We start from the raw sequence: 72,089 nt of genomic DNA, 5'->3' as shown, positions 1-72,089 counted from the left end.
ACAGCAGCTTTTAGGCATTATTCTGTATTTTGTTAGAAGCAAGAAATGACAAGGAGGCAGCCTCTCGCAATGCAAAGTCAATGGAGACAGTTAGTTTGTTTTCCCCCTTGGTGGGCGTGGTCTTCAGATTATGACGCGTTGCGCTCTGTCTCTATAGGGATGTGACCGGTTAATCGCTATGACAACGCATTTTGCTTTTGACTTGGTGGCAATTCAGGGATGTCAATTGCTTGAATGATGGGTGTAATTATTATTATTATTATTATTATAAATGAAAAACACACCCAATAAAAATATTGGCAGATAGGCACCTTTAGATTTGGATTTGCCAGAATCTTCTGCCTCGTCAGTGAGCTCGTCACACTCGTGCTACACGAGGTCTGACTCGACCGGCTCGCGCTGCGTTCAGGAGACAAGCTCAGTTTCTAATTGTGCTGTTCTCTAACTGAACTAAATTGTTTTCATTACTATTTATTTAAAGGGATACTCCACTTTTTTTGGAAATAGGCTCATTTTACAACTCCCCCAGAGTTAAACAGTTGAGTGTTACCGTTTTCGAATCCATTCAGCCGAGTTTCTGATATTTAGAAGAATGTCAGTAACCAGTAGGGCTGAACGATTTTGGAAAATAATCTAATTGCGATTTTCTTAACCAATATTGCGATTGCGATTTAATATGCGATTACTTTTTAAGTTCTTTATCTTCTGTATTATTCGACAAAGACAAGCAATAAATCATTGTATAGTAGGGATGGGAATCTTTAAGCACCTCATGATCTACTTTTTTTCGTAATTAATATTATTAATAACAGTTAAAATCTTTATTTGTGTAATTATACGTATTTAAAAAAAATAATTATTAAAAAAACATGTTAAGAATTTTAAATAGGCTATATAAACGAATATAGCTTCAAAATATAAAAGCTAGTAAATAAAGAGGAACAAAAAAAAAAACATATTACAAGCAATAAACAAAGAGTGCTTTCAGTATTTAAAAGTAGGCTGTCTGAACGTTTTCCATTCAAGAGCTGTGAGTGATTTGTCTTCTCAGTTTAGATACGATAAGCTGCATTCACACTAATGCACAGATCCCTTTTGAAATATAAGATGTGGTTTGTCCTGTTGGTTTAAGATATGACTGACCGTGTTTACATTCATTTCGCATCATAAAAGCATTTTGAGATGCCAGTACATTTAACCAATAAGTCGCTCACAGCCGCATGCGCGAGCGCTCTACACAAAGCGCGCGTGAGTATTTTAAATTGAAAGCAGCCTTCTCAGTGATTTTCATATTTTTAATATATAAGCCAACTGCATTCCAAAAGACATACCGTATTTTCCGGACTATAAGTCGCACTTTTTTTCATAGTTTGGCTGGTCCTGCGACTTATATTCAGGTGCGACTTATATATCAAAATTAATTCAGACTGAGATGAACCAAGAGAAAACATTATCATCTACAGCCGCGAGAGGGCGCTCTAGTTGGCGGAGTTGTTCAAAAGCGACACCAAGGATGAAGAAAATGATGTGGAATGAGATCGCGGGAGCTTGGTGAACTTGTTTACTGGTAACTTGCTTGTTGGACTCGCTGGCTTATGTTAATTTAGCCTATTCAGCCTCCCAGGTATATGTTCTTTATGCTATTGTGTAGCTGAATAACTGTTAATGTGTTGCGTTAACATACCGGACACCTATTCAGCCTGTTGTTCTGTGTAGTTGAATAACTTGCCTTTCCAGATTAAATGTCTGTTCTTGGTCTTGGATTTGGTGAAATAAATTTCTAAATAAATGCGACTTATAGTCCAGTGCGACTTATATGTTTTTTTCCTCTTCATGATGCATTTTTTGACTGATGCGACTTATACTCCGGAGCGACTTATAGTCCGGAAAATACGGTAAATAATGCCTTAGTAAAGCATTTGTGAGGAAAATTCCGGCGGGCGAGACAGCGAACTGCAAGAGTAACATCAAGCAAAGCGGCAACCAGTGCGATAAAGCCCGCGAATGTCCTTGTAATTCGCTTAAACCTTTCCGAAATTTATGAAAGATTATTTTTCAGAAGGTTTCGTGTGTGTGTGTGTGGGAGTGAGAGAGAGAGAGAAAATACGGCTGTTTCTAAAGCACACGCAGCGTCATCACGCATCTGTTTAAAAACTAAGCTCAGACTCGATTCTGAAATTCTCTGAATATATTATTATACATTATATATTAATTATATATATAATAACATAATATCACATAAATCAAACATAAACTGTTCTTTCCTGTATGCCAGGCCTATGTACGTAGCGTGCCAAGTTGATGCTGATGACTGCTTTTCTCTCGCGTGTCACGTGACCAGAGTGTAATCGCAGCTTTTGCGGTTTAAAAATCGCGTTTCATCATATCGCGATATTATCGCAAATGCAATTAATCGTTCAGCCCTAGTAACCAGACAGTTTCTGGTCTCATTGACTTTCATAGTAGGAAAAAATATATACTATGGAAGTCAATGAGATCAGAAACTGTCTGGTTACTGACATTCTTCTAAATATCAGAAACTCGGCTGAATGGATTCGAAAACGGTAACACTCAACTGTTTAACTCTGGGGGAGTTGTAAAATGAGCCTATTTCCAAAAAAAGTGGAGTATCCCTTTAAAACGGACAATACACATCAATTGACATTGTTTACACTCAATGTAAATGCGCCAGAGTTAGCACTCATTTTCATCTGTAGTCCCTTGGCAGGTCAAGGTTACCCTAACCCTCACCCTAACCCTAATCCAACACATCATCATATCACCAGGGTTCCCGCGGGGTCTTAAAAAGTCAAAAATTCTGAACTTTAAATTTAAGGCCTTAAAATATCTTAAAAACGGCCAGATTTTCATCCGTGGTCTTAAATTTAATTTAGTTAGGTCTAAAAAAGGTCTCGCCAACAGGCCGTTCACATATCGCATCTTTTGCGCGCTCAAGTTCGTTCAAATGTAGGCGCGCGCTCGTTTTTTTCCAGGCGCAGCGAGATAAAAAAAATCTCAACTCTTCAGAATGCCGCAAACGCACCGCAGGTCATGTGACAAGAACCAACCAATCAGCTTCGCCCCTTTCCGTAACAACATTGAAAGCTCACCCAACTGGAAGGATGCGGGTGCACTCAAACACTACGGGTGTTTTTCTCTTCTCCGTAAATAAATCTTGAAGCAGAGCTACAGCAAGCGTTTCTCACCGGTGGAAATCCATTAGCTACTAAAACGTCTTTGTCATTGTGGAGAGCGCAGTGCATAGTTGCATAGCAACGACAGACGCCACGGGAAAATCCGACCGAATTTTACTATTAATAATAAAAGATAAGCTAAAGTGCATTGTAAATGTCAGTATTTTTTTTTTTATAAAAAATGATTTAAAGTCTGAAATATGTGAGGTTTATCTTTTTATAAAAAAACTTTTTTGTCAACTTTATTTGAACTTGTATATGTTAGTATATAACATGTTGCAAGACACTTTTTAAATCTGGCTATAATTTTTAATGATATTATTTTAATGTTTATGTAAACAAAGTGCATATTGATGCTCATTTTATTTGTTATTTGCTGGTTTTCGACATTGTGTAGTATTAGTACTTTTTGAACAGGATTCTGTGATAACCGTGGTCATTTTTGTCACAATAATCATTGAAATGAAATGTTCATGCCATTTCATCTCTAGTTATGATCAACTAAAATCAACTAATTATGTGTTTTTTACAGTATAATATGCATAGTACAATTTTCTATAAAAAAAAAATATATCTGATTCTGACACACGTTGTTGGGTGTGGAAGGTTACTAATGTGATTGTTTTATCTGTAAATTAAATTAATGTTTTTTCAATAACTTTAATTAAAATAAAATGAATTCTTTGATTTGAATTTTTTTTTTGGCAATGTAGGTCTTAAATTTCAAACTTTATGGTCTTAAAATGTCTTAAAAAGGTCTTAAATTTGACTTGCTGAAACCTGCAAGAACCCTGTATCACATTAATACAAAATAAAAAAAGAATACATGAAAGATAGAAAACAGATGTGGCTGCCCTAGTGGCCCTGCACTGCTGCTCTGCTGGTGTATACAGCAGGGTTCCTCAAACTCAGTCCTGGAGGGCCACTGTCCTGCACAGTTTAGCTCCAACCCTGATCAAACACACCTAGCTGTGAGTTTCTAGTGATCCTGAAGATATTGATTAGCTTGCTCAGGTGTGTTTGATCAGGGTTGGAGCTAAACTGTGCAGGACAGTGGCCCTCCAGGACAGAGTTTGAGAAACCCTGGTATGCAGTCTCCCAGTGCTGGTGTGTGCAGTCTCCCAGTGCTGGTGTGTGCAGTCTCCCAGTGCTGGTGTGTGCAGTCTCCCAGTGCTGGTGTGTGCAGTCTCCCAGTGCTGGTGTGTGCAGTCTCCCAGTGCTGGAGGGGCAAGCCAATGGAATATTCTGAAAATGAGGCAGGCATCTTGAAAGTGTAAGAAACTCTCAATTGAATAAGTTGTGTTTAGTAGTGATATGGCAGTGGTAAAAGCTGATAGGGTTTTGATCTAGTAATTTTAAAGTTTGCTTATAAAGGGTTTCTATTGGTTTAAGAGTTGTCATGTTTGCTTGGGACCAGCTTGTGAAACAGTATGATATGGCCTTATGTGTCTGAAGTTAGCCAGGTTATATCTGATGGTATTAGCCAACCTTTTAACATGCTTTTTAAGTTAAATTAGAGTCTAAAATAATGCTGAGGTATTTAAAATTGGACACAACCATGAGTTTCTCTCCTTCAGTAGAAGCATCAGCCGGCTGTACACTTGTGGACCTCTTAGAGAAGAACATGCAGACTGTTTTGTTAATGTTAAGATGCAGATCTGACATTATTAGCCAGTCAGACACGCGCACCAGTGCTTCAGTTAGTTTAGTTGCAGCCAGAGGTGCCACAGCTGGGCGATGATGTAACCGGTGTAATGGCTGAGCTTTTGTTGCAATAATTAAATGCTTCAAATTTACCCTAAAGATGATATAAATATAATTTTTTGCAAGTTGACTTTGTGGTTACGGACTCAGACACCGCTTCATTGTGTGGTTATGCATGAGTCTATTAGTGACTGTGTTAGTGTTTTAGACTCTAGATTTCAGATCTCGAAGCTTTATATATAAAGTTGGATATAACTGTTGATTCACATTGCCAGTATTAGATTCCAGTGTGAACAGATTGTCCTGAACAGAGGACAGTAAAGTGTGTTTATAGTGTGAGTCTATAAGCTGAGCTGTGACTGAGATCTAGTGTTCCTCTTCTCACTGTGATCTCGATCTGATGTTTCAGGGCGGCTAAAGAGGCCAAGAAGGCGAAGCAAGCGACGAAGAAGCCGTCGGCTCAGAGCACCAAGGTGAGATCTTCATCCTCCAGGCTTCAGCTCAGAGACACCTGGTCATGTGATCATGTTTTGCCCCTTGAGGCGTTGCAGTGTGACTGATTCTGTCGCGTCTGTGTCGTAAGGTGGCATAGAGCAGAAGGGCTATGTCTACACCTAGCGCTCTCTGAATGGGTGCTCAGTGTCATTTATAGTCCTACACTTTATTACACTCTACAGTAATGACTGAGTCCTCTTGAAGCCCTTCATGTAGTCAGTAACGTGTTGGTCTTGTGTTCAGGCCCCGGCCAAGAACGCGCCGAAACAGAAGATCGCCAAGCCCATGAAGGTCAACGCTCCTCGCGTCGGTGGCAAGCGCTAAACTCATGTTTCACTGTTTTATGTGTTAATAAAGGTTTCGCCATCAACTTGAGTCTCCTGGAATTGATTTCATTGATGTTCAGTGATAGTGACATTAACTTCACATAATGTTATTGATGGTTTGTTGATTTTAAAAATGAAAACTGATGCTCATTTTTGCTGCAAGTTTGTTTTAATTATATTTTGCAGAACCCTGTCATATTAGTAACATATTTCAGTCTTTGACTTAAAGTGAGTGTGTGTTCTTATACAGTTCAAGGACATCAAGCATTATATGTGAGGTTGGTTTTTGATAAACAAATCTTGAGTTGTAATTCTTCTATCAATCTTGACCAGTCTGGCCAGTGCGCCTCGTCTAACCCATTCTGCAAACACCAGTGGGACGTGTTCGAGCAACTGACGCCATGTTGGGTTAGTGGTTTGAGAATCAGATGATGAGGATAAATGACTGAGTCTTGAGTTCTGCTAGTTTCCCGCACTGCTGAATGCTAATAGACTTGTGGCCTGTCGCTACTCGGGTAAGTGTGAGATTAGTTTGAGCAACCTTTTTTATTTTAGGCTCTAGAAGGTGAATTGGTGTTTAGCGGTGTTCATCGCCGTGGTAACGTGCGCTATGGCTAACCTCAGGAGCAGGATTAGTCTGGGTAAACCAAACTGGACCAATCGGCTGTGAGTGAAGTGAAGCCACGCCCCCTGTAGCTCTTGCTCCAAATTAAATCAGTTTATAATAAACTTTAGAGACAAAATTGCTCATCTTTTGCCGCTAATTTATTATATATTATAATTACTTTTAATTCATATGTTCTTATCAGTCTAGTCTATTGACAATATTAAACTTTGCTTTTAAATTAATATAAGACATGTATTCATATATAATGCTTTTAAACGGATATTAATTTGAGCTCTTAGTGAATCTATATCAGGCCTATTATTTATTTATTTTATTTTCTTCACATGCGTTGATGCTGTTAGATATTTTCTTTTAGTTTTTTGCCCCAAAATCAAGTCACCTTTATACAACTGAGAGAAAAATTGTTTAAAACAGTAGATAAGAAAATGTAATGAATTTTTAACCCTAACCCAGTATAATATCAACACTGGCTTACAACTGTAATGCAAACTTTAATCAACTAAACTATAAAACATTTCCACAAACCTTTACATTTGTAGTTTTTTTCTGATTTCAACAAATAGTAAAAATAATGAATGTATGTTGCTGTGTTAGGGGATATAGCTTATGTTAGTCAGTCAGACTTCAGATGATGCTAACACTGAAACAACATCACCAATGCTAGACTTTCTGAATGTCATCATTTGTTAACACACAAGTATTCAATTACTTCAGTGAGCTCATTGTTAGTCCATTAAACTACTACATTGTTCAAATTAATACATTTTTAGCTAACTGTGATTTTGTATATGTACATTTCTAAAATACAAGACAGTCATCTCTGATAACAGATCACTGTAAACTGTAATGTGGACTTTCTGTAAAGCTGCTTTGAAACGATGTGTATTGTGAAAAGTGCTATACAAATAAACATGAGTTGAATTCAATTGAATGTCTTTGCCATTCAATAATTTATGAACCGAAATGTCATATATATATATACTCTAAAAAACACTGTGTTAAAAACAACCCAAGGGCTGGGTTGGACAGAACACATGTTGGGTTAATTTTACCCAGCAAATTGGGTTGTTTATTTAACCCAGCATAATAGGTTGATTTAACACATTTTACATTTTTATTTTTTACTTCATGAATTAATGTCTACGGATTAACTTAAATCCTCTAAACTTTTAAGAAATACTCGATACAACTACTGGCTTGCATGATAATTCCTTAATTTTCAGTCATATATTACGTTATAGTATTTTTATAGCATTTTTAATACATATTGCCAAGATTTAAGCTCGTTTAACAAATGTTATAAGTATAAATGAGACATTTCTAAGTACTTCAAGTGTAATGTCCCGTTTCCACCGTCATGCACATCTTAAATGTTGCAGCTTCAACACCTAAATGTGTTTATGTGCAAAACGTGTGTGGTATAGTTTGAGTGTATTTTCCTTTGTCATTTGCACTGATAACAGTCTATAGCACAATGTGGTCTTATTTATATTACTAGTTAATGTGATTGTTTTACTGGTTTTGTATTGTGCCTCAGTGTTGCATGATTTAGAATTTCTGAAATTAATTTGATTAATAATCTCTTTTCTATATTGTTCTGCTTGATTATAAATGATCTCAATAACTAATCTTATTTCAATTTGCATCATCAATTTACATTATAATCTGTTTTATGGTGAGTTTGTAACATCTGTCCAGGAACTACAGATTAGAAACGTAGACTGTGTTTATTTCGCACTGGACAATCTGAGGTAACGTTACTCTGTACTGTAAAATCTCGCTAACGTGCCCTAATGGTCTGCGGCAAAGTTTCACTGAATTATTCTATGGGGTCACAGACGCGCAGCAGGATTTTACGATGTGAAAGGATGGACCGATAGATATGGCTATAATTTTGTGCTACTGTAGGCAAATCTGACAAGGTAGGACAGATCGACAGAACTGTGGCTACTCGATCCGTACCGGTAACACGATCTGTACTGCGCATGTGCGAGAACGAAGTTTTTCCTGCCACTTCCTGTCATAGTCAATGTTTTTACGTCAACGTCACTATTCACTACTCGATCCGTACTTTACTGTCACGATTTTTACTGTACTGTCCTGCATGTGCGAAAAAAACATGGATTTTTTTGCATTTTATGTGAAAGTTCAAGAATTTCTCTTAAAAGGAGAAATGCCTGACAATCACGAAGAGCGTCGGAAAGTGAAACGGTCGTCTGCGAATTTTATCATCAAAGGTAACTATGACAAGGCTTAGACTAATAAGACTAACGTTATATATCGTAATACAAAAATGCAACAATACGTATCGTGGATAGTGACAATAATATGTATCGTGGATAGTTCACCCAAAATAAAAATTACTGTGTGAGGAATAAAATTGATGTTTTCAGAGTTTTTGTGTAAGTACTACATTAAACTACTATATAATGTTGATTATAATGTATAATAATGCAATGGGGAATATTTGTGGGTCCTGATAATCCCAAACGTCTTATGTTACCAGAATGTTAAAAATATTCGTCTAAAATAATTCAGTATTTTCAGCTTCAGAATCATGAATATCTTTATTCTGGTGGCACCATTGTTCTTAGGTTACAAACACCAAGTCCAAGCCTATTCATTTAAACCCACAATTTAATATCAAAGTTAGCATTTTAATCAACAGTGCATTTTGTGTTAACCTTTTATAATATTTCTTGGGAGTATCGCAATAATATCGTATCGTGAGTTCAGTATCGTGATATGTATCGAATCGTGAAATGAGGGTATCGTTACACCCAGCTTTTATAAACATGCCTTAGAAAAATAAACATTACTGGTGTGCATCTTGAGACATATTTTAAGATGTATCAGTCACGGTGTTGCTTTCAGTTAAAACAGCTCAAATATGCATTTTACTCTCTGGGCCTTGTCTGTGTGAAACCGGGGGTATAAGAACCGGAAGATTGTATAATGAAAAATAGAAGAGAACTGACTGACTGGTACAACCTCATGTGCTAAATGGACAAATTTGTTTAAAATATCAAGTTATTTTAACTGTACTTTTTCAGCTCCCATATCTGGGTATTAATACGTGACTTTAATGTAGTTAAACCTGTCAGATATCAGATAGTAATATGATATTTTTCTATTTACTTTGAACTTCAACTCTTTCAGACGTTTTCTTTTTTCCTTTTAAAACAGACGACAGACTCTTCTACATCGGCCCCAGTATGCAGTACATCCGGCTAGTTGTCCTGTCAGAGGAAAAGAAGAGGTCTGTTCTCACGGAGTGCCACCATAACCCTGGGACTGGCAATCATAGTGGTGTCAGAGGCACTCAAAACCGGGTTATTGCTGGCTACTATTGGTCTACAATTATCCAGGATGTGAAAGAATGGGTAATTTTACATACTTAATGGGTATCTTAGATCTATTCTTAAGAATGTGTCTACTTTTGCCACCTTTGATTGTTAGATACCTCCTTGATTTAAAAGTTATATTTGAAGTGGATCAAAAAAGTTAATCAAAGTTGTCCTAAGACAAGAACGGGTATTGTTCAAAAGTTTGCTATCTTTTGCTAAATGTTTTGCTATCATATACTCATCAACCAAGAAATAACTCTTTTGGGAACAGGCACAGAAGTTTATGATTATTGATTATTGAATAATATTTTGTTCCAAAACTATTAGGAAAACGTGAGGTCCAAGGATCTCATACTATTTCCAGCTTGGAGCAGCCAGCCGGATGAAGCGGATCACTATCTGCTCTGTGTTGAGTTTCTTTTCTATAAACTTTCTAGCTGTAACATTTTAAATTCAACAGGTAGGGTTAAGTGAGTTCTATTTTCATGGATATTAATGTTGGTAGCTAAAAGGGAGATACTTTTCCTTGATTCTCTTCGTCCTGATGGTTTTGGAGACTTACAGAACCATATTTAGGTTGAGAGAGACAAAAGATAATTCATTTACTAGCCTTGTTCCAGTCATGTTATTTGGTTACAATTTCCTTCACATAAAAGCCTCGTTATCAGCATACATAACTGATCATTTAATTACATATTATGTATTTTGTGTTTTCTTTGGAATGCCAGGCACATTGCAAGCTCCATTGACCCAGGATCCTGGACTGAAAAAACAGGAAGAAACCTTGGGGTATGTTTTAAAGGATGGAATTGTGTAAAACTAATTTAAGTATGCATGTATAAATGTTTAAACAAGCTAGCAGTTGTTTTTAAAATGACTTTGGATAGACTTTCCCTTTTACAGGTTTCTCTTCAACAGTGTTCAGAGAATTCCTGTGCTGTTTACATGCTGATGGTAAGAATAATTCATTTGTCAGAGCTGTTAGATAATAAAAATCAAAGTCTTACAGTGTTATTTGTATTTCACAGTATGCTCTCAGTACCTGTACTTCCTGTCCATTAATATACACAGAGGTAAGCTGGATTTCCACACAAGTATCCCATCAAACTCATATGTATCAAATATTATTTTTTTATTTTTGTGTGTGTTTTTAGGAGCAGGTGCCATTGATTCGCCAGTGGTGGTGCGATGGATTGAGGGAGGGAGAGCGTGTGTGTGAGAGCGAGCGAGCGAGTGAGAGCATGTGTGTGTGTGTGTGTGTGTGTGTGTGTGTGTGTGAGAGCGAGCGTGTGTGTGTGTGTGTGAGAGCGAGCGTGTGTGTGTGTGTGTGTGTGAGAGCGAGCGTGTGTGTGTGTGTGTGTGTGTGTGAGAGCGAGCGAGTGAGAGCGTGTGTGTGTGTGAGAGAGCGAGCGAGTGAGAGCGTGTGTGTGTGTGTGTGTGAGAGCGAGCGAGTGAGAGCGTGTGTGTGTGTGTGAGAGCGAGCGAGTGAGAGCGTGTGTGTGTGAGAGAGCGAGCGAGTGAGAGCGTGTGCGAGTGAGAGCGTGTGTGTGTGTGTGTGAGAGCGAGTGAGAGCGTGTGTGTGTGTGTGAGAGCGAGCGAGTGAGAGCGTGTGTGTGTGTGTGTGAGAGCGAGCGAGCGAGTGAGAGCGTGTGTGTGTGTGTGAGAGCGAGCGTGTGTGTGTGTGTGTGAGAGCGAGCGAGCGAGTGAGAGCGTGTGTGTGTGTGTGAGAGCGAGCGAGTGAGAGCGTGTGTGTGTGTGTGTGAGAGCGAGCGAGTGAGAGCATGTGTGTGTGTGTGTGGCTGTGTGCGTGTGCGTGTGTGTGTGTGTGTGTGTGTGTGTGTGTGTGTGTGTGTGTGTGTGTGTGTGTGTGTGTGTGTGAGAGTGAGCGAGCGAGCGAGGGAGGGAGGGATGGAGGAGAGATGGAGGAGGGAGGGAGAGCGTGTGTGTGAGAGCGAGCGAGTGAGAGCATGTGTGTGTGTGTGGCTGTGTGCGTGTGTGTGTGAGAGTGAGCGAGCGAGCGAGCGAGGGATGGAGGAGGGAGGGATTGAGGAGGAAGAAAGGAGGGAGGAATGGATATAGAAGGAGGGAGGGAGGGATGGATATAAATGTAGGGATAGATGGAGGGGTAGATGATGGATGGATGATGGATGGATAGATGGATGGAGGGATGGATGATAGATAGATAGATGGATGGAGGTAGGTATGGATGAATTCATTTATTAATAAATAAATAAATAATTTTATCCTGTGTTTTTTTGTGTTTTCTTGAGTGCAGACATTTGTTAAAGTATTCTGAAATAAGTAGAACAAACCTTTACCAAATGAAATATTATATATAGTAATATTGTAAATATTACAATATATTACAGTATTACTTCTGCAGAGGAGGCTGATCGCACACTCCAACCATTATAATGCCCACACTTAATGCACATCTGTATTTCCCATACATAAACGATTTAATTCTCCATTTATTTAATTGAATCAATTTAATGTAGCCTTGATGTTTATATATATATATACGTCAGTTGTGTTTATTTGTGCTTTATAAATAAATAAATGAAATGAAATGAAATATATATTTATTTATTTATTTATGTTAAGATAATCACTAGTAAATAACTATTTCCGATACGGATCGTTTTTTTTTTTGTTGTTCTTTTTTTAGATGTAAAATTTACAACAATAACTGGCTTATACAGAATTGACAAAAATATGAGTGTTAACAGGAAACGGAGCACGTAAAATAACACACAACTGTAGGGAGAAGAAAATAAATTAAAGTTCAAATAAAATAAAATAAACAATAAATAAAACGACAAAGGATAAATAAAAGTCAGTTAAGGTGCTTCAGTTACGATACTGATCGTGTAGTGTCGAACAACAACTGCCGTAAATGGTTTCGACATCAGACAGGAAGGAGACGCGTTCTCGCACATGCGCAGTACAGATCGTGTTACCGGTACGGATCGAGTAGCGACAAGAACCAAATATACGTCTCTGCGGAACAACAAGAAGGTGTTTCCCAATTATTGGGCGTTTTCAAATCGGTCTAGGCATTTTCCAACCATCCAATCAAAACCGTACGGAAGCCCTTCAGAAGCGGAAATGCGTTATTATTATTTATCGTTTGGAAATGCGTTATTATTATTTCTCGTTTTTTTCTTGATTTTTACTATTATGTCGATATCGCGACATTTATGTCAAAATAAAATGTGTATAAAATACAGGCTACAGTACCTTTTTTTTTTTTTTTTAAAGTGTTACATTAAACTACTGAGAGATCTTTAATATGGAATTCTTTTATAAACCAAATTTCCCGTTCTTATGTTATAAGATACAGATCTTGTATATAATAGCCTGAGTGTGTATTATATTTTATAATATTCTCTCCTACCTGCATGCAATTTTTCTCTAAATGTAAACCTTAAAAGCTAAAAGTATTAAAAATTACTTTATTATGACCGCCGCTAGCGTAGCTAGCCGGTCATATAGGGATTGTCAAAGTTTTTTTTTTTTTTTTTTTCGTCACCTACTGAATTTTTCGTCAACGATACCAGGGACACCGAAACACCGGGGAACATGAAATTTGGTGGGCATGTAGCCCCACTAGACTTCTAAGGAAAAATTTCGTTTGGTCCCTGGGGGCCACTCTCCCCCCGCGCTGGGCCCCCCCAAACCCCCAAAAATGCAGTTTTTCCTAAATAACTACCTGAACCGTGGCACCGAGGATGAAGAAATTTTTGTGGTATGTTGGTCTACTAGACTTTTACGGAAAAATTTCATTTGGTCCCCGGGGCCACTTCCCCCCCCGCGCTGGGGCCCCCGTAAATTTTTCGTCAACCATACCAGGGACACCGAAACACCGGGGAACATGAAATTTGGTGGGCATGTAGCCCCACTAGACTTCTAAGGAAAAATTTCGTTTGGTCCTCGGGGGCCACTCCCCCCCCGCGCTGGGCCCCCCCAAACCCAAAAAAATGCAGTTTTTCCTAAATAACTACCTGAACCGTGGCACCGAGGATGAAGAAATTTTTGTGGTATGTTGGTCTACTAGACTTTTACGGAAAAATTTCATTTGGTCCCCGGGGGCCACTTCCCCCCCCCGCGCTGGGGCCCCCGTAAATTTTTCGTCAACCATACCAGGGACACCGAAGCACCGGGGAACATGAAATTTGGTGGGCATGTAGCCCCACTAGACTTCTACGGAAAAATTTCGTTTGGTCCCCGGGGGCCACTCCCCCCCCCCGCGCTGGGCCCCCCCAAACCCCAAAAAATGCAGTTTTTCCTAAATAACTACCTGAACCGTGGCACCGAGGATGAAGAAATTTTTATGGTATGTTCGTCTACTAGACTTTTACGGAAAAATTTCGTTTGGTCCCCGGGGGCCACTCCCCCCCCGCGCTGGGCCCCCCCAAACCCAAAAAAATGCAGTTTTTCCTAAATAACTACCTGAACCGTGGCACCGAGGATGAAGAAATTTTTATGGTATGTTCGTCTACTAGACTTTTACGGAAAAATTTCGTTTGGTCCCCGGGGGCCACTCCCCCCTCCCCGCGCTGGGGCCCCCGTAAATTTTTCGTCAACGATACCAGGGACACCGAAGCACCGGGGAACATGAAATTTGGTGGGCATGTAGCCCCACTACACTTCTACGGAATAATTTCGTTTGGTCCCCGGGGGCCACTCACCCCCCGCGCTGGGCCCCCCCAAACCCCCAAAAATGCAGTTTTTCCTAAATAACTACCTGAACCTTGGCACCGAGGATGAAGAAATTTTTATGGCACATCAACCTAGCCCATAATCACTCATTTGTGATTTGCGCCCCTCCCATAAAAAATGAAAAGGCAATATTATTCTGCTTTAATCGCCCATATCTTCAGTGGAGATGTTCAGAACTGCACCATATTTCATGTGTATGATTAACTTGACAACCTCTGGGGGTATCCTCTGCTAAGTTTTGTAGAATTTCATCCATGGGGGGGGGGGTATAAAATAAATTCATTTATGTGCACATTTAGTGACTGTACACTCATCGGCCTGTAGATGGTGCTGTTGAGCGAAGGGTTGCTGGTTTAGGATGATACTGTCACACACACACATGCAGGAATACAAACAAACGCAAGCATGCACACACACTGACATCCACACGCACAGACACACACACACACAAACACACACGCGCACACATGTACGCACACATACATACACGCACAGACACACACACACACACAGACACACACATACACAAATACACACACATACACACACACACACACACACACACACACACACACACACACACACACACACACACACACACAGACAGACATGCACATACTATTACTTTTTTTAGGTATATACATAAACACGCAATACAGCCAAATTACTCCACGTCATTTATTTTTGTGGAAAGCCAGTGCAGGCCTGAGCGGCGGTCATATTTTGTACCGCGATGCGGTACATCTAGTTACTCAATTATTTATAATTGCATTGTTTTATTTTAAGTTGTAACGGTGATTAACAAGGAAAATTAATAGCAATTTCCAATAAAGTTACCAAATCCTACTTTAAAGCAATGGTGAAAATTATTGTATTGGTCTTTCTCACCTGTATTTTTCAAAATATGATATTTATATGTAATGACTGATATTTAAGTGATATTTGTAGCTTACATTAAATGATATATAAAGTAAAACGTATTGACCTTTAAATTAAGGTAAAATGTGTTAACTTAGAATAATGACTCTGAAAACTTTAAACATTAGCATCACTTTATTGACCGTATAGATACTGTAACCAAAATGATGAAGCATTCTCTACTTAATGTAATAGTAAAAAAGAGAGAATCCAATAAAATAAAATAAGCAATAAATGTGGCAAGTTCAAACATGAGGAACACATTGCATGAAACATTAGATGCTTCCTCCAGCCTCATAGAAACAGTTGTCTCCGCAGTCTCCTTGGAAGTCATCAGAGCCAAAGAACCCCATGCATCACACCTCTTTGCCCTCTTCCTCTGTAGCCTTCACCACAGTCTTTGTATGTAGTCTCACAATGGAGACATCTGGATAGACTGTATGGAACCCTGTACAGGTTTCTGAAATTTTCACTGAATGCCTTCCAGTTCATGACACCTAAAAGAAAAAAAGTTGTCAGCTGACCTCATCATTGTCTTAATATTCAACCATACATAACTGAGAAAAAACAGAGAGAGAGCTGTGATTAACCAAACAGTGACACTAATAAAACTTACTGTCCAACCACCGAAAGTGAGCCTCTCGGCGGAAACTTTCCATGCTCACAATTCTGTTGAAGCACCAGCAGGGGAGGCCATTGCAACATCACCATCTTGAAGCACAACCTCCAGTAAGATTTCACGAAGGACCAGCGGAGGAAGCTATACATGAACAAAACATAATCTGAACTTCTTGTGGTTTTAATGATTCCCTTGCATTTTATAAATTGAGTAATAACAAATACATGCCAGTTGCCACTATGAAGGGACAAATGAAGAACATCAGTAAATGACAGTCAACATTTACTATAAATAATCAGAGCACCTCAAACAAAATAAATCATACCAGTTTTGTGTGGCTTGTCAGTCCGCCTTCTCTTTCTTTGCTGGATTTCCATGACCGATCTTGATACATTTATGACATAAAAACACATTAATAATACAGTATATGAAGTTTCATTGCATGAAGATATGACAACTAAAAGTCACACTAACGGTTAAGGCATTTTGTCATCCTTGTCAATATTTTTTAGAAAATGACTAATAACAATAAAAAAGAAAGAAAGAAAGAACACCTTGGTGGGAATTTCTCCAGCAAAAGGACAGACCACCATCTTCTTATACTTGGTATGTCTGACTATAGTTAGAAAAAGCTTATCAAAACTATTCTTAAACTTACAGAATGTTTTTTAATGAGCTTGGAAACCCCACCTCTGAAAAGTCAAATGTTCCCCCCAAGATGACATAGAGAGCATACTGCAACATGAATTATGTATTAATAACTGCACATGGGTTTAATTCTGACATGGCACCTGCAGAACCAATAGTAGCCATTGATCCTACCATTAGAATGAAGACTCCACAGCTGCAAGACATCTCTTGTCGAGGTATAACCTAGATATAAGTAAATTACATATGATATCATTTTGAACTAGTACCACTAAATTCCTAATTCATTAAAATTTTCAATCACATTTGGTGTAAAATGAAACATACCCCGAGGTCCTCAGAATAGAATTCTGTCCATGTCCCAGGACACAGGCTCTGAGCAATTTCTCTGTCAAAATAAATTTAAACGTAATTTATCCAAAATATTATAGTTTTTAATAATTTTTTAATTAGATAAAATTTGCAGTTAGATTAATGTGCACAACACTTTCCTTAAAATGTATATAGTTATTTTTTGTACATATTAGTACCTATACCCCCCAGTTTCACAAACAATTTTAAAGCCTAGTCCTAGACTAAAATGTAAGTCTGAGTTGTTCCAACTGAAATAAACTTGCACTGACTGATCTTAAAATATATCAGTGCCTTTGTTTTGTCTCAAGGTGAACACTGTTTTTTTTTTTTTCTAAGCATGTTTATGAAAATTATTTAAATGTCCTAATTGAACTATGGACTAATCCTGGTTTAGGCTAAACCCTGTCTGCGAAACCTGGCCATAATTTCCTGGGGACATAAATGGCACCTATTCGGTGGAATAGCCCATTAACATTTGTTTACAACTATTGTTTTCTAGTCTGACAAGTAAACTATTTTTTTTATATATATATTAGAATACGCCGACAGGAAAAAATTAAGCAAACTACCACTATCAACACTTAAGTAACAAACTTCTGCACCAAAAAGTTAGCGAATGTTTGCTAATAATGGTTAGCGATATATTGTAAGTGGCAGACCTCTTGGAGCTTTTTCTGTCTAATCATGTTGCAAGCAAATTTACACAAACTAATTAAAACGTTAACTTAGACAAAATGAGAATTTACAAAAATCCACTTACATCCATATGCAGGACAGGTGATCTCTCTCCTCATTTCACCACTTTATCGCTTTATCACTCATATCTGATTAGGAAAAGCATATTCAAGTATTAGGAATCGCCCACTCAAGTTTTAGCAAACCAGGCACAGAGGTTGTAAAACGCCTACCAAAATTGAGGCACGCCTTTTGTTGCTCTGCAGAGACCTGAGACAGAGCGTATTTAGGCCACGCCCACACCCAGGGGGAAAACAATCCAACCGTCTCCATTGACTTTGCATTGCGAGAGGCTGCCTCCTTGTCATTTCTTGCTTCTAACAAAAGACAGAAAAATGCCTAAAAGCTGCTGTGTGACAAGGTGTACAGCAAACAAGCTAAAAAAAAACAGAAATACGTTTTTATTAGCTCTCGACCTCAAAAAACGAGTGTTTAGGACATAAAAGTGGATACAGGCAGTTGAGACAGAGCGTCACGTGTCTCATTACTCTGAGAACTAACGTACGCCCGCCGGAGGAGACTGTAATCGGCAACACAGGATAGTTTATCTTACAGAAATATAATATATAAAACTGACATTTGGATATTTGACTCACCAGTGACCAAATGTTTAACTTACTGCACACGTAGTGTATTTTTTAGTGCATACTGAGTGTCAGGATCCCACAATTTACCCATTTGTTCCAGCCTGTATCCACTTTTATGTCCTCAAACGCTCGTTTTTTGGGGTCGACAGCTTATGAAAAATTATTTCTGGGTTTCTTAGCTTGTTTGCTGTACACCTTGTCACACAGCAGCTTTTAGGCATTATTCTGTATTTTATTAGAAGCAAGAAATGACAAGGAGGCAGCCTCTCGCAATGCAAAGTCAATACGCTGATTTCACGCAGCCGTTATTTTGAAATCGAAAGCGAGGCTCCGGTGGGCAGAAAACCGGAAGTGTCGCCTTTAATCACAGGAGAGTCGTGAATGCGATGGCATATTGTTGTGTTTAATGATGTTGTGTCAATTCTAAAAATGTACATACATTTCTTTAATACTTTAGACTATATACAGTGAAATTCATTTATAAAGAAAATATTTTTTTTTATACATAATTCAGAAGGTAAAAAAAGAAGCAGGAATGAACTATATACATATCCTATATTGAATATTAACATCCAATAGTGTAAATCGCGGCAGCAGCTTCAGGTTGGTAATCCAAGGCATTGTTGTTTATCTTTACTTCCGGGGTTCTTCCCACCGGAGCCTCACTTTCGATTTCAAAATGGCGGCTGCGTGAAATCAGCGTATGGAGACGTTTTCCCCCTTGGTGGGCGTGGTCTTCAGATTATGACGCGTTGCGCTCTGTCTCTGTCAGCCGACCATTGGACCCGGAAACAGTATTCTCGGAGAGTGGTTACGTCACGACGTTCCACAGACAGGAGTCGCTAAGCAACAAACAAACAAACAAAAACAAACAGTTAAATACAGCTATACGCGCGTTATCGACATAACCTTACAAACAATAGAAAACATGGAAGACTTATCTTACCCTGAACAATCAGCCAACGCTAATATTTTAACGGTCTCTGAGGAAAACGCCAGCGGCACCCTAACAGAAGCTCCTGCACAGGATAAGTTAACGTTAATACAAAGCAAAACGACGAATTCAGTTCAATTCTTGTGATTTGATTTAATATTGACTAATTTGGATAAATATTAGGTACACAAGATAGGCATTAATTCTTCTCAAGAAAAAAAAATCTCACCTAACCTTAATGCTGTAACATAAACATACAGAGAGCCTAATCTGATAAACTGGTTAAAAATAACTCTAATTAAATATAATGCGTTTTATTCCCGCGGTTGAAAAACACTGATTGATCGATATTATGTATGATGAATATACATTTCGGTAAGTTGTACTGTTTCTTTTAACATTGTTAATTCGTGTTTATTTACTATTAGCTAGTAGAGATGATCGCACATTTACAAGCGCCAAAACGGTATTTTGTTTGAATTTCGTAATAAAAGTGACAGAATTTGAGAGCTGAGATTTTTTTAATATCATACCCAGATAGCAAACAGTCATTGAAATGATGTTTTATTAACAAGGTTCGGGAGGAGCACGTTCAGATAATTAACACAAGCGGAAAGCACTCAGCAATCAATGGTGAGAGGTATAAATACTCAGCAGTCTCACCTCATTCCATTGACAGTTTTTGCAGCATCCCTCCACCACCCCTTCTCCACACTTCTAGTACTAAACACTTACATACGGGGGGAGTACTCTGGGTTCGGGCTGAACTCCGAGCTCGGAGCCCTCCCTCCGGACAGCACGCCATATACGCATTAAACTTACCCATTCAAATTATATGTAAGTGTGAACTCGTGAAACTATGTTAAATCAATATTCCGTTTTCAACATTAAGTCATTGAATCAACATCGAACTCTGATGTTGATTCTACATCATTTTGCACCCTGTTTTAATATTGAAACAACGTTGAAATCCTGTCCATAGATCAACGGAATTTCAATGGTATTTCAATTATCAGGAATATTGAAACAATGTTGAAATTCCAACTGAACTAAGGATCAACGTGATTTCAATGGAATTTCAATCGTTTTTAAATGTTAATTTTAAATGTAATGCCATAAATTAAATAGCCTGCTTTATCTACAGCCAGGATGTTAAAAAGTAATGGAACATTTAAAATCTTGTAACACTGAACACACCACATTAACACCCCTGGTGTTGATTTAATTCCATTGGATTACACTATATTAATTACATTGCATTACACTATAAGTGTTATTAATAGGGTTAGGTGCAAAAGTATTCTGTACAGTGCAAAAAAAAAATTACACAATTATATATCAAGAGTCTTCAGACAGATGTATAAATCCAAAGTTTATTAACAAATGGGCAAAATGGCTCCTTTAAAACATATGCCAGGTGTGTAAAGGTCAAATTATCACATTCACGAGGTGTTGCACAGAAGGAAAAAATTAAATGCAAAAAATAATCAAATTTGCCTAGACATGAACAAATATGACCGGTAGATTTGAACAAGATTGCAGAAAACTAATTGACAGTTGCATGTAGCATCCATGAATGCAGTTCCTCTTTGTCCCATCAGTGAGCAGGTAGTAGTAGTAGTCATTGAGTTTATTGTCATATCAGCATCACCGGCAGCGAGCAGGTACGCTGTGTGGTCTCTTTAATGCAATCAAGGTGTTCTTGTATGCTGGTCCCTGCCAAAGACAAAAATAACACAAAGTCAGCTCTCCAATTGGTCGTCTTTATATTAGTTTTCCACAATACAATCAACCCAAATGGCAATATTTTTAGGCAGACAATAGGTCCAAATTTACCTTTTTGAAGACAAGGTGTTGTTCAGCTTGATATGAGGACATCTATCCAGGTCTCTTGCAGCCTTGTGGTGATGGTAGAATCAAATCAAGGAGGAGACGAATCGATGCAAGATCGCTGCCCCATTCTAAATAACAGATGTGACAACTTCAGCAAAAAATGCATGAACGCGTATAGATCATCTTATTCTGAAATATAGTCTAACCTGAATCATCAGTTTCATCACCTTTCATAGCAGATTCTGCAGAGTCGATCAGGTCCTTGAAGGTCTTGGGAGAAGCCTTTTCAGGAACTTAGCTGAGGTCTTCTAACCAAAAAAAACAAAAAACAAAACAAAAAAACACCATCATCAAACAGTTACAAAGCATAATGACAACCATATCTCTCTCAGATGATCCATTCTGTTGAGATGATTGTGTAGTCACAGAGTAGTGCCTGGCATTAACATTCATCTTGGGTGACGCACAAGTGAACAACTCGAAGTACAGGTGTAAACGCAAGACACATTGAGATTCGATTGTTCTGATGAGGTCTAGGCCACGTTATTTTATTAAAGGGTTAGTTTCACTCCAAAAAAATATATAATTCTGTAATTTACTCACCCTCATGTCGTTCCAAAACCTGCAAGACTTTCTTTCATCTTTGAAACACAAATGAAGATCTTTTTGATGAAATCTGAGAGCTTTCTACGCAACTACCACTTTGATGCTTCAAAAAGTTCATCTTAAAATTATTCCATATGAACCAAGCAGTTTAGTCCACATTTGCTTTTTCTTCTGTTTATGTTTGTTGATTAATGTTTATATGCGAATAAAAGTCTAAATTCAATCTCATCACAAAGCGAGCGAGTCTCTTCCGAAAATTTGGACTAAACCGCTCAATTCATACGGGTTATTTTTAGGATCTCTTTATCAACTTTTTGAAGCATCAAAATGGTAATTGTGTGGATTGTCAATGGAGGGACAGAAATTGCTCGGATTTAAAATATCTTCATTTGAGTTTCGAAGATAAACGAAAGTCTTTTCATGACATGAGGGTGAGAAATGACAACAATTTTACACTTTTGGGTCAACTAACCCTTTAACTTTTTGTTATAGTGATTGATGTGTCATCATGAATTATGGCAATCAAGACACATAAATCACCGAAGACACATGCAAATTCCAGGTCTGAACAAAGGCATTGTGTGGTTGCCCAGTTAGGTTAAAATTTTTCATGTTCATTAGTCATGTAATAAAAAAAATATATATAATGACACTCACAATTCTGGATTCATCTTCAGCATTCGGTTGCTTTCATCTTCATTTCTCTTGCTTGCTTTCTGTTGCAATCTCATGAGAGGAGCTTTCTTCACTTGACTAGTCGAGGCCAAATCTATTGGAAAAAAAAGAAAAAAAGTCAGTTGAGGCTAATATTTCCAAAATTCAGTAATGTAATACAATTTAAATTAGGGCTGTAAATATGGTAACATAATTGTGATTACCCTTAATTTTGATTATGCTGAGAGCTTTCTATAAAGCATGGGTGTCAAAATGTAAAATGATTTATATTCACACATCTACACTTGTAGATGTACACTTCTTATTCACATATTCAAGTTAATAGCCACAAAACCTTGAGCATTGTTCACATGAAGGCCTGAAACAGTTTAAATATGCATTTAATCTGATTATTAAATACATTTATATAATTTAAATGAGTAGTAATAAGGCATCTTAAATTTAACTTGGTGTACTACATTAGATTTTAAGTTATTTTACCCATAATTTATTAATGATATTTATAATGTGAACAGAAAATACAGATTCATAATAATAAAATACAGACAGATAAATAGTTAGGACATAATTTATCCCAAAATAACATGCAGTATGAATTGACAAAGAATGATTTCAAGCTAAAGTACCTGTTTGCTCTGCCAGTGCTTGCACAATTACCTGTAAACTGAATGAAGACAGACGGATTTACAGATTAGCTTTAACTCACTTTCACAACTTTTGAATTTAACAGTCATAAAAAAAACTTGATCGTAACGTTAGTAGGCTAGACTATGTTTGTGTCTTGACTCTTGACGCTGATATGACGACATGATATTCAGTGCTAAGAACAAAATAGAGATGATGTAATTCACAAAGGGCGAATAAAAAGTTTTTAAACGCTTCCCCACCTCGGTCTACAAAAAGACAGCATTTGTTGGTTTGCACCGCGCGCTACAAGACACTGAACGTAAACAAGCTGTTAATAATGCGCATGCGTCACAAAAACGGAATTGTTAACGCGTTCATGTATAACACAGCCACTTTTATACACACAAAACACATATAAAATTACCTGGACTGGACTCGGAGGTTTTGCTAATTTTATAACCTAGAAGAGAACCACGAAGTACTTTTGGCAGATTTTGACACGTTGGTAAAACAAAAATCTATTTCAGTGACTGCAGCACTGCGTCAGTTACTAGTAGTAACTTACTACACTAACCATCATGTTAATGATCAGCCTAACAGTATTTGATTTGGTACAATTCATTCATATATCTTACCTGTACGCTTGTGCCAAGGGTCCAGAAATGAGCTGTGTCCGGTGCAGGATGTTGGTGTTGATCTCCCGGTCAACCAAAAATCGATGGATTTTCAATCATATTTCCCGGTCAACTATATATAGATGCATTTTCAATCATATTTCCCGGCCAACTATATGTCGATGACTTTTCAACAACAGCGTCGTTTCCCGGTCAACTATAAATCAATGACTTTTCAACATATTCAGTGGTCGCCCGGTAAACCAAATATGCTTAATCAATCATAAAGATAACTATAGATCAATGTTGTTCCAATATTGTTGCCATCAACATTAATAACATCAGGTTTTCATCGATATGGTAATAGTGATTCAACATTTATTTTGCATTGAAATTTCAATATCAACGATAATGATGATTCAGATGGAAAAACAATGTTTATTCAATGTTGGCTTGCTGTCTGGGGTAAGTAACTGCTCTGTCGAGTCTGTCGGTCTCCATGTCCTCTTTGCTTCGCGATTTTTCTGTGCGTGAGAAAATGGATGTGTGCTGTGGAGAGTGTGTGAAAAGTGTCAATTGCGTGTGTCTCACAGTGAATGCAGCTCTGCATTTCTCACATATATGCAGAAATAACTGTCTCAGGTAGCCAAAAATATGTGGGACAACGATGGCCCAAATCCAGATTCTGACTCCTCTTGTGGGACACTAGCCGCCATAGATATAACGTTATACACTATGACTAGCCGTGGCGGCCGTTCTTAATGTTCTTCTTCATGTTCCACAGACGATCAAGGAACGATGTCACCGGCACGGAATGGAGTAAAGAAGAAGAGCGTCCACAACAAGAAGAAGAGAAATGTCCACACCGTCACCAAGAAGAAGAGAAAGGGTGTCGTTACAGCCAACGTTACAGGAACAAAATTTGAGATCGGTAGGAAAAAGGATTTGTCCATTATGTCAAACTTGTTGATGAAAGGGGACATTCACACAAAGCGTTTTGGTGTTTAAAAATACGAGTTTCAATACTACTATTTGAGTGTAGTCATCAAGTCTAGCTACCATAACTTTACATGGTATCTTATAGGCATTCAGTGGGCAGTCCTTAAAGGTGCTGTCCTTACACACAGCCTTAGGGATGAGAGTTCCTAAAGAAAATACACTGTGGTCATACAGGCATGACGTGTTGTGAAGTGAGGAGTTGATTGGTAGAGATCAAAGATAGGCAGAGCTGAGTGTGGATGAGCTTCCGTCAGATTGACGAGGTCCATCTCAAGACTTTGTAGTGTGGAAAGGGGCAAAAGATTTCAGTCTAAGCCACACCAATTTGGTTTTATCCAGTAATGCTGATATTTATGGAAAATCATGGTTATAATATTGCCAATTGCTACGGCCATGTAATGTTTTTTTGCAAAGATAATGAAATGCAGACAAAACATTCTTAAAGCACTTGGGTTTATGCAAAAGCATAAGTCATGCATAATTAATCATTATTAAAGCGTGAGTTTTTATTTAAAGTAAAGAACAATATTTCTGTGGATGAATTCTACTAATGAAGTCAGTTGTTTGTTCCCATTGAAAAAGAAAGATGATCCAGTATTGTCAGAGTCAATGCATATCAAAGGAATCTAATTTGATTTATTTGCAGTTCATACCGTCATTGAGGAGATGAACTTTCGTGAAGCCAAAAAAAAGGATAAAATGGCCAATATCATCTGGAATGACTCTGCCGTGCAAATGAAGAAAATCACTGGGCTCAGGAACTACCAGGTACTCTTGATTTTCCTTTCATTTCAAAGAATGAAAACAAAAAACAAACAAACACGCTGTTAAGGTTTCCTCTTATTTTCCCTTGATTAAGAGATGTGACCTTTACCATGGCAAATTTGTCAGGAACAGATTTGAACCAAAGTCCGTTTTAGGGCAAGTCAGTTCATTCAGCAGCCATTGAACTGTGGCTGCGCTGTGTTCAAAAGATTAGCAATCGTTCAACTTGTTCCCTTGCTGCAGGCATACCCTAAACTGATTTCAGACAGGCTTCATAAAGGCGGCATAAAGGTCTAATGATCTACAACAAAATAGAGAGACTATTGTGATAACCAAGCGAATATTTACTTAAGACAATATTAATTTCTTGCTTGAGATAAAATCAGGTGCCATTTATTTTTTAGCTCAACTCAAGGGATCAAACACACAGGGGTGCTTTTCCCAAAGCCAACTCTGGTCGCAAGTTCTGTCGTTAGCAATAGAGTTCAATGGAACTTGCGACCAGAGTTGGCTAACGATACGTTTGGGAAACGCACCCCAGGATAGTAGAATAACATAGGCAGTGAAGGATACATATATGTTGCTGCCTTCAAAAATCGATTGGATGAAGGTTGACGGGATGTGTCAATCTTTGGATTCGGACATTCCTTGTTGGCTTCCTACCTCCGCCTGCAGAAGAAGAATTTTTTACAATTTGAATGCAGCCTGTGTTTCAATAATACATGTCAAACCAGAAATAAAATCTGGCAACATAAACTTAGCTTAAATCAGGCCAAAAATAGATAAATTCAGGCTGTCCATCTTATGCGCATATATGTTGTAGAGTAAACAAAAAGCTGACAATACTACTATCTGTTACGGCGCGGCTATACGAACTGCGCACGATGAAGACGAAAGAGATAACAATAACAGTCTTTATCATAATCCACAAGGTAAACTCGGGAGAAATGTGCCGCTATTTCAGCATATCACGACCACATAGATGGCAAATCAGGAAAGCACGACCTGGTCGTCAGGTTCCTTAGGGGGGCGAGACGGTTAAACCCTCCTCGACCCCCCTCCATACCCTCTTGGTGCAGCAGCTGTGGCGCTTTGGTAGGGATTCCTGCCGGGCTTGGCTCCTCAGCAAAAAACTGAAGTGCAATCGCACCTTCTGTTCATTATATACCCGCGCTGCGTGGCTGAACAGCTGATGCAAATGACTGCACGTCAATGTGCATTGGCTTGTTTAGTTTCACTTGAAGTAGATTGGCCTCTCTAGCGAGATTCGTATTTGTTGGTCCGACCATATGTAATCGAGACGTTTCGTGTTTATTCAAACGCCTTCACTTCAACTAATGTTCACAAATCTGCATTTTTATAACAGTAAAAGCTCTTTTCATGTAGTCGCGATGTTATTCTGTGTCATGTTTATCAAAATAAAACTGAAAAAACGTAGACCCCACTTCATTGGTATTTAAATAGTATATACAGTATATATAGTATAATGGTATTATGTTGAACTTTATTCTTGTACAAACAGACGCTGTATTTAGCAGTACATAAAATATTAAATGGAAACGTATCTGAAACGTCTGTGTATTTGACAAATGTTGCATTTATTTCACTCCAGCTGTGGTAAAGTATGCAAACACAGTGTGAGCGGTCACTACAGGATGCAGAAAGTGTCCGTCGTCACGTCTCCATTTCCCCCTCTGCACACGGCAACTGTCGCCGATCAGTTACATACAGCCACAGCCGATGTCTAATGTCTGAATATTTGTACTAATCCATTTCAGAAGTGAAACATGTTAACAATCAGGGCCCTATTTTAACGATCTGAAACGCAAGTATCAAGCGCGAAACACAAGTAACTTTGTAGGCGGGTCTCGGGCGCTGTTGCTATTATACCGGCGGGATAAATCTAAAATGTGTTGGTCTGAAGCAGCTTCATTACTCATAGGTGTGGTTTGGGCGTAACGTGAAATAAACCAATCAGAGCGTCATCTCACATTCCCTTTAAGAGCAGGCGCGCTTGTTCCATGGCGGATGGCTATTATAACGGCGGATTTGCCAGGCGCACGCCAGGAGCGGTTCACAGCCGAGGAGACCGACGTTCTCGTCAGGGCCGTAAAACACAGAGAAGTGACATTGGGGATGGAGAAACACACCCAGATTAGCTTCGGTTAAACAGGCGTATGATAATTTGGGTAAATGTGTAAGCTAGATGTATGCTTTTATAATAAATAAATTGTTTGTCTATCTATCTATCTATCTATCTATCTATCTATCTATCTATCTATCTATCTATCTATCGTAATAATGTATGATTTGCAAAAATGAAAACTGCTGCTTCTGTGTAGATGAGAGAAGCAAAGTGTGTGTGTGTGTTGTGCACACGCTACATTGATTATGGCCAAGCATGCACCCTTAAAATAGCATATGAATAACATGCGCAACACGTCACTGACTTTAAACTAGGTTTTTTCGGTCAGTGGCGGAATTGTTTTCTAAACCTGCAAAATAGCATGAGGGAACGTTTGCGCCGGAACACGCCTCCTCTTTGCGCTGAACCGCCCCCGGGAGCACAAGTGTTTTTCCTAGTTTACCAACGTGCGTCTGTGGAGGGAAAAGTCCGCTGTGCGTCGGGTGCAAAACAGGAATGATAAATGCTTCGCTGTACAAAGTCAATTGCGCTGGGTGCGAGATAGTGCCCTCAGTCATTGAGATAGTGCCCTCAGTATCTTTCTTAGTAGGCATCACCTGTGCATCACCCAAACATAAAAAATAAATCATAATTTACTCCCCCTAATTAATCCACTGGAGTTACACATTTGGTTACATATCAAAACCAACTGCATTTACTTGGAAAAGAGCAGCTTCAAAATTTCTCCTTTTGTTTTCTGGAGAAAGAAAGTAATAGGGAATTTTTTCTTGACTTTCATATTGAAACAAATGACTTTTACACCCAATTCATATGGCATAAATGGTCTGTATGAAACAATAGTGTATTGTGTTAGTGTGAAAAAATCAACTGTGCTTGTCGGTCTAATATTATACACAATATAAATAATTGGCTTTGATGCTTTGATCCATGAAACACTTCATACAGTTGTGTTCTGTGTTATTTTCTTTTTTGGGAAAAGCATGTTGTGCTTTCATACTTACTAAAAGGTTTGTTCTTTAGTCCTGTCGGAAAGACTCCTTGGCAGAGAACATGGCCAAGTGAGTTGAAAATATGATACCATATCAGATACATGACTGATTACATCTGCCTTCCAGCCAAGGAACATTGACTTTACTCTTCGTTTTTATTCATTTTAATACCCTCTTCTTTTCCTTAGAATGATTAAAAGTCAGCCTGAGGAATTTAGCTTCATCCCCCAAACCTGGAAATTGCCAGACGAGCGCGAACAGTTCCAGAACTATGTAAAGAAGTTGAAAAAAAAAACACATGCAGAAAACATATATCGTTAAGCCTGCAAATGGAGCCATGGGCCGTGGGTAAGTTACAACAGACTGGAAGTTTTGCATCCTGTGGAGTATTAAAAAAAATATATATATATATAGATTATTTTGGCCAGTATTTGTTGTCTGTATTCGAGAACAGCCAAGAGCTGGAGATCTGTTCAACATCAAAATCAAAGGAAATAAATGATGGCAGGGCTTAAAACAGACCAAGACGTCTGGTCTTATTAACCTGGGCCTAGTCAGGGTCCAGGGACCAGCGATAGAGACAACGCCTTATTAAACTTGCTACTCTTGTTACTCTGATACGCTTCAGAGGTTTGGATTCTTAACCAACAATAAAATATGCACCACATTTTAGGGATGTGCTCTGATAGAATCTTATCCATTTTCTCCCAGAATATCTCTGATTCAAGATTCCAAAAAGATCCCGGTCAGGGGCAACTTCATTGTGCAGGAATACTTGGACAATCCTTTCCTCATGGAGGGCTACAAGTTTGACCTGAGAATATACGCTCTTGTTACTTCCTGTGATCCACCTCGTTTCTTCCTCTACAACGACGGCCTGGTTCGAATGTCTACAGAGAAGTACCAACCGCCAAACAACTCCAACCTGGTAAGTTGGCTTATGACATCATTAAAAGCGATGTGAACATTTTAATTCTATGTAGTAAATGAACTAATAAAAAGTCATCACAATTTACTTCATTAATGGTCAAAACCCTCTACTCCATACTCAAATAGACACTTTTCACAATCAGGCCAATCCTGATAGATAAAAGCAATTCTTCATAGCTAAGCTACGTGTACAGTATGCTGCAAATGCCGTTTCATATTGACTTTAACACTCTTATACATAAAGGTAACAGATTCATTTGAGTAAACACCATATTTAATGTGATGACAATGAGATTTCTGCTATTCTTGCAGTCATTTTTAAACAAGTTCACACATTGTAAAGTATGTGCAATTGACATATTGAAAATCTTCCTAAAACTATTCTAATGTAAATGGTTGAAATGTAACCATCTGTAAAACCTTTTTTTTTCTTTTTTTTTAAACTGTCATATTGTAGGATCTTCATTAAAACATGTTGCATTAAAAAATGTGGCATTACATATATTAATAAAATATTATTGTATTGCCAATGTTTTTTTTAAAACCATTCGTAAATTCTTCTTTCAGCTGCCAAAACTGACATTATGCTTTTTTCACAAATGTAAAAAAAAAAAGGCATCTATGCTCTGATGGAGTTTTATTTTTTAATACCCTCAGGACCAGCAGTACATGCACTTGACCAACTACTCTGTAAACAAACACAATGAGAACTTTGACCGAGACGAAACGGAGGACAAAGGCAGCAAGCGGTCTATTGACTGGTTCAGAGAGTACCTTCGAACCAGCGGTTACGACATGGACATATTCTGGGACGATGTATCAGTGAGTTGTTTTTATTTTATTGCTTTTCTTTGTTATCCTTTAAATTTAGGGCTGCATGATACAATGGAGAAATGTGCACTGGCGGAGCTAGGGGGTGGCCAGGGGTGGCTGTGGTCACCCTTGGTCTAAGCTTGGCCACCCCTTTGGCCACCCCTCTCACAACTGCTGTTTCTGTCTCTTTTTTTATTGACAAAAATGACGTTTTTTTAAAAAACTGAACCGTCTCTTTAAGACCACAAAAAACGTGAGACTTTTCAGACGCACACTCCAACTTCCCCTCAGCGCCAGTCAAACCAGTGCGGAGATGTGCACGTGCCGAATGAGCTTCAGCAGAACATCAGACAGTGATATGCACATAGTAAATATAGATTCAATCTTTCTCAACTGGTGGGTTGCAAGACCGGTTTGAGTAGGCCTAAGTCGAATAGTGTGCAGTCAACAACAAACGTAATTCTCTATTTTTCTGATGCTACTTCTATTTTAGAAGATGTGTGTGAAAGCTTGTGTCACTTCTGTCAGATGCTGAGAAAAAGGGCGTTGTCCTTATTCAGTTGGCTATCTTCGGTAAGATGAGATGTTGTCAGGCCAAATGTCAGTAAAACTAACTAACTTTCCTGTCATACGGCTGACAGCTGTTGTACTGTGCTTAGCGGTACACACATCACGCACAAATGCAGCGCGCTATAGCCGTAGTTGTCGTCAATTAAAGCAGCACTCAGTAGCTTGCTTCGGGACTTCTTCGCTGTATTCTCGCTTTTTGCTCGCAGGTTTCTCTCTAGAGCTCCCCCCACAGCTTCGGAATAGATATTTGACAACACTGTTGTAAAAACTCGTTGTTGATTCTCAGACACCAGAGGCTAGTAGATCAACGACATCAAAGCAGATGGGACGTTCTTTAAAACGTCTTCTTCATTCGGGTTCGGACAGCGTGAGGGAGCGCAATAATGACAGCATTTTAGCAGATTTCTTTTGGCCGTAAAGCAATTGTTTACATTGCGAGACCTGATATCACGCGAGACTTCCTGACGCAGCGGCTGGCGGCCCGCCGGCTCAAAGTTGCAAGTGCGTATTTTCCGCTCACGGGCACCAGGGGGGTGCGAAACGACCACCATTCAACCCGAAATAAGTGATATAACCATTCCAATGACTCCGAAGCTGTTCAGTTAAGGTAAAAAAAGTTACTTAGTTCACCTTTAACTGATTGAATCAAAAAGGCGATTAAAGCTGTCAAAACTGCATGCATGTATTTGTTATATATGCGTCACATGTGTCTGGATTAAAATATTCTGCTATGTGAGATCACAATATAAGGCACAAACTGATATGTAATGTTTTAATGTCCAAATAAATGTGAGCACTGTGCATTTGTACTAGACGATAGGCATTCATTTTGCGTTCATTTGTAAAGGACAAACAAAAATGGATCATTTTTAAATCCATAAAATAACTAATTTTACATTCTGGCAACATTACATTATGAAAAACATAACATTTTACAGTATGTGCTGTTGACTTCCTCCTTGTTCACATTCTTGCACATGGGGATTCAAAAGAGAACTTTTGTTTTCCTTTTTAATTTATGTATGATAGAACTGTTGCAATTATTTATTATGACAACTAATATAGAAAGTTAAACTTTTTTTTTGACAAACTCAGAATTGGTTGAAGAGTTCATTGATTATATAAAACACAATGAAGGTTGAATAATCTTTGGACTACAGTATTTATCTGCATGTTATCTCATCCATGAAGAGGCAACAATGTACAGGGTGGGCCATTTATATGGATACACCGTAATAACATGGGAATGGTTGGTGATATTAAAGTCCTGTTTGTGGCACATTAGTATATGTGAGGGGGCAAACTCCTCAAGATGGGTGGTGACCATGACATATACTAATGTGCCACAAACAGGACTTTAATATCACCAACCATTCCCATGTTATTACGGTGTATCCATATAAATGGCCCACCCTGTAGAACAAGCTATTGGAGATTTAGAGAACCAGAACCAATCTAACTGAGCAAGCTGAACTTTAGCTATAGTGTGTGCCCTTTTATTACTATTTAATTAATTTTAATATGAGGTGGTGGGTAATAATAAAAAAATATAAAATTCACTCAGTATTCCATGATTCCCAATTCACTACTATCTCAATTACAATTAAGTACAAATTAACTTTATTCAGTTGTGTAGGCACTAAAACAGTCCAATACATTATCAAATTCTTTTTTATGATAAAATAATTAAGATTTCTGTGCCACCCCAGACTGGTTGCTGGCCCTTGCCTGGCCACCCCTATGAAAAAATCCTGGCTCCGCCACTGGAAATGTGATGTACAATATAGCTTGTTTGATAATAGAGTGGTGGTGCAGGAATGACGTCAGAACCCGGATGTCTAATTCGCCGCTGGTTATTTCGAGATTTTCTTATTGGGTTTTATAATGGGGTTTTTCAATTAATGAGTAAAATAAAGCCTGTGGTAAATATAATTTGTCTTGACTATACTTTGACGTTTTGTTCTACAACATACACTGTACACACTCTCACCCCAAGCTGTTTAATCTAGTTGCTTGTTAAAAACGTACATTTTCAGAAATGAACAAAATTTGTGTTTTCACTATGGGTGTGTGTGTCATTTACGTTGTTGAATAAAACATCAAATCATCATCAGGTTATGTTTATCAAAGGCTTTATTTGACGTATAAATCGAAAAAAAGAAAACCCCATTATAAAACCCCATAGGAAAATCTTGAAGGAACCAGCGGTGAATTAGTCTTCCAGGTTCTGACGTCATACCTGCACCACTCTACAGTATATGACACGGTGAAAGATTATTCAATTGAATTGATTTTTAAGTACAGTACGTTTAACCATTACTAGAAATGGGCTATACCATTTGTTATTTTTAAAGGGTTAGTTCACCCAAAAATGAAAATTCTGTCAGTAATTACTCACCCTCATGTTTTTCCAACCCCGTAAGACCTTCGTTCATCTTCGGAACACAAATTAAGATATTTTTTATTAAATCTGAGAGCTGGATCACGCCTCCATAGGCTTCTAAGACATTATAACTTTCTGGCCCAGAAATAGTCCAAGTGACTCCAGTGGCTCAATCTTAAGTTTATAAAGCGACGAGAATACTTTTTGTGCGCAAAAAACCCCCAAAAATAACGACTTTATTCCACTATTCATTTCCTTCTCTCTGGGCCTCGAGTTTTTTCACGTAGTGTAACTGCGTAGCGCGTCTGTGTTGTACGTCACACGTAGGCTCACTATTGGCCGACGCTGGTCATGTGTGTGATGCGTGTGATGTACAACACTACGCTATTACACTATGTGAAAAAACTCGAGGCCCAGAGAGAAGGAAATGAATAGTGGAATAAAGTCGTTATTTTGGGGGGTTTTTGCGCACAAAAAGTATTCTCGTCGCTTTATAAACTTAAGATTGAGCCACTGGAGTCACTTGGACTATATTAACAATGTCTTTTGTCATGATTCTGCCTTCTAGTCTTTGATTTTCCCTGGTCTTGAGGCAGGATCATGACAGACCCATGTTTTATGTGTAAGCACATGGCCATTTGTTTGGGCTGTGTGCTTGCGTTGTCTTGTCACCTCACCCCGCCCCCTTGTTATCTCATCTTGTAATCATTAGATCGTTGCTTTCACCTGTGTTCCTGATTAGTTTGCTCCCTGTTGGAGCCATATTTGCTTTCTTTATTATGGTTTGAGTTGAATTATGATAATAATGTGTTTTGTTAATAATAGTTTGGTGTGGTTATGTTATATTTGTTTATATTCAGATTTTCTTGCTTTAATATTGCTTTGATTTTGTTTTTCTATGAGTGCAACATGGAGGCGTGCTTTATTGAACCCGCCCACCAGCAAACAGGTGACTGCAGCACCTGTCTTATGGGTTCAATCAAACACGGAGCTCAGTGCTCAGTTTGAAAGTGATTTGACGTGGCTAGCAAGGTGCAGCCGTATATTTTCTTTGACCGCTCATTTATCCCGTAACAAACTTTGGATTATTCACTGAAAGCTCCATCACCCTCCCTGCTGTACGGTAGGACAATAAAACTACTGGAAATTCAGGTACAATTATTCACACGACATGCAATAAAAAACTTCAATGGAATGAAACGGACTGGAGGAATTATGTTTGAGCGCGTCAGCGACTGGCTGCAACACTAAGTACTTTACATAGTCAAAGAAATTGGCTTGTGTTGCCTGCTAACCTTAGAAAGAACTTGAGCATTTGGAAGATGGAATTGTTTGCTTGAACTAAGTTGTACCCGATCTTCTGTTTGCAAATCACAACATATCGTGGGCCTGCTACTCTGCTTGAAAGAACTGAAATTCGCTATTCTCATTGGACGCGCGTCTTTAAACATCAGACGTCATCTCATTGATAAAGTTTGTAGCGATCTCAGCTGAATGAATGAACAAGCCCGCACGTTGTGAATATGAAGTTCTTGACGTTTCTGTTTGAGATTTGGGAGTGCAATGAGAAGATATTTGAATTGTAAAACGAGATTAATTGAACATGGAGGAAGAGAGTCATGATAATGCTGATCAAAGCGAGAGACTGGTAAAACTGAAAGCGTCTCGACGTGCAAAAATGGGCGTTTTGACGAGAAAGAAAAACGAAATCATGGCATTAATGAATGATGCACAAAACGTGGAAACAGTCCAGTTAAAAATGGGAACTGAGTTTGATAAAGCTTATAATGACTTGCACGAAGTAAATGAGTCAATTAAAATGCTGTTGTCACCAAACAATGCTGAAATTGATCAAAATGAATGGTTTTTGCCAAAAATGACTGTCATAAATGAATTTAAAAATGATGTTGAAAAATGGTCGCAAACAAAAATGACTGATGATGAGGCTGAGGGGGTGGAAAATGAAATTGTGAACACTGGTGATGCTCCTGTTATGGTCGATGCTCCTGTTACTGCTGATATTGCTGCTGGTCTGGATGATATTGGTCCCAAAGACAGTATTTCCCAAGTGAAATCAAAGCACTCATGGTCATCACGGTCATCTAAACATTCCTCACGGTCATCAAGGTCTTCTAACTCATCCAAGTCGTCTATTGCTTCTCTTAAAGTGCAACTTGAAAGTGAACAAGTGGAACTGGTTGTTAAAGCAGAAGCTCTTCAACAGAAGCAAGCTCTTGAGAGAAGGGAAGCTGCACTCAAAGCTGAAAAGGAGGAGTTTGAGTTAAAAACTAAGATGGCTGTAAATACAGCAAAGTTGAACCTTGTGAAAGGATACGAAATGCAACACGTGGTCCCAGAAAGAATGAATCAAAATGAGAACATAGAAACTGGATTGTCTCATCAGGCAACTGGAACAGTCAACTCTGACCATTATACTTTTGATGAGGACGCAGAACAACTAACACCTGCGTTCACACAACTGCCATTAATTTTGGAAAGGAACGTACCATACAATTTTCAACCAGCTACATCCACTCAAAGGAAACCTGCCATACCAGCAAAGGATTTATCTGTTCGTTCAAAAATCCCCCCTTTTCAGACTCATTATGCACCTTTGGATCCCAATTATGTTGCACCTGCCAGCCTACCTCCAGTAGGTGGCAGTAGAGAACAGAGAAATGTTGCATCTCATCAGAATCCAAAGCCTTCTACTTCTCAAGCTCTACCAAATATTCAACATGCATATGCAGCACGTGGTGTAGATGCACGTAAAGCTGCTGACCATTTAACACTTCCACAAGATAAACAATACCAACAACCTCCAGTGTTGCAAAACACAACCAAAAGGAATGAATTTGACGATGTCATGACTCTAATGGAAAAACAAAACAAAATTACAGAAACTTTCATTACACAACAAGGTCAACACTCCTTACCATCAGTTGTAATTCCCGTTTTCAAAGGTGATCCTTTGGACTACCAATTTTTTATAAGAGCTTTTGATTATGGAATTGAAAAGAAAACTAAAAACAATCAGGATAGGCTGTATTTTCTGGAGCAATTTACAGCTGGCCAACCCAGAGAACTTGTGCGCAGTTGCCAATTTATGGATCCGGAACGAGGTTATGCCAAAGCCAAGGAACTTCTCAAAAGACATTTTGGTGATGAACACAATATTGCCACTTCATATTTGAATAAAGTGCTCAAATGGCCATTGATCAGATCTGAGGATGCAGATGCATTACAAACTTATTCTGTGTTTCTCAATGGTTGTCTGAGTGCTATGTCTTCTGTTCAGTACTTGGAAGAATTGGATCATCCAACTAATTTGAAGGCCATTCTCAGTAAACTGCCATACAAAATCCAAGAACGATGGCGAGTAAAAGCTTATGAATTACAGGAACGTAATGGCCGTAGAGCAACGTTTTCAGACTTGACAGACTTCATAACCCAACAATCTAGGATCTTGTCACATCCGTTGTTTGGAAGTCTGAATGCCACACAAGCGAGAAAACCTGAACCTGCACAGACAACAATGCTCAGAGAAAGAAGGCCCAGACATGGATTTACTGGGTTTGCAACCAGTGCGGAGCCGGTGAGTAGCAGCAGTCCTGTAATACAAAAGAAAATGGTGAAAGAGTGTTTGTTTTGCCGTGCAGATCATCATCTAAGCTCTTGCAAACAGCTGAAGAGCAAAAATCATGAACAGAAATTGGAATTCCTTCGGAAAAAAGGAGTATGTTTTGGATGTTTTGATGTAGGTCACATGAGCAAACATTGCCAAAGTAGGCTTACCTGTCATGTATGCTCTCTTAAGCATCCTACTATCTTGCACATCAACAAGACCAGTGTGCAGAAGAATGACGGGGCTATAGCCAATGTTCAGACCTACACAAGTCAAGCAGACATGTGGAGAGAAACTGGGGCCGGAGACACGGCATGCAAGCTTGCCATAGTGCCGGTTAAAGTCAAACTAAAGAAAAGTGACAAAGTAATTTGCACACATGCCTTTATGGACCCTGGGAGCTCTGCAAGCTTCTGCACAGAATCCCTTCTGAGGCAACTGCAGACAACTGGAAAAAGGACAAGAATCTTGTTAAGAACAATGAACAAGGAAAAAGTGGTTGATACATCTGTGGTGGCAGACATGGAAATCAGTGGACTAGACAATGATGACTTCTTTGACTTGCCAGAGATATATTCGCACCCTGACATTCCTGTAAAGGCTGAAAACATCCCCAATCAGGAAGATATTGCTCAATGGGAATATCTCCATGATGTGAACATTCCACAGATAAATGCAGAAATTGGTCTACTCATCGGAAACAATGTTCCTAAGGCATTGGAACCATGGCGGATAATTAACAGCCAGGGAAATGGTCCCTATGCAATAAAAACAACTCTGGGATGGACAGTTAATGGACTACTCATGAAAAGCACATGGAAGGATGTTACTGCAAACAGAATTTCTGTAGTGAAAATTGAGGAATTGCTGCAGCAACAAATGAAAGTAGATTTTCCAGAGCGCCAGCAGGTGGAGCATTTGGAGATGTCTCAAGAGGATAAAATGTTCATGCAGTTGGTCTCTAACTCTGTGAAACTGCATGAAGGACATTACAGCATTGGACTGCCCTTGAAGGATGCAGATGTGGCATTTCCTAATAACCGCTGCCTTGCTGAGCAAAGAGCTATAAGTCTAAAGAGGAAGATGTTGAGAAACAACAAATTCTATGAGGACTACAAAACATTCATGGCTGAAACTCTGAGAAAAGGCTTTGCAGTCCAAATACCATCAGAGGAGGAGCAAAAGAGGACAAATGAAGGACGAAAGTGGTATATTCCTCATCATGGGGTGTACCACCCTAAAAAACTCAAACTGAGGATAGTATTTGATTGTGGAGCTACCTACCAAGGTGTGTCTCTAAATTCGCGACTTCTACAAGGCCCGGATCTCACCAACAATCTCATTGGGGTCCTCACTAGATTTCGCCAAAATCCTGTTGCCTTCATTACCGATGTTGAAGCCATGTTTCATCAGGTGCATGTATCCGAGGAAGACTCGGATCTTTTGAGATTCTTGTGGTGGCCTGATGGGGACTTGGACATGGCTCTTGAAGAATACAAAATGGTCGTGCACATCTTTGGGGCTACATCTTCTCCAAGCTGTGCGACTTTTGCATTGCAGCAATGTGCCAGAGACAATATTGGCAAATTTGACCCAGATGTTACACACACTGTGCTCAGGAATTTTTACGTAGATGACTGCTTAAAGTCTGTGAATACCGAGCAAGAGGCAGTACAATTTGCAGGACAGCTCACCCAACTGTGTGCCTCAGGTGGTTTCACGCTGAACAAATGGGTTAGTAATAGCCGAACATTGCTTGCATCCCTTCCAGAGCAAAGCTTAACCCAGGAGCTGAAAAACTTAGACTTGGACAAGGATGCATTGCCTATTGAAAGAGCTCTTGGAGTTCAATGGTGTGTGCAGTCTGACTCGTTTGTCTTCAAAATCCAACTCAAAGACGTTCCATTGACAAGAAGGGGCTTGTTGTCTATGATAAGCTCTATATATGATCCTCTAGGTATGTTGGCACCTGTCATCCTCGTTGCAAAACAGGTACTGCAAGAACTGTGTGGCTTGAAGCTAGGATGGGACGACCAAATACCTGAACATCTGGAAAAAAGATGGCTGACATGGGTATCTAACCTGTCTCTATTAGAGAATGTCCAAGTCAGGAGATGTTTCACACCTGAGCAGTTTGGAGGCCTCATATCTGGACAGCTTCATCATTTCGCAGACGCCAGTGAGTGGTTTTGGCACTGTATCTTATCTACGGCTTGTAAATCATGAGCATGAGATTTGTTGTGCCTTTATCATGGGCAAGGCCAGAGTGGTGCCATTGAAACCCATTACCATCCCAAGGCTTGAGCTCACAGCCGCTGCAATGGCAATACGAATGGACAAAGTGCTGCAAGAAGAGCTTGAACTCCCTCTGGAGCCTTCTGTTTTCTGGACAGACAGTACCTCTGTACATTTACATTTTTACATTTACATTCATTTAGCTGACGCTTTTAATCCAAAGCGACTTACAATTGCTATATATGTCAGAGGTCGCACGCCTCTGGAGCAACTAGGGGTTAAGTGTCTTGCTCAGGGACACATTGGTGTCTCACAGTGGATTCGAACCCGGGTCTCTCACACCAAAGGCATGTGTCTTATCCATTGCGCCACCACCACCCCAGGTACTCAAATACATACGAAATGAGACATCTAGATTTCGTACTTTCGTTGCCAACAGAGTTGCCAGCATCCGCGCAGCATCGGAAGTAACACAGTGGAGGTATGTCAAAGGCACTATAAACCCTGCTGATAGTGCGTCAAGAGGCTTGTCTGCAACACAATTCTTACAATCTAAGTGGATACAAGGCCCTGCATTCTTGCAGCAACCGGAGGCAGAGTGGCCACAGTTCCCAGAGATCACATTGACACAACACGATCCAGAAGTAAAAGTGTTCACTATCAGTATTTCCACCTTGGATGAATCTGCAAAAACAATCACAAAATTCATCACTCACTACTCAGACTGGTATCGTCTACGCAAAGCTGTTGCTTGGATGTTGATGATAAAGGAAGAACTGAAAAGGATTTGCAAAAAGAAAAAGGAAAGTAAAGAGCCACTTGAAGTGAAAGGATGCAGTAAAGGTTTACTGTGTGTGGAAACATTGCAGGATGCTGAAAAAGCTATAGTGCAATTCTGTCAATCTATGGAGTACAAACATGAACTGGAATGTCTGACAAAAGGAATGACTGTGAAAAAGAACAGTCACATACAAAAGCTTAGCCCTACTCTTCAAGACGGTGTAATAAGAGTCGGTGGAAGGTTGGTAAGGTCCGCAATGCCATCTGAAGCCAAGCATCCAGCCATTCTGCCAAGACACCATCATGTGACGACACTCATTATTAGGCATGCTCATGAAACTGTCGGACACAGTGGTCGAAACCTTACACTTTCACGTTTAAGACAGAAGTATTGGATACCAAAGGCCAACTCTGCAGTTAGGAATGTGATCAGCAAATGCGTCCACTGCAGAAGAGAAAGCTGTGTCAGAGTTAAACAGTACATGTCGGACTTGCCCCAAGAAAGACTATCACCGGACGAACCACCATTTACCAATGTAGGCATCGACTACTTTGGACCTTTTGAAATCAAAAGAGGACGGACTACATTGAAACGGTATGGTGTGATCTTTACATGCTTAAACATTAGAGCTGTACACTTGGAGGTCGCCCATACATTGAACGCTGACTCGTGCATTAATGCTATACGGCGATTTATTGCCAGACGAGGTATGGTCAAGACCATCAGATCAGACAATGGGACAAACCTCGTAAGAGCAGAACGAGACTTGCGAGAGTCCATTCAAGATCTGGACAATTCAAAGATCCATGCCGCATTGCTTAAAAGGGGCATATCCTGGACTTTCAACCCACCCACTGGATCCCATCATGGTGGAATTTGGGAAAGACCAATAAGAACTGTCAGACGCATTCTTAGAGCCCTGTTGCAAGAACAGGCTCTGGATGAGGAAGGATTGGCTACTTTACTATGTGAAGTTGAAGCCATAATCAATGACAGACCTATTTGCAAAGCTTCTGACGACCCTCTAGACTTGGAGCCTCTCACACCAAACCACCTCTTACTTCTCAGAGGAAAGCCTTCCCTACCACCTGGTGTATTCAGCTCAAATGACTGCAATGGCAAGAGGAGATGGCGCCAAGTGCAGTACATGGCGAATCTTTTCTGGAAGAGGTGGACTAAAGAATATTTGCCAGAATTGCAAGAGAGACAGAAGTGGACAACAAAACAGAGAAATCTTGCTGTTGGAGACATTATATTGATAGTGGATGACTCTGCTCCAAGGAACTCGTGGCTCATGGGCCGCGTAACCCGAACTTTACCAGATAGAAGGGGGTTTGTGAGACAAGTAGAGGTGCAAACCAAGACCAGCACCTTGATAAGGCCGATCTCAAAACTTGCCTTACTTTTGGAAGCCACTGATTGAGATTGACGAGCCTTCTTTCTATCTCTTTTTCTATCTCTCTGTCCCTCTCTTTTCTCTTGTTTTTTCACTTGACGTTTACACTGATTTTTTGATGAACTGATTTTTTATGAACTGATGCGTTGCGTCTACTAAAAAAAAAAAAATTACAAAAAAAGGAGTGTGTTGGTAAACTGGATGTACATTTCTGTAAATATTATCTGTCTCCTATAGTATGTTTGTAATTGTACTGTTTTTTCACAGAACAATTAGGGGCCGGTATGTTGGAGCCATATTTGCTTTCTTTATTATGGTTTGAGTTGAATTATGATAATAATGTGTTTTGTTAATAATAGTTTGGTGTGGTTATGTTATATTTGTTTATATTCAGATTTTCTTGCTTTAATATTGCTTTGATTTTGTTTTTCTATGAGTGCAACATGGAGGCGTGCTTTATTGAACCCGCCCACCAGCAAACAGGTGACTGCAGCACCTGTCTTATGGGTTCAATCAAACACGGAGCTCAGTGCTCAGTTTGAAAGTGATTTGACGTGGCTAGCAAGGTGCAGCCGTATATTTTCTTTGACCGCTCATTTATCCCGTAACAAACTTTGGATTATTCACTGAAAGCTCCATCACCCTCCCTGCTGTACGGTAGGACAATAAAACTACTGGAAATTCAGGTACAATTATTCACACGACATGCAATAAAAAACTTCAATGGAATGAAACGGACTGGAGGAATTATGTTTGAGCGCGTCAGCGACTGGCTGCAACACTAAGTACTTTACACTCCCTATCTAATCCCCTCATGTTTTCTGTCCTGTGTCGGTACATTGTGAAACGTTGCATGTTAAACGCTGTGAGTACTTCGTCAGAAATCTGTTTAATGAGAATTGTTAGTTTGTTTCCTGTCATCGTCAAGTCAGAGTCTAGTCTTTTGTTCATTATCTTGTCTTAGTCAAAGTGACCTCTCCTCAGTCCTGTTTTGCCCCCTCGTGGGTTTTGTTTTCTGTTTTGTGTCGAAATAAACCTGAGTGTCTGCATATCCTCTGCGTTTGGGTTCTCTCCTTCAATCCCATGGCAGAATGTACCGACCACAGAAGAACCCAGCAGACTGTATGTCTTCTCCCGCTAAACCACAGCTGACTGATCAAGAACTATGGTGGCAGGTGGCCATTGCTGACAGTGGAAATGGAAAACTTCCATTCCCTCCCCAGGGTGAGTTGTCCCTGAAGAGGTATGCCCAAGTTATTGAAGAGAAGAGATTCTTCCTGCCTGAGATCCTGGTTTCTCGCTATTTCATCGCTGGTCTCAACTCTCCTCCTCCTCTGTCTGAACGAGAGGAGCTTACTCGTCGCCCATTTCGAGCAATGGTGGATTGCTTGTCTCAGAGAGAGCCAAAGGGTCCCACGAGGTCTTCATCTGCCATGCTTCCAGTGGTCCCAGAGGGTCGAGTCCTTGCTGTCGTCACTCAAGGGGATCAGGCTCTCTCCGTTTCTTCTCCCGAGGTTGCATCCACACCCACCAAGCTCCGTGGCAAACGAGGGAGACGGGTTTCATGGGATTCTCCTTCAGAATCATCCTCGACAGTCAACGCTGCCGGAGGCCGCCCTTCCAGCACCAGTTATGGTCCCAGCGGAGCTTCTCCAACCGGCCACTAGTCCAGCTATAACTTCCGCACCTCAACCTAGGAGAAAGAAGAGGAGAAGGGGAGCCTCCCGTCCTTCGTCTTTGGCTGTCCCAGAGCCCGCTACTGCAAGCGCTGTCCCAGAGCCCGCTACTGCAAGCGCCGTCCCAGAGCCCACTTCTGCAAGCGCTGTCCCAGAGCCCGCTTCTGCAAGCGCTGTCCCAGGCGCTGTCCCAGAGCCCGCTTCTGCAAGCGCTGTCCCAAGCGCTGTCCCAGAGCCCGCGACTGCAAGCGCTGTCCCAGAGCCCGCAACTACAAACGCTGTCCCAGAGCCCGCTACGGCAAGCGTTGTCCCAGAGTCCGCTGCTGAAGGCGCTATCCCCGGATCTGCTGAGAGAGTTGTGGCCGATCTAGCCGCAAAAGAGGTTCTGCAAGCAGTTTCTGCCCAAAAGGAGATGCCTGTCGTCTTAGCTGCTCGAGCCGTATTTGACTATCTTACCGCTCTTGCCAAGATCCTTGAAATGCCACCCAGACCCAAGTTACTTTCAAGTCACAAACCCTCGACATCAGACAGTGCTTCCCCTGAGTCAAGTGGGTTTGGTCTGAAGGATTCAAGGGAATCTGACGCGTCAAGCATGAATGATTCTGATGTCCCGAGTCCTGTCCCGAGTCCTGTCCCGAGTCCTGTCCCGAGTCAAGCGCAGCCTGGAGTCATCGGCCCAGAGGGACCATTCCGGTCCGTCTGTCCTTTCAAACAGGGTCCTGTCCCACAGTCACCCGCTTCATCCCCTGCTTTGTCTCCCGTGTCGTCGCACCCTGTTGTCCCCATCAAGTCTCCTGCCAAGTTGCCATGTGTTTCCCCTGTCACCCCTGTCGCTGTCCAGCCCCGGACTGTTTTCACCAAGACTGTACCTCGTGTTTCTTCGTCAATGCCTGCCCATAACCCCTGTCCTAAGCCCTCGCCCCGTAAACCCAAGCCCACCAGTCCTCCTATTCACCCTGGACAATCCCCCATGAACTCTGTGTTTCCTCCACCTCCCCTGCCTTGTTTATTGTTTTTGATGTTTCACCCTAACCCAGTTATTGTCATTTCTTGTTTGCCTTTATTTTTATTTGTTATGTTTTGTTGGTTTGTGTCCTTGTCTCAGTCCGTCATGTCCCGTGTTTAGTGTCACCTTGCGGAGCGTCTGGAAGCCGCTCCTTAAGGTGGGGGTTCTGTCATGATTCTGCCTTCTAGTCTTTGATTTTCCCTGGTCTTGAGGCAGGACCCATGTTTTATGTGTAAGCACATGGCCATTTGTTTGGGCTGTGTGCTTGCGTTGTCTTGTCACCTCACCCCGCCCCCTTGTTATCTCATCTTGTAATCATTAGATCGTTGCTTTCACCTGTGTTCCTGATTAGTTTGCTCCCTATTTAATCCCCTCATGTTTTCTGTCCTGTGTCGGTACATTGTCTAACATTGTGAAACGTTGCATGTTAAACGCTGTGAGTACTTCGTCAGAAATCTGTTTAATGAGAATTGTTAGTTTGTTTCCTGTCATCGTCTAGTCAGTGTCTAGTCTTTTGTTCATTATCTTGTCTTAGTCAAAGTGACCTCTCCTCAGTCCTGTTTTGCCCCCTCGTGGGTTTTGTTTTCTGTTTTGTGTCGAAATAAACCTGAGTGTCTGCATATCCTCTGCGTTTGGGTTCTCTCCCTTCAATCCCATGACAGTCTTTAATGCATTTTCTGGGCCAGCAAGTTATAGTGTCCATGAGCCTGTGAAGGAGTGAGACAGCTCTCAGATTTAATCAAAAATATGTTAATTTGTGGTCCGAATATGAACAATGGTCTTACGGGGTTGGAACAACATGAGGGTGAGTAATTACTGACAGAATTTTCATTTTTGCGTGAACTAACCCTTTAATCTGATACTTTCAAGGCCAGTATCGATACCAATACTTCTAAACTAAACTCTTAAATTATTTTAAGCATAAAATGGGAATTTATACCCAGTTAACATTATATTTGAAAGTATGAGGGTTTTAACATACAACTGTGAATTATTAGGGCCTGTGCACCGATGGTGTGAGGACTGAGGACCCTATTGGAATTGCTCCGTTTATTAGATTATGCTTTTGTTGGTGTCATATCCTCAAAGGTCTACCTCCTCTATCTCTAAAAGGATGCATATTAGTAGCATGGTTGTTAGTGAGAGAGGACCCAAATGCAGAAATGAGCGATGACAAGATTTATTGACACATTACGGTAGACAAGGCACAAGATGTAACTGAGGAATGAAACAGTCCAAACAGTTCGGGACAGCACACACACTGGGGAAACAGGCTGGTCAGGGGTGAGACTAAACCAGACACGATGACCAGTGGCAGCGGCTGAGAGAACCGGAGGCTTGACACTTGGTGATGAGAATTGATGTACAGTAGCACCAGGACTAGCTGCCAGGCCGGGAGAATCAGCGACCATGGAGGAAGCAGGGCAGGAATCAACATGAGACACACATGCTGTTCTCTGTGGAGGATGCACGCTGGGATCTAACCTGCTTCTCCGGAACTTCATGTTTGGGGTCCCCGCGGGATGCTCAGCAAACGTCCCGCCGGTTATCTGCCCCTCATACTTCAACACAAGCTCTGTTTAATCATGCAGACCTCTGATAAGCGAGTACAGGAGCTGATACAGGCCGTCTGTTCCTGTCTTCCTACGATCTGCCCCTCCCTGTCTTCCCGTAGCGTGCTGTCAGTCTTTGACCTATCATGTCTCTTCAGGGAGCTGGGATGTTAATGAGTCCCTCATACGGGCTGTTTGCACATGCAATGAGATTTCACAAGCATGTCCTGTTGTGGTTTAATTATTTCTTTTCAGGGAAATGACTTCAGAGATTTTTGATACCAGAAATATTAGACTTTATTAACAAACAAAGCCGAGAGACCCTCTGCAGAAAGAGCCCCTGCAGAAAGATTGTCCAGCAAACGTATATACCTTCTCCTTCTCCCAAATATGGTAATACATTCTATAGGTATTTTGAGAAATAGTTTGTACCATGTGACATTACTGAAATAGAATTCTCTGCTGTAACCACACAGCTCTTAGGTTCCAAAGTCACCCAAAGACATACACAGACAGAAAGGAAATAATAGTGTACAAAAAACAGTTAAATTACTTATTTTCTAAATAATAAAATCTTCAACATTCCCTCCTCTGGGGCTTATCTAAGCCCCACATTCACTATCGTTTTCCAGAGTGTAGTTTCAAAATCCAGTCCCCTCCGTTATACTACCTTAGTGACTAAATTAAATCACTCATTCTTATTTTCAATGACTGAAATTATGCCACCACACTCCTGGAGGAGCAATCGAGCCAAACATCTTTCTCCATACATTTTTCTTTCTTTCAGTTGTTTTTCTTTCAATGGAGAAAGTAAAAGACTCGAGTCCTCCCTAATCAAACATCAAACATTGTTACAAGTGTGTTGATGAAATTGGTTCAGCATTGTCTGTTATTGTCACAGTTATGTATAATATGTCAAACATAAAAATCCCTTATACTATAAAGTTCTTCTTGCAATGTAGATATCCTCTTCGACACATACCATCAACGTCCAATGATTGTAAATCTCAATTTGGTTTATAAACCCAATCTTAATAATATTAGTTTATTTATCTTCTTGATATGGGAAGTACACAACAGAATAATAACCCCCTTTCAATATTGCAACTTCAAAAAAACATTCCTAATTCTTTAAATCAAGTTTTCCTTAACTTTTTGACTCAATCGTATTTGCTCATTTTTCTCCAAACATAAGTCATTCTACTTTTTTCATGTAATTGTTTTCATTATAATAAAGACAAATCATTATAATAAATCTCTGCTGATTATAGTAGAATCATTGGTTTAGTTTGCTTTTTTATTTTGCATAATCCATATCAACTTTGATTTAAAATAGGGCTGGGGAAAAATTACTTCCTCTCATTTTTATTCGCTTCTTATTTTTATGAAGGAATATCAATTCTTAAATTTGAAGAATCAATCTTTTAGTCAGTCATTTTTAGTTGATTAAACAAACATAACATTGTAGTGCACCTTCTATCCATTCAATCGCAATATGCTTCGTTATAACGTTTTACATTTCAAATTCTGTCTACTTTATTACCAAATTTAAACAATAAATAAAATGTTTAATCTCACGTGTTGCAGCTTCTTCTCATTATAGCTCCTCAGTTCAAGCATACTTTAACTGAATACCTTTTCTTCCTTTCTACTAATTTCTAAATGAACTATCATGAATAAACTTAATTATGTCACATGTAATCACTCAAACTAAGAAAGCTTTAAGAGCAATGTTACATTTACTTCATACAAGTCATTCAATAAACTCATTAGACAATTAGAAAAAATAACTCTCAAAAATAACTTTTTATACTATCTTACATATTCATTGTACGTACATTTCTTTTTCTGTATATCTAATTTTAATCTTAATCATTTCAAACATAAAGCATTATAACTTAAAACTTCCTTTCTATAATTTAAGTTTCTGCACACAAATCATTTTAATCTTCAATTTCTCTGGAATGACTGCTGTCCCATTATCTAAACTTATTTCTGATAGAGTTTCAAATCTAAGGAATACTTCTCTGGGAATATTTAATGACTTCTCCTGACCCTCCTCTGCTGATTTCATTGCCTTTACCTTTCTCTATCTTGCTCATATAATCCATTAGGTGTTTATTAGTCCTTCTGGTACTGATATATGGCCTATTTGTGTCACTGTTCCTTTTTTACCTTTATTTTTGGCACAAATTTCATATGTGTACAGTCAAAAATTGCCAGAAATGCCTTTTATTTAATTTTCCTTTAATTCTTAATTTAGCCTTTTAATTCTTTCCTTATTCTTAATCCCTCTTTACTCCCTCCTTGCGCACTTGGTGAAAACCATGCGCATCTGGATTGAGAATATTCAAAAGTATGTTTTTGTGCAATAACCTGTCATTCTTACCCCCCTCTGGTACCATATCAATTGTTCATAATGCCTGTTTGTTATTGAATTTGAACAACTTACAACTGAGGTGGTCGTTCTATTAGCACCATTTAAAATACATTAAATTAGTCAATAGCATATTGAATCAAATCATAATCTTATAACTTAAATTGAAATCAAATGTTTGTTAATAGCCAGTGTTAATCTTTTCTTTAATTTTCAACTGTAGCCTTAAATTAATTACTTATACTCCTGTATTGACAAATTACATTCGAGTAGGCCTACCATTTATGATCTATATATATATATTTTTTTTTTATGTCATTTAGTTCTAGTTGTATTTTCCTTCATGACTTGTCTTAATTCTCACTTTGCTATGACAATTACTTGAATTAGTCGCTTATTCATTATTTTGTTTCTTTTTAAATCATTTATAATTTCTTTTCTACGTTGTTTTTGATATATTCTTTAATTCAATATTTTTCCTTCTGGTGGGGTTATTATTAAGTTGCTACTAGTATATTCAAGGGCTTTAACATTACCTTTAAATAAAGTTTGGTTGATGTTGACTTTGAACTTGTACTCATCTCTGTTGATTCTCTTTTCTTTGCACAATTTTTCGTGAGCTTTCCACATTCTGCAAATTTTCATTTAAAGTTCTTCTTGTCGTTTGTCTTCTTTTTGCATTCATGTTGATCATTCAGTTTCACCAGGGTGACTCTTTACGAGCCGTTGCAATGGGCTTTCCCTCGACGGCGAGGGAGGCTGTTCCTAGCACAAGACCTTGAACCCTCACTTCCTGTTGTGCAGGGTTGAGGCTTGTTGGTGTATTTTAAGTTGAGAGGTATGGACTCAAATGTCAGTTTGCTGATCAATGCTCTTCTGAGATGACAAAGCAGTCACTGGTTCCTTTTGTTTGAATCGTCTTAGTAACCTTCCTGGAACTGAACTGTTCTCATCTGTGAATGAAACCTTCATTATTTCTGTTAGTTCAGTTAGTGACAACAACATATTAAATCATCTGCTCATCTGGCCCATTGTCCTTCTTGCTGTCACCTGTAAAATGATCATGTGGGCTGAGTGGTGTTCTGTCCCCTTTCGGGGGTCTTTAACCCCTATATTACTTTTTACAATTAGTCAATTCAGCTCAGTTATCTCATTGTTTTGAGTCCCACTGTTAGCACACTATTTATCAGGCATCTTAGACAACACTCAACCCACTTTACTAAAAGACAAAAGTTACTCAACAATATTTCATACTTTTGACAAAACGTCAGCTCCTTCATGATATGCTGAAAAGAAAATCAGATGTGTTATGCTCCTTCATATTCTGAAAGGAAAGTCAGATGTGTTAGGCGCTGCGCAAAATGCAGTACTGTTTTATTTTTTATTTTCTATTGTCACTACAGTTTCGACCAGGAAATTAACCAAATCCACCCATGGTCATTATTGGGCAAAATATGCCCTGTGGGCCCACATATCAAATTTAGATACAGCTGTAGGCAAAATAATGGATTTGCCTTGGTGTACACCATCTCTCACTCATTCATACTCAGTCACTCATTGGCCATCACACATTCTTCTTCCTCAGGTTGTGCTCTATATGCGGAACTTGTAAATTTAGCTGTGGAATTCCAAAGGTCTGACGGACAATGTCACACACAGCTACGCAAACACTATTCAGAAGTGTCAGTGATCTTAATGTTTAGTTTAACACCGTTGTTATAAACCCTTTTTTCTTTTTCTTTTTTCAAACTCTAATATATTAAATATTTCAGAATAATAGGCCTTAGTATGGTGCAGTTGAGAGTAAGACAGCCAATTGTAATTTCTCAAATGCATTTTTTCTTTCATTTGTTTGGTCTACTTTTTCATATTCTTTTTATTTCTGCTCATGAGCTGCTTTAAGAAGAAAATTGGAAATCTCTACCTAATCTTGGATCCATGGCCAACAACATTTCCATCTCATTATCCCAGTTTCGACAGCATTTTTGATTTCATAATTTTTTCTTCTCCAATCTATCTTTAGAAAATTATTAAAACAAGATGGAGTGACCAGTATCATGGTTTTGCAAACAAAAATAATAATCATTCTTTGACATTTTGTGTCTATCTTTTTCTTTGCCCTAGAATAATTCTATCAGGCTTTTTAGCCTTATATGGTTCTTTAATAGCCCTCGCTATTTCAAATCCAGCCTCAGTTTGAACTATTTGGTGAGTTGAGTACCCACTTCTCTGTATTTTCTTTTCTTATAGAGCTGGACTTGTACCTACTGAAAAAGCAGAGAGGGTTAGTTTAGCAGAGAATATAAAGAATTGCTATGAGACCAGTGAATAATCAGAATGAATAACGTTAATATAATAATTAACCAAATTTGAAGCAGTCTCTAGAGTGTTCATAAGTTTTGTCACACCTGTCGTGTCGTAAGGGTCTGTTCTTCTGTTTTTAGCTTGGCTGTCGCTCTGCATGTTTTGCCAGCCGTCACTCAAGGGCCATTGCAGAGTGGAGAATAGGCTCTGTTGTTTCTCTGCCTCTTCTTAGTTTGGGCTTTTTATCGATCCTGCCAGTTTTGCATCTCAGTATTTCTCTTTGTCCTCAGGAAAAGTCTCAAGTGAAAGTTTCACCTTTTCCCATATTAATTCAGTCTTTCTGAGTCTTTTTGATTGGTCAACTTCAGGAGGGGAGCTGAGAACCCCTCACCCACTCTCTGTTCTTCTCTCTGCATTTGCGTCTTTGCCCTTTGCCCTCTTGTTGCTTCCACAGGACACTGAAGGTATCTGGAATTTGAACACTCAGAGATCTGCATGAATCAAATTGAACTTTCACATATAAGCTATTAGTTCTTTATCACATTCCACTTTTTAACCTGCATCTTTTCACTATTCCTTTTTATATAAAAAATCTCACTGGTTGACAATAGCATTTCCCCAATTCTATTAGTAAAGCAGTTCTTCATTGCAGGAAAAAGCAAGCTAGTTCTGTTTTTCTATATCAGCAATAACTCTGATGATCTGAGAATAATACAATTGAATAATTTCCCCATCATAAAATTAGACTTCAATCTTTCTTCTATATTTGCATGCAGTGTTCACAATAATCTAGTTTCTCAATGAACATCAATGAATTCCTCTTATTATTTACTCTCATCAACTTCTGAAGTATTCATGACTTTTGAAACTTGGTCACTCAATCTTGTTAACCTTCAGCACTGCACCAGTTATTTTTCTCTTAACACAAACGTATTAATCTGCAATGGAATACTTTTTTCCACTCTGTCTTCAGGGATAATGAGATACAAATTTTAGACGTCTTCAGATATAATATATAATATATTAAGCACGTGCAATCTTATTTGTATTCATCTATTAATATATCATTACATTTATTGATTAAACATAAATCTTATTATGTTAACTTGTTTTATACAATATTCTTTATACTTGTTCCTGGGGCTTATTGATGTTTATCCCCAGAACTCATACTTTCATACCTTTATCTCTCCTCAAGTGAACAGCTCCTCACCACCAGATCATAGTCTGTGAGGTCAGCAAGGGGTCAAAATCCACAAGAAACAGAGCTTATTTTTAACCACAAGCATCTAGAGCCCACTCACACACAAATATTTACTCCACTCCCTGTCAGCCTTAAAACAGTGAAAAACAATACACTTTTAAAACCTCTATTTACACTACCTTATTCATATACCTCTTCACTCCCTCAACAGAAAAGAGTCATATATGATCTTAATTCCCCTGAGTAAACTCTTATTAGAGTAATAAGGTACCCGGAAATTGACTTAATCTGCAATCATGCTCATTTGTATCCTTCAAGGCCCTCTTACAAATGTCTGCAGATCAACCATCTATATAAGCTAAACTACACCTGTATCAATCAATGCCCACTTACAGGTATAAAACATCAATAACTGATATCCTTATATCAGTACGCTTGTCATCCATCAAGGCCCACTTGACAAGTAACTATAAATAAGACCTAACTTCTTCTGTGTTCATGCTATTCTTGTATCCATCAAGGCCCACTTACAAGAACCCACAGTCCATAATTGATATCCTTATCAATAAATTCAAACCCTCTGTGTGCATGCTTTTTGCTCATCATCCTTCAAGGCCCTCTTGATGAACATACACAGGACTTTACGTACGTACGTCAAAACTCTTAGCGCTAAATCAGCATCCCCAGTAATTATAGAATCCACTCAGGATTAAACAAGTACTGGCAAACACTATCGGGAGCTCCCCCACTACTTGACATTTACAAAGACAATGCATGCAATTATTTCTGATATCAAACATCACTTTTTAAGTTCTTTAAATTTGGAGAAGCTTTTTCTTACCACATCCGGGCCACTGGTGACTAACACATACCTTATTCAAAAGCAAAACTGCTCACCTCAAAGTACAGCGGCCACTGTTGTCTGTGTCAGTCACCAGCGATCCCTTCGTGGCTTCTTCAGCTCCTGAGCCACGTCCCATCGGGGTCGCCATTTGTTGTGGTTTAATTATTTCTTTTCAGGGAAATGACTTCAGAGATTTTTGATACCAGAAATATTAGACTTTATTAACAAACAAAGCCGAGAGACCCTCCGCAGAAAGAGCCCCTGCAGAAAGATTGTCCAGCAAACGTATATACCTTCTCCTTCTCCCAAATATGGTAATACATTCTATAGGTATTTTGAGAAATAGTTTGTACCATGTGACATTACTGAAATAGAATTCTCTGCTGTAACCACACAGCTCTTAGGTTCCAAAGTCACCCAAAGACATACACAGACAGAAAGGAAATAATAGTGTACAAAAAACAGTTAAATTACTTATTTTCTAAATAATAAAATCTTCAACAGTCCTCACCGAAAGATGTCAAAATGTAGTGCAGTTCAATTCACAAACGTCCACCTTTGAATGTACTGTTTGGAGTTGTTTAAGTTTGTGTGTTGTCTTTTATAAAGAAAGCGTGTTTTGTGCATGTGTTCGCAGGAGCTGGTGGCGAAGACCCTGATAGTGGCCCAGCCACACGTCCTCCAGGCCTACCGTGAGCGCCGTCCCAGACAGCCACCAGGGAGCGCCAGCGTCTGCTTCGAATTGCTGGGTTTTGACGTCATTCTCGACCGCGATCTCAAGCCCTGGCTGCTAGAGGTCTGTTCTCACCTTCTCTTCTCAATCAGTACACTTTTTGATCCCAATTATGCTGATATACAGAACACACTCCACGTTTGAGTCCCCTTACCTGTTAGAAGCCAACATGATGGAGAAAACACCACCATAAGACTTTTTTGACCATGTAAAGGCTTTTTTAAATTTGATTCTTATTTTATTCTTATTATTACTTACATTTATAGGGTTATCTAACAGTGCTGTAATTTTTCACATCGTGTCTTTAGTAAATCCTGACAGTAGTTTTTTAACATCAAAAGAGAGTTTGCGCTGGTGCCAGCTTTTACTAAATCTGGCCCAAAACGTATTATTTATACCAAAACAAATTCTGTTGTTTTTACTGAAAAGAAAAACACAAACAAACAAAACAAAACTGCCAGCTGTGGTTGCCTGAATAATTCAGTTAAAATACTGTAAAAATGTAAACATGTTTAATGAACAACCTGTAAATTCTATAGTTTAGAACAGCAATTTACAAAAAAAATCTAAATAAAAAAATAAGGGTAATCTCTCTACTGTGCGACAGAGAGTCGCGTGGTTATGACGCAATCGTTAGCCTATTTTTATAAAAACAGCTTCTACGGGGCCATAACGAAGCCTTTTATACATTTTCGTGTTTCTAAATAATGGACAAATGGAGTCTTTAAATTAAGTTAGTTAATACCAACCTAAATCTAATAAATAGTTTTCTGAAGTTCATAAAGATATTGTCTTCGTCACATGCGCTTTAGATGTTATTTTGTGTAAGTTAACGTTAGCTCTGCAGACGATGCATAATCTCAGCCTTGAAATGCATATTAACGTCACTTACTCACCTTCATGTGCAAATCCTTAAGGTTGCTTTCCGTGGAAGACAAAGGGACATTTTTGAATATGTAATGGAGACTCTTCTTGTCGATGAGTGAAGTGAATGAGTAACGTTAGCCTACTGGGGGCTGTCACGCAAAAAATAATAATAATAAAAGACAAAAACATCACAAAAGTATCATAAAAGTGAACTAATACGACTCGTCCGTTATATTAACATTGTTATTTATTCATATGATAGCTTTATGCGACGAACAAACTGCAATTTAAGTCGTTATATTATAATCACTAATGAGCTTTACCTCTTGATAGCTTTTAATCACAGCCGAATCGTGAGTGAATCATTCAAAAAGATTCGACTCGAAAGATTCATTCATTTCGATATTTGTGTGTATTAAACCTTCTCTATAATTGAACATCTGTTCTTTCGGACAGATATGGCCATCTTGTATGCTCTTTGGCTGATGTGTCTGGCTGTGCTGATGCTGGTGTCTCAGCTGGTCTCTGCCAGGGCTGCTGTTCGGATTAGATAGATTCATTCATGCCGAACAGCAGCAGATTCATAGATTCATTCATGACATCGTCTCGACTCTCATGAACGTGTGCCATGAAGCTCTATGACCTAAGTATTTCTCACAGAATATTGATATGCATCGGTACTCTTTGACAATTGGGGCAAGTCTGGGGCAGATAATAATGGACAGAAGAAAACTGGGGGTAACAAATAAGGATCGGAGCCTAAAATTGAAACTTTCTCTCTGTATCTCTGTCTCTCTCTCTCCTTCAAATGGGCAGTTTGGGCGGCCATCCCGGGCGAGTCGGTCGTAAATATGGCGGCGTTCTATTTGTAGTGACGTAGAATTGCATTCACAGATTGCCTAATTCATGAAGGACACATGCAAAGCTATTTTAGAATGAGATATCTTAGAGGTGCAATGTTTCTGCTTATCTTTTGGAACTTTGTTTCACAAATGGTTGCATGCTGACGCCTACAAATTCAGTCTAGTAATCACTGGCTGTGCTTTGAAAGCTCAGTAGCAAACAAGATCAAAGTTGCAATTGTTTGAACTTTGAACGTCACATGACCTGCGTGTAGCGCTTCACTCCATAGAGGTCATCATTCACTCGCCCTCATGTTGTCCCAAACCCATGTGATTTTCTTTCTCCCAGGCATAAAAATGTTAAGATTTGTTTTCCATGCTCAATGAGCGGACAATTAAGTTGTCTCTTTCGTAGGAGACTCAGAACCGGGTTTCATACCCAGAGGTGCTTTTTATTTTATTTTTATTTTTTATGATAAATAAAAATATCATAAACATGGTTAATACAATTTGTGTGTTCCTCCTCTGATTTCACTAATGGGTAATAGTGACCGTTTCTACTGTGGCTTCTCAGTCCCCTTTAAAAGTTGGTGATTGCTTCAGGTTTTGATTTTGAAATTGAAGAAAACAATATGAAAGAAGATAACATCTCTCTCTCTCTCTTTTTCCCCTCTACAGATCAATCGTGCTCCGAGTTTTGGGACAGATGACAAGATTGATATGGATGTGAAGAAGGGGGCTTTACTCGATGCCCTGAAACTGCTCAACATCAGGTATGAAGCATTACTCTCTCCAGAGTCCCATTAGAAAGAGAAGCGAATGAGTTCATCAGGAAACTCACTCTCAATTGTCGGCTGTCCACAGTCTTTTTTGTTTAAAAAAATATTGATTCCTTGATCTCAACTAAAAAGTTGTCTGAAACTCTTTGATGGGTCCTCATGCATTTGTTATAGCTACTGTTTGATTTAAGATACAGTAAGAATGAAAAATAATTGTGGAGTTTTAGCTTATTGTGAGCACAGTACGTGTACCTGTGGTTTTTACAGTATGTTCTGTTGCAGTGTGAAGGCCCCAAAAAGTATTTGGACACTTGAGCTATACTTAAAAATATCTGAAAGGCACTGCTTTGCATAACAAAATATTTAAACAAGTGGCATTTGCAAACAAATGGTGATAGGCCAACCATTTTTCAGGGCTATCTATCGTTTTTCACTGAACTAACTGAGCCATTTTGCCGTGACCCTTATGCAACTGAAATCAAGATAATATTTAGTAGATGTGTGGAGTTCATGTAGGTTTAAAGACAAACTCAACTCAAGATTAATAACCACAAAATGTCACAATATTTCTTGTCTTCATTTTGAACAAGATATCTTTTGCCATCGGAATTGATATAATGTGAATTACCAGGTTTACTGAATTTAAATGGTTATGAAATAAGTTATACAAAGTGGAATGGATATAACAAGGTGAGCAAATTATTTTATCCCACTCATCTCAGACATATTTTTATAGTTTGATTTTTTTAATAATTACAGTAATTGTGTATTTTTATTTTAAGGCGAGACACGGCAGGCAAAAACATAGATTTTTCATGCAGTGGTCAGTTTTGAGATTTTGGGCTAGTTTACTCCTTCAATATGTGTTCTTTCAAGCTGCTATAAAGAAAACGTTGAAAATATACATTAAGATGTTTATTTTATTACATTTTGTTTACTTGCGGCAGTAAGTTTCTCCCCAATTTACCAAGAAGTTAGCATTCCCACGGGACACGCCGAGATCCGTCTGTTTACTGAAGTCTGTCATGACCGGGATCGTTGTAAAGCTCTGAGTCTCCTGCACAATGCTATGGAACCCAAATATGGGAATTTCCTATCTATCAGTAACAGTGATGCGCGGGTCAATGTATAAACAACCCGCACCCGACCGACGTTTTCAACTAACCCGCCCGCAACTCGGACCGCAAAAAAAAAAAGAAGAAAATATTGTACCTGACCCGCTTCCTGACCCGCATTTTTTAAAAGTAGTAAATGCATAGCAAGAAGTACACATGACAAAGCCAGCACTTTGGTCATCATCTTTCATTATTTCGGCAAATGTCTCCCACATTTTGCTATTTCTGTTTTTTGAATTTGCGGAGCTTCCACTCCCCAGTCTTCACCTTTTCTCTTGCCGCCTCCATCTCTACCTGCAGACTGAGCTCTTGCCTTCGCGCCAGTTATTCAGCCAATAAAGTGTAGCAGGCCTATGTATTTCATAGAAAATTGCATGTGAGCGGAGTGTGGAGCGGGAGCGAGCGGGCGGATCTTGGACAGAGCGCAGAGCGGCATTTTTAAAAGGATGGAGCGTCGCCCTATTTCCCGCTACAATTTCGCTCCGCGCACACCACGATTCTGAAGCATGCTCAGCCTGACTCAGTTGATGACTGCAAGATGGATTCTATTTTCAGTCAAAACTCGGCTCAATAATGGAGTTCAAAAAGTAGGCTACTTCAAAAAGGAAAATAAGAAGTCATACAGGTAGGCTACACTATAATATAAAACTAACTATAATGTGGTAGAAGAAAACGAATGTGGCAACCTGGTCTCACAGGATTCCGTGAAATGTCCACGGGCCCTTAACTCAAAATCCGTGGAGCCATCACGGAATCGCCCCAAATTCCGTGATGCGGCCACGGATATTACTCCAATGCAAGTCAATGACATTGACCTTCCGTGGTCCACACACGGATACCCGCTTCAATGACGGAGTACAGATCTCACTCAATCGACGTGCTTTCTCATTTGGAAACGCAACATTTGAAGTATTTGTGAACTTTTCCAACATCAAATGCCATAATGACGTTAACCTGACTGTTATTGAAGCTATTGCATTGTCCTGTCATCATAAAATTTCGGTTTGTTTCAGTTAGCCTAACCAAAGTCCCGTGATGGCACCACGGACCTCAACAACCTGACCTCACTCATGGACGTTGTAATGTTGCTGGCTTGTTTAGGAACTTATAAGCTTTAGGTCGACTGTGTTGCAATGGCATGTAATTAACTTGACATTTTGTCTCGTCCTGTCATCATAAAATCCAGTTTGATGGCGTTTTACACCTATTGCTCGCTTGGCTATAGTCAGATCTAAAATCTGTGATAGGAGCACGGAGTGAGTCTGTGGTGAGACCACGGATAACTCCAACGCGCAAGTCAATGACACTCATCTTCCGTGGTCCACACACGGATACCCGTTTCAATGACAGAGAACAGATCTCACTCAATGGACGTGCTTTCTCATTTGGAAACACAACATTTTAAGTATTTATTTATTTTCCAACACCAAATACCATAAAGACTTTAACCTCTCTGTTATTGTAGCTATTGCATTGTCCAGCCATCATAAAAATTCAGTCTGATTCTGTTAGCCAAACTGAAGTCCCGTGATGGCACCACGGACCTCAACAACCTGACCTCACTCACTGGATGGTGTGATGTTGCTCACTTGTTTAGACACTTGAAAGCTTTATGTCGACTGTGTTGCAATTTTGTCTTGTCCTGTCATCATAAAATCCAGTTTGATGGCGTTTTACACCTATTGCTCGCTTGGCTATATAGTCAGATCTAAAATCTGTGATAGGAGCACGGATTGAGTCTGTGGTGAGACCACGGATAACTCCAACGTTCGTGATATGGTCACGTAATTTAATCTATTGATTCGTGCCACGGACACGTTTATTTCGTAATTTTTCGTCTTTCGTGATTACAGCTCGATTATTTCTGCCTGTCGGCTGCAGCAGAGAAGCTGTTTAATCAACATTTATTCACGAGATCTTATCGTGGTTTATGTATTTTTTTTAATGTTATTATTTCGGTCTTATTGCCAGGGAAGCTGGATTGTTTTGCTGTTTATTGATATTTTTAAAATGATATTTTATTAGTAGGAAATCGCGCTGAAGAAGTCTCGTTCCGAACACATCGCGATATTTGGCATCAGTTCACGTGTGTCAGCTGTTGGTAAGTAGCCTAGTAAATAAATACCTAAATACGCTGTCCTAATAATGTGTGATATAATGTCTTTTCTGTTTGTCGATATTAATCTGCCAAATATATCTGCCATTTCCACGGAGACTTTGCGTTTCATTGCTTTCTAATTCAAAATATATGATTAAACACTGCCTGTCACGTGACGTGCTATAGGCTTAGATATTCATATCAGATTAAAAATAGTACAATTAGTTCCAAAGTTGTATTTGTAGTAGAAGCACAGTAAAAACAACACTTACCATGCTTTTACCACAGTAACATTAGTTTAACTGTGATAAGTGTAGTAAAAAGACAGTAATCACAAAACTTACCATGCTTTTACCACACTATTGGTAGTTTTAATGTGATACTTATTGTAAATGCACAGTAACCACAACACTTACCATGCTTTTACCACAGTAACCCTAGTTTTACTGTGATAGGGTGTGGTAAAAGGACAGTAACCACAAAACTTACCATGCTTTTACCTCTGTATTGATAGTTTTAAAGTGATATTTGTTGTAAATGCATATTAACCACAACACTTGCCATGCTTTTAACGCTTTATAATGTAACATCCAATATTTGTAAGGTAAATCAGTACTTTTTCCTTTAAATAATCCTATATATTATACATAATTATATTTTCTTTTCTCTTTTTTCAGCTGAAAAGACCTAAAGGGCCTTTCGGACTCAGTCAGCCCATTATTGTTTGAGGAGAAGTAAACGGAGGAGACGGAAAGCTGCAAAGGCAAATATTCACGATGGTATGTATGTGTTGGTTTTAACCCTAAATCAAACATTTTATCAACCATTTGTTGTTTCTTAAAACTTTTCTCACAAAACCCATAGCCCAATCAGTACAAACATAGTCTGAAAGTCTTAATAATTCACAAGATTTAACAAGTTGTCAAATTCGTACGATACTCGTACATATTTGTATACTCGTACACAATCCTGCAGCTTTTACTCCTAGTGCTGTCATTGGCTACTGCCTCAATTCCTGTACATATTTATCGCGATATTTGTAAATCAGTTGCGCCACTTCTTGGAAAGTTGTCGGATATCACACACACTGTCAGAAAGTTTATATTAATTGCAAATTGGTCCCCGTCTGTTTATGTTCCAGTGATACATGATGTCTCTCCACACCTCATAACCTACCTCTGTTTGCAAGAGTGGAAAAGCTTATCTGACTTGTCACATGACATCAGATACTCGATTATTTTGTCATAATCAGAATGTTACACTGCTGATAACTGTCCCGTTTGCATGTAAATCATTTTCATATAATTATTGCTTGCTATTAAAGACATACTTTTATTCATAGAAATGCCCACATATCAGTGAACTTATAAAATAAAAATGCTTTTAACATTTAATTATGCAACACTCTTTACAGAAAACATATCATACAGTTATAAACTGACTATTTGCAAGTAATGTATTAAAATTACCTTCCTTTCTGTTTTGCAGGATTGCTTAGTCCTTTTTTTTAAAGCTCTACCAATATCAAACTCAACAGCTCTTTTAAGAGCCAACCATTACAAGAGCTACTAGTGAGTCGTGGCGAATCTTGCCGGGATCAGCCCTTCCCAGGTAAAGTTTCTAGAATATTGCAATCAGTATTTACTCATCAAATGTTCTCTCCTGAATCATATGGTAAATTAACTTATTTAATACTGTCTTAATTTATGTTTCAGGAACAATAGTAATTGCACATAGAGTAAGTCGAGACTATCTTGTTTTACAGCAGAGAAGGAAGACCAGTCCTTATATCAACGCAAGTTAATCGAATAAGTCCTTTGTTTCGGGTGAGGAAGGAACATCTGGTGCCCAAAGAAGACAGAAAAGTGAGCGAGTCCATTGGTATGTCTTGAATTGAAACAATGCTGTAAAATGTAGTACATAATTTGATGTTGACAATTTTACATTGTACAGGTTTTCACTTGGTTTTTGATCATGTGAAGCTCTTGAAACAAGTGACAGAAGAGTATGTTGTCTGGAAAGAAATCAAGCATCACTGGCAAAGGCTCAAAAGAGACAATGCCTTTCTTAAAAATCTTTTAAAATAGGTTGCTGTTGATATGGGTAAAACAGTTTTTGTTCAGTACTTAGCTTATATTATGTGCTCCAATATATATATATATATATATATATATATATAATAAATACTTCAATGTGTATATTATATAATGCTGCTTTGTAAATTTATGTAAGGAACAGGCAACTCTGGCCCTTTGCATTCTACTTTTTGAGGTTAATTAAGAGTTAACCTCCAACCCTAATCGAGCACATCTGAAAATTTTAACCAAAGTCTTCAGGTTTATTTCTAGACAATAGGCAGGAGGGTTTGAGGTCGGAGCTAAATGTGCAGGACAGTGGACGCTGAGGGCCAGAGTAAACCATCACTGCTTTAAATAATGCAGAACATAAGCTGACCCGACTGGCCATTAAACAACTTTATTTGAATGGTTTCTGTTTTCTGTTTTACTTTCAGACCAGGACTGGAGAACGCCTGACAATGGGATGTTGAGACTTCTTCTCCTGGTTGAGAAAAAGCTCCACCACATCAGTGATCACATCTTCTGTTCTTCTGTTCTTCAACTGAACAAACTGTTTAGACGAGGAAGAAGAACACGAACATGATAGAGACGTACAGGGAAGAGCAAGAAACCAGTTTAGCTGTGATAATGAATCATTATTTTCCAACACAATATCAAATCTGTTTTCTGTAGGTGACTGAATATGATTCTCTGGCACTAATTTTATGGCTTCAGCAGCTGTGAATGGACTATTATGATGTTAATGTATTTTTGAAGACACATTTTTATTTATCTTGAATCTCATTTGTCTTTATGCTACTTTATTAACTTTATTCTGTGTCCTCCAATAAAGTGTTGTTTAATAAAGTATGGTGACTATTGTGTATTGAAAGTGGTGTTTGGTACAGTAAATAAACATTTTTATTTGAGAAATTTTAATTTCTTATTTCTTTAGTTTAATTAATTAAAAAATAACTAGGCCTACATATAATTAATAACTTATAAATTACTACATATAATTAATGACCATGATTCTTTTACTTGGGACATAAAAAAATTTAGATCTGGTTAATGATATTTGGGACAACAATGCAACAAAAGTTGCACATACTTGCATGTATGCCAGTTTGCAGTGAAATAAAGGGAAGCTATGTGAATAACAAGAGGCTGCAGTGGGCTATCTTGCTATAAATACTTAACGCTTAATTGAAGATGATCCATGTTGATCATTCTAGCACATCTACAACTGCTTTTTGAATGAAAGCATATATCACTGATGTCAGGCATATAAGCAGCAATCAGAGGGGGGGTGAAAAGGAAATGTTGGCACTGTTTTTTTGTTGTTTTACTGAATGGTGCATTACCCTTGTGTAATAGTAATAGTGTGTGTAGATCTGTGTAGATTGTATGGCCCAGCAATGGCCCCCAGAAGAGCAAACAAATGCACATTTCAAATGGCTGTAACTCAAAGTCTGGTTAGTGTATCAAAGAGAAAATCGGCAGGACGACTGCTTATGCTATGTATAATAAATAATGTTGGCCACAGTTTTCAGATATATATGGAAAGCTGGCATAAAGGTTATTTTTAAAGTGCTCACAGTAAAATATCAAATTTCAGCCTGTCCCTCATATATGTCATAAAGGTTTGCGCAATGAAGATATCCAGTTGTCCATTAAATATATAATTTATTTAACATTTGTTTTATTACTAAACGTTTTATACTACATTACCCACATATCTCTGTCATTCTATCAGTGGAACAGGAAGCATTGTGCTGTAGTTCATTGAAATGTGCAGACATGCTTAGGGTTAGGGTTAGGATCTCGGTAAAGGAGTAATTTCTCACATTATAGAGACACTTTATAGTTAGCTTAATGTATAACTAATGTAATAATAACACCAAACCATACTTTGTAACATGAAGCGCCAGTTTATATGGGTTAAACGATTGTCCAATCACAGCGAGTTCTGCGATAAAGTCACAGCCAATACAAACCCAGCTGAATAAATGCGTCACACTTACATGCCCATTTATGGCAAATGATGACAGATCTCTTCTGGTTCCGGCTGCAGGGATAGATACCTTAAATATTTAATTAAGGCTGTTAAACATGTATATTTAAAAACAAAAGACTCTTTGTGTGGTTACCGTCCAAAAACGAGTTCACATGATCAATGACACAAATTTGCTTATTTGATTAGACTGATGCATAAATACATTTGAAAGAGAAACTTTTTTCTAAGCAAAGGCCTACAGCAGGAGTAGTTTTGCAGTATTTTAATTAAAGATAATTGCATGTAGGCCTACTATTAGTGCTTCTAACATTTACAGTGTATGTATAGTCAAAGATATATCAATTATATTCAAATAAATGTAACAAAAGCACAATGAATGGACACAATTTTGAAAGCTTATTCCAATATTTAATGTCAAACTGTTTAAAGACAAATGTAGCGCCAAAACTACTGCACAACAGTATAAAAATCAGTTAATTTAAAATATCCAGATACAGGGGCAATCTATTATAGTGACACATACATTAACGTTCAAAAAATTGCTATGATGAAGTTATATATTTACAAACCAAAATATGAGATTCAACTTTGTTATGTGAAAATACATTTGTTTCGTCGCTTTAAAGAACAAATAGGCAAAAACATAAGCACAACATTTTACATTCTCAACTTTCATTGTATATCTTTGTGATTATTGGTCACTTTTATTGTTACTATGCAATAAATATGTCCTTTAGCAAAACACCTGATGAGCACTGACCCTTTTTTATAAAGGCATTAGGCAGAAATCAAGTACAGTTTATGAAGCTGAAAAGAGAAAACAAAATGCTTTAACAATATGGAAAAAGATAAATCACTATTTTCAATATTGGTTCTGCATATATCAAAGAGATCCTGAGGAGGAGTGGGACTCCACATGAAGACTTTCAGAAACTGAGACAGAGCAAAGGGTGCACCTCGCTGGACACATCCTACGCATGCCCAAACAACAACACCCAAACACAGTGATGAAGTGGACACCACCAGGAGGATGCAGGAGACAGGGAAGACCAAGGAAGACACAGAGACAGATGTTTCATGAAGACCTGAAGAATGTCAGTGTCCCATGGGAAGATGTGGAGAACTTGGCCACGGATCGAATACGTTGGAGGACACTTGTTGCCCAATGTGCCCAGCACAGCACTTGATGATGACGTTGTGAGTTTATCCATAAGCGTGGGATATGTTTTCTGTAAAGAGTGTTGCATAATTAAATGTTAAAAGCATTTTTATGTTATAAGTTCACTGATATGTGGGCATTTCTATGAATAAAAGTATGTCTTTAATAGCAAGCAATAATCATATGAAAATGATTTACATGCAAACGGGACAGTTATCAGCAGTGTTACTGATCTGATTATGACAAAATAATCGAGTATCTGATGTCATGTGACAAGTCAGATAAGCTTTTCCACTCTTGCAAACAGAGGTAGGTTATGAGGTGTGGAGAGACATCATGTATCACTGGAACATAAACAGACGGGGACCAATTTGCAATTAATATAAACTTTCTGACAGTGTGTGTGATATCCGACAACTTTCCAAGAAGTGGCGCAACTGATTTACAAATATCGCGATAAATATGTACAGGAATTGAGGCAGTAGCCAATGACAGCACTAGGAGTAAAAGCTGCAGGATTGTGTACGAGTATACAAATATGTACGAGTATCGTACGAATTTGACAACTTGTTAAATCTTGTGAATTATTAAGACTTTCAGACTATGTTTGTACTGATTGGGCTATGGGTTTTGTGAGAAAAGTTTTAAGAAACAACAAATGGTTGATAAAATGTTTGATTTAGGGTTAAAACCAACACATACATACCATCGTGAATATTTGCCTTTGCAGCTTTCCGTCTCCTCCGTTTACTTCTCCTCAAACAATAATGGGCTGACTGAGTCCGAAAGGCCCTTTAGGTCTTTTCAGCTGAAAAAAGAGAAAAGAAAATATAATTATGTATAATATATAGGATTATTTAAAGGAAAAAGTACTGATTTACCTTACAAATATTGGATGTTACATTATAAAGCGTTAAAAGCATGGCAAGTGTTGTGGTTAATATGCATTTACAACAAATATCACTTTAAAACTATCAATACAGAGGTAAAAGCATGGTAAGTTTTGTGGTTACTGTCCTTTTACCACACCCTATCACAGTAAAACTAGGGTTACTGTGGTAAAAGCATGGTAAGTGTTGTGGTTACTGTGCATTTACAATAAGTATCACATTAAAACTACCAATAGTGTGGTAAAAGCATGGTAAGTTTTGTGATTACTGTCTTTTTACTACACTTATCACAGTTAAACTAATGTTACTGTGGTAAAAGCATGGTAAGTGTTGTTTTTACTGTGCTTCTACTACAAATACAACTTTGGAACTAATTGTACTATTTTTAATCTGATATGAATATCTAAGCCTATAGCACGTCACGTGACAGGCAGTGTTTAATCATATATTTTGAATTAGAAAGCAATGAAACGCAAAGTCTCCGTGGAAATGGCAGATATATTTGGCAGATTAATATCGACAAACAGAAAAGACATTATATCACACATTATTAGGACAGCGTATTTAGGTATTTATTTACTAGGCTACTTACCAACAGCTGACACACGTGAACTGATGCCAAATATCGCGATGTGTTCGGAACGAGACTTCTTCAGCGCGATTTCCTACTAATAAAATATCATTTTAAAAAGATCAATAAACAGCAAAACAATCCAGCTTCCCTGGCAATAAGACCGAAATAATAACATTAAAAAAAATACATAAACCACGATAAGATCTCGTGAATAAATGTTGATTAAACAGCTTCTCTGCTGCAGCCGACAGGCAGAAATAATCGAGCTGTAATCACGAAAGACGAAAAATTACGAAATAAACGTGTCCGTGGCACGAATCAATAGATTAAATTACGTGACCATATCACGAACGTTGGAGTTATCCGTGGTCTCACCACAGACTCAATCCGTGCTCCTATCACAGATTTTAGATCTGACTATATAGCCAAGCGAGCAATAGGTGTAAAACGCCATCAAACTGGATTTTATGATGACAGGACAAGACAAAATTGCAACACAGTCGACATAAAGCTTTCAAGTGTCTAAACAAGTGAGCAACATCACACCATCCAGTGAGTGAGGTCAGGTTGTTGAGGTCCGTGGTGCCATCACGGGACTTCAGTTTGGCTAACAGAATCAGACTGAATTTTTATGATGGCTGGACAATGCAATAGCTACAATAACAGAGAGGTTAAAGTCTTTATGGTATTTGGTGTTGGAAAATAAATAAATACTTAAAATGTTGTGTTTCCAAATGAGAAAGCACGTCCATTGAGTGAGATCTGTTCTCTGTCATTGAAACGGGTATCCGTGTGTGGACCACGGAAGATGAGTGTCATTGACTTGCGCGTTGGAGTTATCCGTGGTCTCACCACAGACTCACTCCGTGCTCCTATCACAGATTTTAGATCTGACTATAGCCAAGCGAGCAATAGGTGTAAAACGCCATCAAACTGGATTTTATGATGACAGGACGAGACAAAATGTCAAGTTAATTACATGCCATTGCAACACAGTCGACCTAAAGCTTATAAGTTCCTAAACAAGCCAGCAACATTACAACGTCCATGAGTGAGGTCAGGTTGTTGAGGTCCGTGGTGCCATCACGGGACTTTGGTTAGGCTAACTGAAACAAACCGAAATTTTATGATGACAGGACAATGCAATAGCTTCAATAACAGTCAGGTTAACGTCATTATGGCATTTGATGTTGGAAAAGTTCACAAATACTTCAAATGTTGCGTTTCCAAATGAGAAAGCACGTCGATTGAGTGAGATCTGTACTCCGTCATTGAAGCGGGTATCCGTGTGTGGACCACGGAAGGTCAATGTCATTGACTTGCATTGGAGTAATATCCGTGGCCGCATCACGGAATTTGGGGCGATTCCGTGATGGCTCCACGGATTTTGAGTTAAGGGCCCGTGGACATTTCACGGAATCCTGTGAGACCAGGTTGAATGTGGAGACATCGTTTCAGTCAGTAAAGATTCATTTTGGAATCTAAAAAGACACATCTCTCGAAAACATGCAGTGTGCTATCTGAACACGCTGGGACGAAAGCAAAAGGTTAGCAAATTGAATGGCCTACGGTAACTTGTAACAAAGTGTAAATTAAATATAGTGTAATATTCAAACAATTGATACAAGCCCATTTCAATTTTAATCCTGCGCGCTGCGCAAAAGTTCAGTTATAAGAATGTTGGCCTAATAGTTAATTTAGCCAACTTTTAAAACGTTTATGTATATTTTTTTATATTTTTGTTTATATAAATTTTATTTATATTATTAGGCCCATTTATTCGTTTTATTTTACAGCAGTTTATGTGTACAATGGATATAAGCCCATTTAAATTTTAATCGTGCGCGTTGCGCAAAAGTTAACTTATCAAAATTCTGGCCTAATAGTAAATTTATTTAAAAGAAATGTATGTAGGCTATATTTTTGTTTATATAATTGTTATTTATATTATTAGGCCCATTTATTCGTTAAATTTTACAGGACTTTGTGTAGGCTATATTCCTTATAGCCTATAGGCCTAATTTGAAATAAAACATTTCTATTTGAAAAATGTTGTTGTTGCAACTTGCTCATTAGTTCTTTAGGAGGTAAGGCTGTGGTCTAAGCTAACAGTGATATACATGTAGATTTTTTTTCCTTTTTTGGAGCGAGCGGGGGGCGATTTTGGTGGAGCGCGGAGCAAACTGCGTTGAGCGCTGAGCGATAATGAGCGGAGCGGCCTGATGTTTGAGCGGGGGAGCGGAGGGGTGGACAGTTCCGTGAGCGATGAGCGGAGATTCTCACCGCTCCACTCCGCTCATATGCTCTCTAGTACTATATAAATTACAAAGGTTTAATTGGCATCTTTATTTCAAACGACCCGACCGACCGCGACCCGAATATCATTAAAAATATTTTTGGATGACTCGTAACCGCGGGTAACCGCGGGTGACCGCAGGCACCCGCTCATTTCGGATCAACCCGCGCATCACTGATCAGTAACCAATCGTGAATGTCCAAAGCGGGATTTAAAGCAAACGACGAAATCTCATTTAGAGCTATTTAACTCTTTAACTCTTTAACTGCCATTTTCTCAAAATGAGTTTTCTGTCATTCTCCAGTACAAACATCTCAGCCTATGTAGCACCTGTGTACACCACACTCTCCAGTTATATACTTAGCAGTATTCTGAAGATATTTTCAGAGGGATTTGTTGATTAATCATTCCTGGTCTGATTTATGTGACATTTTAATTTAAAAAAATATGGTGAAAATCGATTTTTTAAGGCTATGGACAGTATATTTTGATTTTCTATCTTAAAATCTTGACGTGCTGAATGCTGTCAAGTCGAGTGATGTATGGAGTCTCGGAGTCTGTCAGGATTTCGGCTGGGAGTTTAGGCTACTTTGAATGCTATTACTTGAGCATTTCCTGTTTTTTTATTGCTTTTACCCAGAGCGAGTGATGAACAACAGAATCTGGCCGAGCAGAGAGCGGAAGCCCAGCGACGGCTGTATGAAACCGGATCCACGCGGAAACGGGTGGCCAGATCATTGGACTGCCAGAAACAAATTCAACTACTCAAGCGCAGGATAGAGGAACTGGTATGACCCATTCAGCTGTTAGAGAGCAACATTTTATTAGGTCATGTTTAAGTTAAGAAGCAAAATAATGTTTTGATGTCAAAGCCATGGCTCCAGACTTGAGTCTTTGTGCTTATGTGGAAAATGCAAGTTGAAATCTAGCCCGTGTTTTGTCTAAAAACCTCCAAAACTAAAAAAAGGTATTTAAAAGAATAGTTCACTTCAAAATGAAAATTCTGTCATTGTTTAATCACCGTCAAGTTACTTCAAAGCTGTATGAATTTCTCTCTTCTGCTGAACACAAAAGAAGATATTTTGAAGAATGTCGGTAACCAAACAGTTGATGGACCCCATTGACTTCCATGGTATTTTATAAGTCAATGGGGACAGTCAACTGTCTAGTTACCGACATTCTTCAAAATATCTTCTTTTGTGTTCAGCAGAAGAGAGAAATTCATACAGGTTTGAAGTAACTTGAGGGTGAGTAAATGATTGTAAGTAAACTATTCTTATAAGTATTCATATTTAAAAATGCAGATGTACAGACAAAGCATGTTTTCAGAGTAAGTTCTTGTATGGAGTATGTATGGAGCTTTGTGCACCAGTTCTTGATTGGTCTTTCGATCAACTTTTTTATTAAATGAAGAGATGAATGAGATTGAGATGACTGCAGGTAGGTGGTATTTTCAAAGGGCAAAGCTAGATGCAAAAGAGGAGTGAGATTTGGGGATTGGAGGCTGAAGACACTATTATAGAAGACACCCTGCTGCGCCAACTCAAATTGACCAGCTGACCTTTCCGCAATTATAGTTTTTGATGTATTAAAATGGTACAGTGGGAGTTAAATCTATATGAATTATGAATAAGCCCCTGTATTAACAAGTGTAGAGGAGAGACTGTTATATGCGCCTGCTAACTCTCAGACTTCATTAAGGTGCCTCGTAATATGGGAAACGAGTCATTCAGTGACATTGTTATTCGGTTTTGGGTGGCTAAATTACACTGCAGGATAGCACCAGCAGAAACAGGGCATTATGTCTTTGTCATTCTTCCTACTTCTCACCACTTATTCACTTGTGTTGTGCTTTCAGACAAAAAATCTGGCCCAATTACACAAGCTGGAATCCAGGGACGAGTACGCAAAGAGCCACCTGGGGAACTACAGGTAGGGAAGCCGCTTTGATGATTGTTATCCTGTAAGAATGCCCGCTTACTCCTGTGGGGTCTCTTGTGGCTTGGTTTGTGATATGCCATGGTGTGAAACAATTTCTTGGGCTATCATGTGAGGACAAAGCAAGAACAAAGGTTGTTTCTAAGACTTAAACAATTCTGCCTTCGTAGGCAGAGGAATTAAATAGTAAGGCACCAAGGCATGTCTGAATCCAGTGTTTAGGGAACATTTTGTTTAGGGTTATTTGGTTGTCTAAGTGGTGTCCGCAAAATAATATAGAATTCATAGACAATTGGAAGAGTTTTTGGGGCAGACCTGACCTGTTGAAAAGAGATGGTATTCATCCCTCCTGGGATGGTGCTGCTCTTCTCTCTAGTAATATGGCACATAGTCTTAGAGCTCAAACATGACAATCTGGGGCTCAGGTCAGGAAGCAGACAGACTGGCTAAACCGACCTAAACCTGGCTAAACCGACCGTCTGCTAGCTGTCTCACGTCACCAAGGTCAGATAAATCCCATCACATAGAGCCTCTTTCACCTAGATATCATCATATAGACTGTGTCTGTTCCCGGAATTAGGACATTAAACTTCCAAACCCATCTAAGGGTAAAAACTTAATTGATGTTCAACAAATAAAAAACAGTTATAATGCGGATGAACAAATGATAAAGCTTGGGCTGCTGAATATTCGATCGCTTACTTCAAAAGCACTCATTGTTAATGATATGATTTCAGACTATAATCTAGATGTGCTGTGTTTGACAGAAACCTGGCTAAAACCAAACGATTACATTACTTTAAATGAGTCCCGCAAGATTACTGTTATAGTCATGAACCTCGTCTGAAAGGCAAAGGGGGAGGTGTTGCTGTAATTTATAGTAACTAGTGCAAAATGCCCGTGCAAAATCAGTTTTTGAGTGCGTTTTTAGTAATTGTTGGTTTGGTGTGTTTGAGTACTCATTGTTACAATTACACAGCAAAAGTTCAGTGACATTTTTATTTGTGCATGGTAGAAAGCAAATACTGATACTGACATAATGACATACAATAAATGTGGAACATTGAACTACACCAGTGGTTCTCAAACTTTTTACACCAAGTACCACCTCAGAAAAATATTTGGCTCTCCAAGTACCACCATAATGACCAATATTAAAATACAGTAGCGTAGTAGGCCTAACTATTCAGCTACAGTTATGCACAGCTCAAAAACCAGGCAGTTTTATTTATAATAAGAATATTTATTGTTGTCAGCCACTTTAAACATTGTAACAACACAGTTTTAACATCAACACTGCACTGTGTGCTGCTTACATACAAGTCATTTTTTTTATGATTAAATGAAAATGTATTGCACCTAAAAGTGAAATAAAAACTGTACTTACAGATTCAATGAAAATGCATTGTACTTAAAAGTACACTGTTGTTAGCACTTGTGCTCGGTTCACTCTCATCCTCTTCAGTTCTTGTATTTGAAACATTCTCCTCCTGATCCAAACTTCTCTTGCCAGATTTAAGCCACAATAGCAGTTTTGAACTTTTCAAAAACATGTTTTGCACATAAACACATTAAGGTGTTGAAGCTGCAACATTTAAGATGTGCATTATGGTGGAAACGGGACATTACACTCAAATTGGCTTAGAAGAACTCGATATTGCGACAGAAACTTTTAACTCTCTCTTTTCCAGCACTTTAGACACAGTTGCTCCGTTGCGCTTAAAGAAGTTTAAATAAAATAGTCCAACGCCGTGGTACAACAAACACACTCAAGCCCTTAAGAGAGCAGCCAGAAAAATGGAGCGCAACTGGAAGAAAACAAAACTAGAGGTATTTCGCATTTCATGGAAAGAGAGCTCAATTGCATACAGAGAGGCCTTAAAAGCTGCTAGATCTGCTTATTTTTCAAACCTATTAGAAGAAAATAAACACAACCCTAGGTATTTATTTGAAACAGTGGCTAAACTAACGAAAAAGAAAGCTTCAGGCCCAGAAGTTTCCAAGCAGCACAGCAGTAATGACTTTATGAACTTCTTCACTTATTAGATTTATAATATCAGGGAGAAAATTATAACCATGCAACCGTCTACTACAGTATCGCATCAGGCAGTGCATTGTAGTGTCCCTAAGGAAAAATTCGATTCATTCATTGCTATAGGAGAGGAAGAATTCGTTAAACTCGTTAAATCATCTAAATCGACAACATGCATGTTAGACCCTATACCGACTAAGCTACTGAAAGAGATGCTTCCAGAGGTCATAGATCCTCTTCTCAATATCATTAATTCATCTTTGTCATTAGGATACGTACCAAAAACTTTTTTAGCTGGCTATGATTAAACCGTCTGTTAAAAAAAACGCAACTTGATCGTACAGAATTAGTCAATTACAGGCCGATCTCGAATCTTCCTTTTCTGTCAAAGATACTAGAAAAGGCGGTTTCCTCACAACTATGTTCCTTTTTAGTCCCAGTCAAGTCAAGTCATCTTCATTTATATAGCGCTTTTAACAATGTAGATTGGTTCAAAGCGGCTTTACAGAGATACAAGGATAGTTTAAAGT

At 38.8% G+C, this 72,089-nt stretch overlaps 3 protein-coding genes and 4 long non-coding RNA genes across 11 annotated transcripts in view; 4 read left to right on the top strand and 3 right to left on the bottom strand.

Annotated features, from left to right (window-relative positions):
* rpl24 (ribosomal protein L24) overlaps nt 1–5,763 on the top strand; it is a 12,178-nt gene extending 6,415 nt beyond the window's left edge. Inside the window, exons 5-6 of the mRNA XM_082164760.1 lie at nt 5,308–5,371; nt 5,637–5,763. Of these exons, the coding sequence (XP_082020886.1) occupies nt 5,308–5,371; nt 5,637–5,717 (145 nt within the window). The 3' untranslated portion in view covers nt 5,718–5,763. The remainder of the gene's footprint in view (nt 1–5,307; nt 5,372–5,636) is intronic.
* A 9,717-nt stretch (nt 5,764–15,480) lies between these two features.
* Nucleotides 15,481–17,835, bottom strand: LOC309495152. Of its 3 annotated transcripts, XR_014204566.1 has the most exons (8): nt 17,716–17,835; nt 16,929–16,989; nt 16,776–16,826; nt 16,644–16,688; nt 16,508–16,569; nt 16,279–16,337; nt 15,951–16,094; nt 15,481–15,831 (listed from the first exon to the last, which is right to left on the bottom strand). It is a non-coding gene; the product is annotated as an uncharacterized lncRNA (long non-coding RNA). The 3 variants fall into 3 exon arrangements; XR_014204565.1 differs by having other exon boundaries at nt 15,481–16,094; XR_014204567.1 differs by having other exon boundaries at nt 15,481–16,094; nt 16,508–16,565.
* A 2,735-nt stretch (nt 17,836–20,570) lies between these two features.
* LOC309493566 lies at nt 20,571–23,757 on the bottom strand. Of its 2 annotated transcripts, none has more exons than XR_014203997.1 (5): nt 22,952–23,757; nt 22,308–22,419; nt 21,272–21,349; nt 21,048–21,172; nt 20,571–20,927 (listed from the first exon to the last, which is right to left on the bottom strand). It is a non-coding gene; the product is annotated as an uncharacterized lncRNA (long non-coding RNA). The 2 variants fall into 2 exon arrangements; XR_014203998.1 differs by having other exon boundaries at nt 21,272–21,352; nt 22,952–23,602.
* Nucleotides 23,758–24,357: 600 nt separating this feature from the next.
* LOC309493565 (tubulin polyglutamylase TTLL7-like) lies at nt 24,358–28,710 on the top strand. Its single transcript, XM_082162697.1, has 3 exons — nt 24,358–24,497; nt 25,212–25,333; nt 28,654–28,710. The coding sequence occupies exons 1-3, from the start codon at nt 24,365–24,367 to the stop codon at nt 28,660–28,662; spliced, it is 264 nt and encodes an 87-aa protein (XP_082018823.1). The 5' UTR covers nt 24,358–24,364; the 3' UTR covers nt 28,663–28,710.
* A 92-nt stretch (nt 28,711–28,802) lies between these two features.
* On the top strand, nt 28,803–69,521 carry LOC309494767 (tubulin polyglutamylase TTLL7-like; the record flags this gene model as incomplete). The annotated part of the gene is made up of 7 exons (XM_082164177.1): nt 28,803–28,813; nt 29,177–29,393; nt 30,053–30,217; nt 52,800–52,958; nt 55,283–55,377; nt 68,230–68,377; nt 69,448–69,521. Coding segments are annotated over 7 exons (869 nt in total), but the record flags the coding sequence as incomplete, so codon positions are not given.
* LOC309495744 lies at nt 57,190–61,243 on the top strand. 2 transcript variants are annotated; one of them, XR_014204813.1, is made up of 5 exons: nt 57,190–58,599; nt 59,274–59,375; nt 60,085–60,207; nt 60,365–60,477; nt 61,109–61,243. It is a non-coding gene; the product is annotated as an uncharacterized lncRNA (long non-coding RNA). The 2 variants fall into 2 exon arrangements; XR_014204814.1 differs by having other exon boundaries at nt 60,362–60,477.
* Nucleotides 63,057–65,415, bottom strand: LOC309495185. The gene is made up of 3 exons (XR_014204587.1): nt 65,312–65,415; nt 64,536–64,637; nt 63,057–63,899 (listed from the first exon to the last, which is right to left on the bottom strand). It is a non-coding gene; the product is annotated as an uncharacterized lncRNA (long non-coding RNA).
* Nucleotides 69,522–72,089: the final 2,568 nt, after the last annotated feature.

This window comes from Leuciscus leuciscus (genome assembly GCF_965113295.1).
Source record: "Leuciscus leuciscus genome assembly, chromosome: 3".
NCBI classification, from domain to species: Eukaryota; Metazoa; Chordata; class Actinopteri; order Cypriniformes; family Leuciscidae; genus Leuciscus; species Leuciscus leuciscus.
This window is presented reverse-complemented; position numbering and strand designations above follow the sequence as displayed.

What these genes read in the sequence shown, in the direction of transcription:
- LOC309493565 (XM_082162697.1), top strand. Translation starts at nt 24,365, where the DNA reads ATGTCACCGGCACGGAATGGAGTAAAGAAGAAGAGCGTCCACAACAAG. An exon ending in AGGAACAAAATTTGAGATCG is followed by an intron (nt 24,498 to 25,211) that starts GTAGGAAAAAGG and finishes ATTTATTTGCAG; the next exon opens with TTCATACCGTCATTGAGGAG.